The following is a 72,089-nucleotide window of genomic DNA, read 5'->3' on the forward strand; positions in this document are numbered from 1 at the left end:
AAACAATCGGATCCCTTTACAGAATCAAACCCTTCCTTACACCTGAAGCAAGGACCACCTTAGCCAGATCTCACCTCATCTCTACTCTTCTATATGCTTCCCCCATATACACAAATCTCTCCAAAAACAACCTCAAGAAACTATCAACATCTTACTATAATATTGCTAAATTTGCTACAGGATCCCCATTTAGAACTCACCACTGCCTGAACCTAAGACAACTAGGTTGGCTTGAACTTCCAAACCAACTCATACTTCAACAGTTCTTAATAGCTCACAAGATCTTATACCAACCAACTAAAATACCTATACTCTGTAACCTCATCACACCATACAACAACCTGAAACATTTACGCTCTTCCAACAAACTACTGATTAATATAACCAAACCCAATAACTCTGCAGGTGACTGTCTCTTTTCCAACTCTGTTGGAAAAATGTGGAACAAACTACCCTCTGATATCTTATCTTTGTCCTCTCTCCCACTTTTTAAAAGACAACTGAAAATTCATCTCAATAAACACTGGCTATGCTCCTGCAACAACCCGGATTAACTCTGCTTCTTCCTCTCTATCTTTTCTTCTTCCATAATTCTTACAATCTCTGCTCCCTATACCCTTCATAGGTCTACCTTTATATAACATCTATATAGATATATGTTATCTCTTACACTCTTAGTATGACTATTGTAACAAAAAAAAAAAATTTATAAGACATTTGTCTATTATACTTTTGGTTTTTTGCACCGACTATATTGTGTATATCGTGTATTAACTAGCTATGTCTTCACATTTTAGTATTGCATTGCCTATCTCTGTTTAACTTGTCATAACCATTGGAGCTTTTCTCCCTGGGCCTCTACTGAAAATGGACATATATCCAGCTAGACTAACCCGGTCAACAAATGTAAAATAAAAATAAAAATAAATAAATAAATATTTCATTGTTGATCCTTCATCAAATCCCAAATATTTATATACTCCCTCCTGCTCAAGTTCCTTTATATCACATTCCTGTTCCAGACCAATATTTTCTTGGTGCTGCAACTTTCCTGCTTTAAATGTTGCTGTTGCACCTTTATCAAGACCAAATGACATTCTTATATCATCTGAGAAAATTTTTATAAACAAGCTTATTGATTTTTATATGTAAGTAATCAATTACATAAAATACATAACAGAAATTCAACAGTAATACAAAACAGAAAGCCAAAAACATAGCACAACTAAAGTATTTACAAAGGTGTCCACTATATAAAAGTTACACACAACTTTAAGATAAATAAAATGATTTTGAAGATTTAACAACTATTTGTATAATAAGACTTGCAACTTATACATGTGATACGATGAAGTAGTTCGGATGGATCTAGATTTAATGGTCAACAATTCCAAGTGGCAAACGTCAGTTATAATATTCTTGAATTTAGAGAAAGAGGGTGAAGTATCAGACTTTATTTTGACTATTTGCAGTTGTGCTTTCAGCTCCTCATCTGATGAACTATACCAGCTTTAAATCATCCACAAAAAATATGAGAAGTCTCTGCACTTTGTTTTCTGAGATCCAAGTTGTAACCATGTCCTAATCTGTTAAGTAGACAGTTTAATGGGTTAAGGACAAGACAAAAGAGCACCAGTAACAAAAATCATCCTGGAATATCCCCCTTTGAATTTTTATTACTGGGATAATAGTTTGTCCTTTATCATGGCTTAGCTGCAAAGTGGTTTGCGACTGTTTCATGGTCACTGTTATATGTAGGCTGTATCTTATACATCTGTAGCTCTCATTTATCTATGAATGTGGGATGCTGTGAAATGCTTTTTTGTAATCTATACATTCTGTACTTAGATTCTTCTCCTTTTTACAATCTATACATTCTCTATTTAGATTCTTCTCCTTTTTACAATTCTCCATAATGGCTTTATTTAACAACAAATTATCCTTTATTCCATATGACTTTCTTTTGTTACCCTTCTGTATGATTGCTGTGATTGATTTTTTCCTAAATGTCTATAAATTCTGTCTGCATCATTTCCAGTATATAGTTTATACATCATCAGAAGGTAAATTATTGGTCTATAGTTTTTAGGATAACTTGCAAGTTTAATGTTAAGGAGGAGTATCATTTTTTTCCCTGTTACTAATCAAGATGTACATATAAGTAGTTCTTATTCAGGGTTAAATCTTCATGTAAATGATGTTAATACTTTAACCAGATTTTAGGTACTGCAGCTGGGCCTGGGTTTTTTTTCACTTAGAAGCTTTTCTTAATATTGTTCAATTTCTATGACTGTTACTTCATCCCATTTCATATCCTGTACATTTGAACTTCTTACTGTTTCTTTTACTTTTTCTATCCATTCAGCATCTTTATTAGGTTCCTCATTGTCTTCATAGATATTTCTCCAAAGTGTGTCTATTTCTTCATTTTTGGTAGTCTGTCTAATCCTTTTGGTTTATTTCCAAATTCTCTATAATTTTTTTGGGTCATCAATGAATTGATTATTTTATACTTTCCCTTTATATTTATCTGCATATCTTCTAAGTTTTCCACCTGTGCTGTCAATCCTGGTCTGTTCTGATACTGTGCTCTGCTTTTTTTCAAGTCTGTCTAAGTATTTTTGTTGATCTGTTCTGTCTTCTGTCCTCTTCTAACAGTGACACTTCTTGTCTTAACTGCTTTATAGTTTTCTTTATTCAATGCTTCCATGAAGGCATTTGACCTCTTCCCTTTGTTTCCCATGTTGCTCTGTGTTTTTGTAATAAAACTTTATCTGTTATTAATTTAGTTGCACAGTAATTTATTTACTTGTGTTATATCACATGACTTTCTGTTAATAGCCTTAGTTACTGTGTTAATTTCTTTTACCTGACTTCTAACATTTTAGGCCTCATTGAATTTCTGTAATCTAGTTCCTTCATCAGTCTTAATGTGTTTGTCCATCTCTTCCCTAAGATCATTGTCTTTAAAACTTAGGGCACATTCTTTATTGTCTGCTTCATGTGGGAATTCTACAGAAAGTTCCAGAACATCTTCCTGTGACATATTCTCTTCAGCTGCATCCTGTGTCATCTGTTCCTCTTTCATATGGGAACCCACAGGCTTATCACTTCACAACATTGTGTCAGAGTTGTCACTGTTTACTGCTCCTTCCCTTGATGTGCAACTCCAACTGAACTTTTTTACTGGTTTCCTACTGAAGGCTGCAGATTATCTTCATGTGGCAAGGGATCAGATGCTTCCTGTTCTACCTGTTTCTCCTTAATTTGGGGACTCATTGTTCCATTATTCTATGATATTACCAGTGTTGGATTTTCTAAACTAAATTATTCACTTCACAGGTACTCCATAACTTCAGTTTCTATTTCTTTAATTCTCCATTACTAATCCTCTTTTCTCCTTCCCCCCTTGTTTTCTTTCTATTTTTTTTTTGTATTGTGAAACACTCCATATCAGGATGCCTTTGCCTGTATTTGTCTTCAAAATATCTTTGGTGATGCGTTTTGTATTGATTAGTTTTGCTTTCTCCTTTGCATAAATATTGCACCATATTAAATCTCCATTTCTTTCCCATGTCCATATTTCTTCTTCAGGTGTCTCTTATTGCACCTGTTTCTCCTTATTTTGAGGACTCATTCTTCCACTGTGTTGTGACATATCCTGTTTTAAACTTTCTACACTAAATCATTCACTTTGCAGGTATTCCATAACTTCAGCTTCTATTTATTTAACTTCTACTTTACCAATCTTCAGTTCTATAATCCCCCTTTGTGATTTATTTTTTGTATTGTGAAATGTTCCACATGTGGCTGGCTTTGCCTATATTTCTCTTCAAACATCTTTGGTGCTACTTTTTTGTATTGATCAAGTTAACTTTTTCCTTTGCATAAATATAGCACCGTATCTTATCCCTCTTTCTCATGTCCATGTTTCTTTTTATATCTTTCAAAAATCTCTAGGTTTTGTTCTTTAGAGTTTTGCACTTCCTCTGTTGCTTCCTTTTCCAAATAGCCCAAATTTTCTTGATCTTTATGGTGTTTTTCATGGATCTGTTGTATTGATGAGCATAAATTTGCATTTGAAGCTTTTGACAGTTTTTCTTGTGCAAGTATTTTCTTTCCTCTAATTTTTCTCTTAATCTTTTGGAATATCTTCTATCTGGAAGTTCTGGGATTCTTGCACAATACATAATTTCTTGTTTTTCCTCAATAGTCTACTCTATTGTTTTATGGGCCTTTTTTGGCCTGTCAGTTTTTGTGTTTTTTGTGGATTACTACTTCCTTCTACAATGGGGGGGGGGGCATCCTCCACCTGAGCCTGGCCTAACCCCCACTGTAGTAATGTTTCCATGTCTTGAGGATTTTACACTGTCACTTTTTTCCAGTCCTGGCACCAGTGCATGTATTGGGATGGGCACTTTTTTATCCTGGTACTTGTGCACCCAGCTGTCTTTTTTTATTTTTTAACTGTCGCTCTCCTACTTTGGACACAATAAAAAAGTCTTCTTGGGTTCTGTTCCAACAACTTTATTTTATACAAACACATCACTACAGAAGTTTACTGACTTTAACTTAAGTGACTTATATACAAGCTAACAACTGAGATCATGCATGTTGCCACTCTAGCTGCTCTTACAAAAAGGCACTAGGGACTGCACTTGTCTGGAATCTATACGTGCATGTACAGCCTTGATATGTCTCTTAAAGATAAAGCACACTTCACTTCCACTCTGATATACATCATCCCTCTTTGACAAATAGATCATACAACACTATGAGTCTATTTAGCATGCAGAAATCACATGTAATTCTTTGTCATGCATTATACAATGTTAAGTGTGTGTGTATATATATATATATATATATATATATATATATATATATATATATATATATATATATAAAATCAAGTCCACGTTGTTGTGTATTTCACACTAGGCTTTGATACTCGTCCATATTGTGTGACATAAAACTGGGAATTAGATTTAGCAACTGGAACTGTCTCTGTAAAATGTTTGATCTGTGGAATGTTTGGAACATTTACTGGAATGGAATCAGAATTTTGAACACATTCTGGTATGGGGACAGTGTCTGATTCACTCTTAGATTTGAAGTCTGCATCACAGAAAAAATGTGATGGTGATGATGACTCTGGTACAGGAAAAAGATGTCTATGGTTCTTCCTATATTCCACACCTTCGGAGTCTGTCAGGTAGGATCTTGGCTCGGCACAGATGCCTGAAATCTGTCCAATTCGATCAAAACCTTTCATTGTCTGGATTCTTACCATCAGTCCTTCCCTCAATGGATGAAGTAATCTGCTCAATCTGTCGTAGCTAGATTTCTGGATATTACACTTCTTAACCAATTAGGCCTTGTTGGTTTTATTGTTCTTAGATTTAGGCCTCAATAAACTGGAAGTAATGGGTAGAGTAGTTCTAGTTTGCTTTGAAAGTAGGCTTTAAGCAGCTGAGCCAAGAATATTGTCACAAGGTATGTTTCTGAGATTAAGCAAATTCAAGAACACATCGGTATTGTCATGCTTTGACCTTTCAAGTAATCGCTTTGCATTCTGCACTGCATGTTCAACTAGACCATTTGACTGAGGATATTCAGGACTACTATTGACCCGTACAAAGTCCCATTCTCTTGCAAATTTCTGAAACAACTGGCTAGTAAATTGAGTACCATTGTCAGAAAGAACTTTGTGTGGACTACCATGAACTGAGAAATGACATTTCAACTTAGTAATAACAGCAGTGGATGTTAGGTTAGGTAGTCGATCAGTCTCAAACCATTTCAAATAAGAATCTACCAAAACTAAGTAGTGTTAATTGTTCCACTCAAAGATATCAGTTGCAACTGTTGACCAAGGTAGTTCAGGAACTGGACTTGGCTGAAGTGGTTTTCTTTGTGAATGCGGTCTAGTACTACTGCATACTGAACAAGAAGAAAGTACTTTATCAATGTCTTTTGGTAATGAATGCCAAAATACTAATTCTCTCACAATTCTCTTAGTGGATACGGATCCTGGGTGACCACAATGCAAAATCTGAATGTACTCTTGTTGTAAGGAAGCAGGAACAACAATTTTAGGACCTTTTAAATTATGCCGTCTTCCATCAATTCATCTCTGTAAGGAAAACAGGTTTGCACTTCAGATGGTACACTAAATTGCTTTGATGGCCATCCAACATTAATGTAGTGATTGAGCTTCTGCAAAATTGGATCAATCTGCATGTGATCTCTTTTAAGTCTAGTGGCAGAAAAATTACACACTGATATCACATCAAAGTCAAGCTGTTCTGTCGTATTTCTGGGCAATCTGGTTAAGGTATCAGCCAGATAGAACAATTTGCCTTTCATGTAGACCATTTTGAAATTGTACTTTTGCAAATTTGAGCATCATTCTTTGTAAACTCGCCGAAGCAGAATGCATAGGCTTCTTTAGAATAGTAATAAACCAGAAAATAAAGCACTACTGTTGGGAGTCCCAAACACTCTTTTATTATTACAAAAAGTTAAAATTAAGTGCTTCCGTCAATCCACTTTGACTTCATCAGAATTATCTTGGTTTACTTCTTTAGAATAGTAACTACAGGTTGGTGGTCAGTTTCAATCTGATAGCTCGACCATAAATATAATCATGAAACTTGGAACATGCAAATACGATTGTCAAAAGCTCCTTCTCAATTTGAGCATACTGCATCTCAGTTTTTGTTAGTGTTCTAGATGCATAGGCAAGTGGTCTGCCCTCTTGATGTATAACTGTGCCAAGACCAAATTCTGAAGCATCACAGTAAAGAGTAACCGGTTTGCTCACATCATAGTATCTTAATGTAGGTGGGGTAGCAATTTTCTGCTTAAGCTCTTCAAGTGCCTTCTGATGCTGTTCCAACGATAACCATGCAACTATGTGCATTAGCTCTCTTAAAGGTGTTGTCAACTTACTGTAGTCTGGTATAAACTTGCCTAAATAGTTGACCATGCCTAGAAAAAGTTGTAGAGCTTGTACATTATCTGGTGTTGACATCTCAAGAATAGCTGCTTGCTTGTTCGGGTCTGGTCTCAAGCCTGCACTCGTAAACAAATGACCTATATATGTAACTTCTGAAAGTCTGAATTTGCACTTCAGTGGATTGAGCTTCAGATTTACTTCTCATACTCTGTCTAGAACTTTCTTGAGGTTTCCGACATGCTCTACTTCACCATTGCCTCCAACCAATAAATGATCTATAATGGTACAAGGATAACCCGAAAAAATTTGCTTCATTGCACGCTGAAAGACTTTACTTGCAGAATTTATTCCAAGTGGCATCCTTAGGAATCTGTAGCTGCCAAAAGGAGTACCAAAAGTAGTTAGAAATAGATTTGTGATAAAGCATCACTAGCCAAAATGAAGTCTTTGCATCTAAGACAGAGAAAACAGTGGCATTTGGTATTAAGACTGTGACCTCTTTGACTGTGTGCATTGGATGACATGGTCTCTTTAATGCTTTGTTCAAATCTCTTGGGTCAATATATATTCTGATTTCATCTGAGCCTTTTTTGTGAGCTGCTACCATGTACGACACCCATTCAGTTGGTTCTGTGACGGGACAAGTTACACCTTGCTGCACCATTTTATCCAACTGAGCCTTAACTTTATCCTGCATAGCTATCGGAACTTTTCTTGCAGGTCTGTCTACTGGAGTGACCTCTGGGTATAACTTCATGGAATACGCAACTGGAAGTTTGCCTAACTTGTCACTGAAAACATCAGCATATGCTGTGAAAATGGCTTCAGAAAAATTAGAACTCAGAAATGCACTTACATGATGAACTTCTTTAGCAAAAGAAAGCAGATGCATTCTTAAACTATCTTGGGACTACATAGAATAACAAGTTGTAACAGTTCTTGGCTAAATAACATGAAAGCATCACTGAACCTTCGGTTTGAATTTCTTCACCTCCATAAGCAGCAAGTCTTGAACTGGTAGCTACATTGAGTTGTTTGTTAGTTCTCACTTTAGCAAATGTGTCTGCTGATATAACATTACACTTTGAACCAGTGTCTACTTTAAGCTCTGTGGATCTTCCATTAATCCGGACAGTGCAAAACACTTCGATCTTTGTTAATAAATTCACTGTATCAACTCTTTCATTAAGCACTGATACACCATCTACATAGTAAGTTGACTGCTTCGGCTCTATTTGATCAACTTGCTTTTTTTTGCAACCTTTCTTTACAACTGTGTGAGGCTTACTTGATTTGCAAAACTTTTGGAAATGGTTCCATTTTTTACACTTGTGACATTGCTGACTAACTGCTAAGCACTTCTCTCTTTCAGATTCATGATTTGCACCATAATTGCGACAATTAACAATAAAGGTAGACTTGGGTTTTGCTGATTCATGGTTGTACTGCAGTGAGCTGGAGTAAGCTCCTTTCTTAGAACTTACTGGAAAGCTATGTGTCTTCCCTGGAAACCTCATAGCTGCCATGTGCTTGGGCCTACTTTTGTTTGCCACGTGTTGCATGCTATCTGCATTTGCTCTGCTGCCAACTGAAACTATGCTCTTGTCACTTGCAAGCATACTTGTGTGTTTTTCTGTCACCTCAAGGATTTGACAAATCTCTCTGGCTTTGCTCAATGTTAAATCACTGTCACAAAGTAAAGTCTTTCTCACAGCAGCACTGTTAATACCACACACAAGCCTGTCCTTTATCAGCTCATCTCTTAAGTCACTAAACCAACAAATTTTAGTTCTGCCTTTCAGGTCAGTTATATGAGCTGCAAATGTTTCCCCTGGTTTCAGATCTCTCGTATAAAACAAATGCCTCTCTAATGTAATATTTGTCTGGTGGGGGGGCTACACTTTTCTTTGAACTTGTGCTTCAAACACTCAGGGTATTCTCTTAATTCAACCTGTACAACAATATAATGGTTTTCACTTTCTCCTTCATGTACTGCAGGTGCAAACACAAATGAATGCTCTCTTTCTATGGCCTCTGACCCAGCTAGGTTTAGCAAAATGAATGCCCTGGTGGGTGCATCTCTATCTGTATAAGCTGCTTGTATAAAAATATTGTACTCTTGCTCAGATATTCTCCAATTCTCTACAATATTCTGATCAAATACAAGTGGTAGGGGCTTTCAAAATCTATCTGCCATATTAACACGTACCAGTGAAGGGTTTTGCAAATAAGCACAAACATACACACATGCACATATGACAGAAACTCATGCCAGTATTTGTAACTTTGTCCAATACCTTTGTGCCTCAGAATTTATACCTTTTGGGCTTTTCAAAATTATGCTAATGAACAAACTCGTAGTACCTTTGAATAATTGGACTTTGCAAAATAAACTTCTTGAGCACTTAAAGACTTTTGTAATATCATTTTGCAATGCTAAAGTCATTTATCATTATTTTAAGAAACATCTTAAACAACTTTATGATGCAAATTAAATAAACTCTTGGGCACTGCAATACTCTTGCAATAATGTTTTGCAAGAAATCACCTCTTATCAGTGTAAGAAACATATCAAATAACTGCATGATATAAATAAATTGGACCTCTCTTGCCCAAAACTCAATAACATTTCAAAGTAATTGCACTTTGCGAATAATTGCACACAGCACACTGAGATGTCCCAAAATGGCGGCACCTTGCTAGGTAACTCATTACAGTAGACAGATGCATCCATTTACATGTGCAGAGAATTTGGCAGTAAAAGATTCAGCATTAGCAGTGGCTTCCTCAAGATGGAAGGGGCTTTTGAATTTAGCCAGTTAATCATTCAGTTTTAGTATATTAGCCATAGCATAATCTGGGAATATTGACGTATTAGAAGATGCTTCCGGCTTCAAGTCTTTAGGTGAATGTGACTACATTGTGACCCAATTTGACCAGGGAGGAAGTTAAAATTATTGTGGAGCAAAGCTGCCCCATATTGGTAAACAACAATTCCAGGATTTTATTACCCCTGGTTGTGATATGGACTAACTGGTCCAGAGAAGTTGTATTGTTGAAGTCCAGAAATTTCTGCAAATACATGTTTGAAGATGTATAAACCTCAAGTTAATGGAAGGGTAGTTGCTCTCCTAAGAGAATGGTGTTTGGCTTAATGGAATGTGACTCCATGCTGGTTAAGTAGGAGGTATGGAGTGAAAGGGACTTACATGAGGGTCCTACAGATAGCTATAATATGATAGCTGTTTTGTTAATATTAAGTTGGAAGTGCAGGAGTTCTGGGTCATTATCTTGTCTAATGAGTCTGGAAGTAAAATGGCTTTTTAACAATATGGAGACACTGCCACTTTAGTGCCTTCATCTAATGGGGTGGGCCTAAACTTATGGTAGGCATTGAAACCCTGCACTGCTGGAGTGCACTCCTTGACCTTAAACCAGGTCTCTGTGATGAAGTAAATATCAAAGTTTTTCCAGGGAATGGAGTTTTTTTGTTAACGCTTCTACCATGTCATGTCATCTGGATTTTCTTATGTTAAAAGCTTTAGAAGACTGATATTGCCTATAAAAAACTATGGGGGTGGACATAGATTTAATCAATATACAAAAGCCTTGGGTGGAGACATGCAGGCCATCCTTGGCATAGCAATTAGGCCTGTCTTCCATCCTCTCCCAGGTTGATATATAGTGTACCCCCTTACACAACTGGGGCTAACAATCAGTCAGTTCCATTCACTTTGAAATTCCCAATGCATTCCAGCTGAAGTATTTTTCTAACTTCTTCACTTTCTGCTTTTCTCTGTGACTCTGGTACCCTGAATAATTTACCTTCACCTCTGGCACAATTTCAGTATAGTATAGTATTGTATTTGTTCTACCAGGTAGGTCAAAAAATATTTCTCTGTAGTTTTTTACTTCCTGCATCTGTGATTTAGACACTGTTCTATCTATCTGAGAAGCATGGACGAAGTTCCCTAATACACTATTATTAATATCTATGTCAGCCTCCAGACTAACAACAGATGTTTCATATTCTGTACACATTTAAGTGATTCATCTAAACTGATTTTCTCTTTCCAGTTGTGTTACTTTGTTCTTTTCTGTTCTACTTCAAAGAACCCCTGCCATTTACCTAGAAAGCTGCTTTCAGCACAGCAGACTAATGCTAACACTTTCCCTCATTTTAAATTCCCTAAAGCTGGCATTTTCATTGTATTTCCACTATGACATCTCTTCTGCTCTTTGCATGTTTACTTAATTATTAGCATAATAATTTTTAGAATGACTTGAAAGTTCATACAGTATGATATTACACTTTTAAATGGGATTTTCTCTTCCACTCAAGTCTCCTTTGCTATATCAAGTGAGCATTGGGATGGCTGCAATATAGCAATTCAAATGGGATAAATCCTGTTGAAGTTTGGGGCATTTTTCTTACAACAAAAGGAGGCAGATAAGTGACTTGTCCCAGTTATCATCTTGTTCAATGGTCCTTCTTTACTGCAGACTTCAGAGTTTTCTGAAAGTGTTTCACAAACCATCTGTTTGAAGGTGACTAACTGGAGGTATTAAATGACATACTCTAAAACACTAGCAAAACTGGTGTGCAACTCTGGACATAGAATCGTGTACATGAATGTTTCTTTGCAAAGCCCTACACTTGAGAAAAATAACAGTAGTTTTTTTTGTCTAGTGACATAATGTTGGCTTTTTGCAGGGGTATTTTTTCAGGAAACTTAGTGGCATAGTCAGTAATCAGTAGAAATACTGGTAGCAGTTCCCGGACTTTACTAATGGACCAACAAGGTCTATGGCTAGTCACTCAAATGGGACTTCAGTACAAGGAAAATATATCTTTGTTCTTATGGACTCAGGAAGGTGTGCTTTCTTTTGTCATTCTAGTCAGACTGCACAGAAGTTTTCAATTTCTTTCATTAACTCAATAAAACCTAGCTAAAATTCTAGCCAGGGTGGCACGGCATATTGGATCACAAGGAGAAATACAGGATTATAAGGTTGGGTGCACTCTTTTCACCTGGACTCAATGATCATCTTTAACCACTTTTTTATGAGGAACAAAATATATTTCCTGCATCACTATTTATGAGCATCAAGTATGGTATATTTTCCTTTTTTCATATTTCGAAATATTGTACATACATGTTGGAATATCACAGTAAATATATGTATAATATATATGCATTAATTCAGTAGGGAAGCTAGTACCTACTGGTGCATTGTTGACTATGTAATGTTTATTGATATTTCATGTTTGGACATATTTTGTTTATATATAAAAAATTGTATATACCTACATTATATTTATATTATTGCTGTATTCTGCACTTGTGTTTTTTTTTAAGGATGAATTATTTCTAATTTTTCATTATAATATATTAGCTTGGTCTCAAAGATTTACCATGTTTTGGATTTTCATGTATTATTCATGAGTATTGGCTTATCAGGGTGCTCATTGGTAAGCCAAAAGTATTTATTTGCATGTTTAATTGCATTTATTCATGTCTGTTTTTTCCAACACTGAAGAAGGCATATTTTTGCCGAAACCGGTCTGTTATTTATTCTATTAAATCATTTTATTTACTTATATATTGGGCTGATTTCATCTGTTACATTTGCTGGCCAACTGTGTTTGTTTTTACTTTACATTCATACCACCTATCATTCCCTGAATCACCCGTACACCCTCTAAACTAACAATCTCCCACTATCTCATCCTTCATATCAAACCACTATCATTCTCCCACAAACATAACATCCTTTCTAGCTAACCACCATCTACTAGTTCCTGTCCTGATGTTTTGTACATATGCCTATATGCTAATTTTCCACTATTTTATACTATACTTCTCTGCATATATGGAAAAATCTCATGTATGGTATTAAGTCAGTGGCGGATTTAGGCTTGGGCACAGGGGCGTGCACCCCCTCCTTTTTAAAGCTGTTCAGCATCTGTGAGACAAACACAGATCATGCACTGCAAGTTCTTTATTTCAGATTGGAAAATGTAATGTGAAAATGGCAGATTTTTCTGTTTCAACTCGCCAGCATTTTTTTTAATGTAAAAGACACATCAGAGATGTGAATGGAGGTTGCAGTCAGATGACCTATACGATGCTCATCAATTGCTCCTCCAAGTGCATCTCCAGTACAGTTTAATGAAGGCATGTTGGGTGAAAGGTCATAGCAGTTTTGTTGGTGAGATTAAAAAAAAATTATAAAAAATATTTTTTCTGAAAATTCAGTCCAAGTAAGAAGCGTAGAGTTGATCGACATGTCTTTGTCAGGTGAGGACATCATTTGACTGTCAAAGATATGTTGATTGCTAATTTATGACTGAAAAGTTTAAGATGTTCAAATGCCGTCTGAATAGGAGTTTTACAATAGACCATATTCCATGTTTAGCATAAAGTGATCAAAGTAATAACCTAATACATTTTAAGTCATTTCATACACTAATAATTAACCCAAAATCACTAATAAGGAAAGTCTGGGGGGAAGACTGAGCATCTGTTAAAACAGCTGTACTGCCGGTACTGGAAAGTGGGAGAAGCCTGCATTCAGCAATAAGCAGCATGGAACAAACAATGGCCGGTCAGCTCAGCCATACGGTCGAGTGTAGAAAGTAACACTGAAACAAGAATGCATCAGGGTATGTAGTAAGGCCAGTACCCATCTGGAGAATGACTTGTTCCTGCTTCAAAAGTAACAGTTCAATTATAAATGTTAAATTGGGGTATTTTTGTTTTTCATGTCAGCTTTACTTTGACTCCTTTAGCAATCAAAGCCACTGTTGAGTAAGAGTAGCTGAAAAAGAAGAGCACCCAGTGGTTTATCTCAGTCGTAGGCTCCAACTCAGGGAGGAATGCTATGCAGCTGTAGAAAAGGGATGTCTAGCCATAGTGTGGGCACTGCAGAAACTTCAGCCTTATCTGTATGGAAGGAAATTCACTGTTATGACAAATCACGACCCCCTAACATGGTTACACAGAGCCAGCCAGCAAAATGCCAAGTTGCTAAGATGGAGCCTGGGGTTGCAAGCATATGATATATCAGTGTAGCATCACAGTGGGAGTAGCAATGCCAATGCAGATGGGCTCTCAAGACAGGGAATGGGGTAGGTATACTCAGATAAACCTGATCATCTCAAGCAGCATGTCTCGGGTCACTTGAAAAACTAGCTTGAGTTCCCCCGGGGCAGGGGGGGGGGGGTATGTGAAGACTGGGTAAAGATAGATGAAGGCTGCCAGCCTAGCCAGATAGAATTTTATAGATAATTCTGTCAATTGTAAATATGAATGTAAACTACAGGCTTGTTGTCTTAAATGTAAAAAAAAGTGTTACATGTGGAACTGGAAAAAAATGTGACAACAGTGCTCTCTACTGACCAAGTAAAAGCATGTTGTGACCCTTTGATCTAAAGTCAGCTCCAGCCCGTCTAGATGAAGACATTCTTTCTATTCTTTTAACCAAGAGTTAAATTGCTAGATTTAAACATGCAAATGTATTTTTATTGCTCTGCTGCCTGACCAGCTGCAAGATAACAAATGGAGATGTTAAGAATGTAAATTCAGTTTCTGAAGTGTGAAGAATGCTGTAATGTGACTCAGAACTGCAGTTTCAATTTAAACAGAGAGAACCAGAGAGGATTAAGCATTTTTGTCTTGACCATCCAACTCACAGAACTGTCTTGCTCATATGTAAGTTATCTTAGACTTGTGTTTTCTTTTAGAAATAGCTAGAAACTAGAAAGATTAGACTAAGTGTTTTTCTGTGATGTCAGAACTGTACTACTGAATTATTTTAAGTATTTCTCTGTGATCTCTGAACTCTTGACTAGCACTGTCTGTGTAGTAAGAAGTATTGGCTTGTGTTTTTATTATTTATTATTAACTATTTTAAAACCTTTCAATTGTGGCTGTTTTGTGTAGAGATAAGGTAAGCTCTACATTATATTGCATATTTATAGTGATTACTGTACAAGTCACAAAAAATAGGCTTTGACTGTTTAGTTACACTTATCAATTAGATAATAATATCGCACAGTAATAATTGGATACCCTTTTAAGGGCCTTTGAGTAGCTGATAATTATTAGTGGGTGGTGGCAGGGTACTACCATATAGTCTGGGAAAAGGGGGCATAGCTGGACAACATGTGCCAGCCTTCCCCAGAAGTGTCTGTGTGGTTGTATAAACTCTTTTCAAAGTGTGTGAGTGGGTGTGTGTCAGCTACTTGGGCAGGGACACGAAGCACTGTTTGGACAGAGAGGGTGCTAGAGGTTTTAGCTTGCCCGCTAGGCTGAGATCTGGACCCTATAGCTGTGCCAGTGGGGAGTCTTACTGGGGACCTGGAGAGCAAGGGAGCGACCAGCCCCGGACTGACTGTGATCTCTGTGTGCTCTTAAGGGAAATTGCACTTCACTGTGTGTATTTGTTATCCTTTTCTTCATATACTAGATGCCCTCTCTGGTGTTAATGGTGAGGATTGAGGCTCCTTGATTGCTGGGTCAGGCCACGGGTGTCACAGATGTACTTCTTTCCAGGATTTGCAGCTTGACACTCCGGGCATCTGGGAGTGCCTTCAATTTCCAAAACATTATCAATACAGGACTTACAGTAGTTGTGCCCACACTCCAAAATCACTGGCAGTTTAAATAGTTCCAAACAAATTGAACAAATGAATTAATCCATACAGGAAACAGACATATTTGGATGAATTTTTGTTCTGGTTATGAGCAAAAACAAAACTTAAGCTATTCGATATTAAATTTAAAAGGCAGACTCACAGCCACTTCGGCATAAGTGCATCCTAGTACCCCCTCATGGTTGGACTGCTCAGAAGTGGGCATGACCTGTGTGACTGACATACCAAATGGCAGTAATGTCATATGCAAATAATGCATGATTGACTGACCTGCAGATTTGCCAGTGACATCATGCATGTATTGGTGATCCACTGGCACATATGAAAAATGACCCCTGCCATATGTCTCAACCTGTTAGCTCAAGGAATCTGGACAAAGCCTAAAACTGATAAGGGCCAAAAAATAAGGACACATTTTAAATATTGCTCTTATAAACATAGTTATTAGAATGCCATAATTTATGTCCACATGCATTTTCAGAATGATATGAAGTCAATCCTCAATGATTTTTGAGAAAAAAAAATCATATTTTTGTGAGGAATAATTAAAATACAGAAAATACTGCGGTGGTGGTGCTGCGGTAGCATTGTCGCCTCACAGTTAGACGTTGCCCGTTCGATTCTCAGTTAGAACGTCTTCTGTGTGTTGAAATGTGTGAATGGGCGTTCCTTCGTTGAAGGTTGTGCGTTAGGCCCGGCAAGCCAGCACGTCAAAATCTACTGCCAATCATTAGCAGACCGGAGTTCCGCTGTGGCGACCCCTAACTGGGAAAAGCCAAAAGAAACAAACAAATTAAAATACAGAAAATGTATATTAATTCACATTCTAGTATTCTGTCAATGACTCAAGTTAAAAGTGTTAATATTTTAAAAGTGTCCCTGATTATTTTTGGATTTATCCGATTGGTTAAGAGCTATGAATTGCAATGCATTGGTAATATATGCATTGAATATTATGTAGCCCTGGCTGTTTAATTCCTTTACTGTAGTTAAATAATTCCAAAAAAAACAGGTGGTGCGAGGCTAACAAAGTACAACCCAGAAATAATGAGGGTGTAGGGAGTGGTTGGGGTTAAGGGGGTGACATTCAGCCTTAGTGAAGTATATAACTAGTGGCTAAATTAGGGAATATTTACTTGTCACATATTGTTTATAATTTATGTGCTCTGGTTGTCCTTATACATAATATGTTGCTCCACCGCAACTTCTGCAGCAAAGCTGAGTTTTGTTTAAGCTGTCAATTTGTCTTCTGTTTGAAGAAAAAAAATGTCTTTTTTTGTCAGTTAGTAAGAATAGTGTACTTTGAGTTGCACATAAAAAATAGCTTTCTGTAAACTGACCATGACTTACTGTAGCTGTAACAATGGTTACTGAGTCTGGCTTGGAAAAGAGAAGCCCTACAATGCATAATTGTATCTTCATCTTTGGGCTTTATTGCTGTCATGTAACAGTTATAGACAATTATGTTTTTAGGGTAGCAATGTGTTTTGACTACAATTGTAGTTAGTATGCATAAATTGTAGTTCACAACTGTATGGAACTTTTCTGTCCTGAATGATTTGTTGTCATGTTTCCCCTCTAAAACTACTAATGTTTTTGAACTAGGAGGACTTGTGTGACCTGCTTGTGCTCTCAAAGAGAATACAGAAAATAATTTATCAGGGCTAGGATGGAGGTAGCGGGAGTGTTGTGGCTTGTGTCAACTCTAGTTTGCTTTTCTATAAGCTTGTTTCGCTTGTCAATCATATGTTATTATGCTTTTGCCTGTTGTATGATAAGATTTTAACCAGTAAAGTAATTAATTCCTGACACTATATTCATGCTTATGTTTCATTCAAAGAGTACTATTCTTCCTGACAGTTGGTCTTTATTTTAAGACTCCATTTGGTAATATTTGTTTAAAAACAGTCTTTTTAATGTTACAAACTACTTTTTAGCAACCTACATTCAACTTAGTCAGAGTGAGAAGTATGCAACATCAAGGTCTGATCATTAGATTGGGACTGCAACCTGATTGGACTATTGTGCTGCTGGTGGGAGAGATTTGCATGGCCATGAATTGTTTTAGGAGGTGGGAAAAAGTATAGAGTCCAGCTTACATTGCTGAGGCAAATATATTGTTAGTGGTGGTTACAGAGGTTCTTCAAGTTTCTGAAGCTCTGTAACCACCATTAACATTACTGTTAACTGTTTGCAGCTTATACTGACAAGGTAAAGAAGGTCCTGCTTTTAATATAAAGTGCTATCGCTTCAACATCCAAGAGATGTCAGGTAGTATGTATATGTTTCATCAGTAATACCTTTTGCATTTTCCACATCACTTCCCCGCATACTTCTCAACCTCTTGTCATAAGAAATACGGATAAAGCCTAAATGGAACATATTTTAAATATTATTGTTATAAAGTTTTTTTTTTGAATAACCAGATTTGTGTTAGCATGTATTTTCTGAAGGACAGAAGTCTGAAAGTCATACATGTGTCATTATTGTGACTTCAGTCCTCCGTGATTTACCATAAAAACACAAATTTTATAAACTGAGTTGGCCTTTTGATGGCCAGCCTTTCACAGACGGTAGATGTAAATACATTTAAATGCTGTGTTTGTATATACCACTGATGTTTCTCTTTAATTTCCATACATATCCCTCAGCTCCTCAGAATTTAGCAGAACATCTCTGATTTTGTCTTTTTCCTGTGAACCTTATGAAATGTTTTGATTTTTTTTTTTTTTTTTGGTAAATCTGTAATAATTATAGTAAGTCAATAAATCCATATAGTATAATTGTATGGTTGTTATTCTTTAGAAAATGCATTTCATTCATATTCTGTTCTAACTTTTTAAGGGAATTACATTATTTTAAAATTATCCATGATTTTGAGCCCTTTTCAGTGTCCAGGAATCTGCAAAAGGAGAAATTGAAATTGTGAGTTCAGAGACACTTCATTAGTTTTCTTTTTCTAAATCAGGACTTGAAAGAAGGCACCAAAGTGGTACAGTTGAGACCCTTGTGGCATACTACTATAAGTTCTGCATTAATACGTTTTGCATTAATTCCTTCAAAATGTTTAGTACTAAATTAAATCTTTCTTAGACCATGATATTTTTTTACATTCATATGAATGCATTCTGTGCTTCTCTTCCTTTAATAATGGAACAAGGCGTAGAAAAGATTCATATGAATGTAAAAAAATATCAGGCTGTTAGAAAGATTCATTTTAAAAAGTGCCAGTACTTTGAAGAAATTAAAGGAAATGACTGTAGGTATTCAGAAGACCTATTATGTACAATAGGGGAATAAAGAGCACTAGTGTTAAAATATTCAAAGTGAAGCTAACTGTTTTATTAATGTGCTTGCAACACTACTTTTGTTACAGTTTTTCTCTGTTGTACTATGTGATTTTTATGTCATACAGATGTACATGTTAGTTGTCTGGGGTTACCTTAGTATGGTGAGTTTCGGTTACAGAAGAATAAACATGCAAGCTAACAAATGATTAAAACAAACTGGAGAAAGTAACTGGGTTCACTGAGTAAAGACTGTTGGGATGTTTCTAAAATAAGATATTTATTAAATGGCCATGGTTAGACATAAGTAAGACACTTACACTAGAACTGGGTACCTCTAGTTGGATAAAGATATAGTGTCTAAAAGTTTAAGACATGGAGACTTGAATAATAAGCTAGAAGTAAATGAGTTTAAGTGGACTGTTCACTTGAAGGCAGATTGTGAACCTGGAATGAATGCAGCCATTAGTATTAAGCCTATTGCAAATCTGTTTAAAGTGATCAAATTTATAAGTAGATATGTGCATATTTATTTAGTTTTATATACATGTATTTTTAGAATATTTGTCAAAGAATGTGTTATGGTTTCTTTAAACGTATTTTAAAGAAATATACTATTGTACTGTGTTTTTAACATTTGTAATTGACTAATTGAAAATGACGTGTGATTGGGGGCTGTGTCTTGTGATTTTATTTGAATGTCTTATATAATGGATTGATTGTTTTTTCTGTTATCTTCACACTGAAGAAGGGTGATAACTCAAAAGCTTTGTGCTGGTTTGAATAAATTCGAGTGGTGTTTCCTGAGTCTGAAGACTTTTCCTGGCTGTTTTTGGTTCCCCCTGCTCTTTCTCTCTCTACTATCCAGGTATCCTAGCCTCTCTTCCCTTATATACAGCCCTCCGGTATCCCTTCTCTGAAGTCTGTTTCCTCTCTCCTAGTTATTCTCCTTGCATCTACTCTCTAACTCCACTTCTCTGTACATCTCACTACCCACTCACACTCCCTGCATCTCTTACCTTACCTATTCTCATCTCTGCTAAACTTACCTTCTGAATACTCTCTCTTTACTGATTGTCCTCCTCACTTCTCCTTCTCGGGCTCTTCCCTAACTTCCTGCCTGTATTCAGCTCTCTCTCTCTCCTCCCGCCCTTGCCCCCCTCTCCGCCCACTTCCTCTCCTACTCTTTATAGCTCCCGTCTCAAGATTGACGCCATCTTTATTTTTTCCCTACTCTACCTCTCAGCTGCTGTGCTACCCTGGCTCCAGCGCCCGCTCCCTAGTAGTACGTTACTGACTTTTTTGCTTGTTGTAACAAGGGACTGCTCTTGATATTTTATCGGCTGTTTAAATCTGAAATTGTACTTGTTTTTCTCCTGATTGTACACGCCTTATAGTCTGCGTGTTTCCCACGTACCGGGCGTCCTATCTGCAAAGAATCTCTTGTTTGTAGTCGCTTATTTACTAAAGCGATTCTACATATGTTTTACAGTTTCTTAATTGCTCTATATGCTAGCCGATAGGTTTTACTATAACTGTGTTAGTCGCTGAGGGTTCTTATGCAATCTCTGTAAGCATGTTTGTTAACTATGTCTCACAGTTTTTCCTGCCTGTTTACTATGTTAGCTGTTAGTTTTAACTGAAACAGTGCTAGTCGCTAAGTTTTTTATGTTCTCTGTTTAAGATTGTTTGAAAACTATGTTATTTTTTACATTTCTCAACCTGCTTTAATGATAGTGTAACTAAATCTGTGCTTGTCGCAGTGGATCCTTATGTTATCTATATAACCATACTGGATTAGCAATATTGTATGCGCACTTCTTAACTCTAATGTGCTGCATTTGACCTGGGGCTTATGTATTATATTTAACTATCAGCCTAGGGCTTATGTTTTACATCAACTAATCCCTTGAGGTAGTAGCACTGAACTCAAAGTGTTGTCACCTGAACGCTTGTTTGCCAAGAGTAGCCTTAGGCTGTGCTCTGAACAGTTGGGGCTTCCCTAGTTTAACTAAGCCATGCTATTCGCACAGTACTCCATCCTATATAGCCTCTAAATGACTGTTCGTGCAACTTGTGTAGCGTAATTTGTAACTGTTTGGGACCTTCCTCTAACTCAATCCTTGCTGGATGCACTACTACTTTATTCCTCAGCACAAACAGAACTGAGGGTCTCTGTTATTTAACTGTGTTATCTGCTTAGAGTGATTATTTTTTTTTTTTTATGAGTGTAACTTACTTTGTTTTATTTCTTATATACATAGCTACATAGCTGTTTCTGTGAAATTCTATAGAGTGTAACCATTGTTTACTATTTGTTTTCTAGATGCTACAGACATTTTATTTTGTTAGCAATTAGTCTATGTATGCCTGAAACTGTCTTCTTGTGTACCTTTTAATTGCCTTCACTGCTGCTCACAACCTCTCTTCCTTCTCCTGTTTTTGTAGCTTGGGCACCTGCCACCCAGCCTTACCTCCTAATAACACCCGCCTGATCTCACAGGGCAAGAACTGACTAAACGGACTCCTACTCTAAAATTTAGACCTCTGCTCCCAGAGTTCCTACTTCAACAAGGATTCCAGAAAGTATGTGTACCTTTGTAACCCTCTGCAGCTAATTAAGTTGATTTCTACTAGGTCACTGACACTTCCCTGCCAGTCTACCAGCAGCCACTACCTCCCCTCCCTACTGCTTGTACTACCACCACTTCTTACTGCTTGCTCCACTAGTTCTCCTCTTATTCTCTATCCTCTTCTCTGCTACTTGTAGCTCTCCTCGTATTTCCTTACCCCCTCTCCTGACCCTCCATTACCTTTCTCCCCTTGCCTGTTCTCCCCCTGGGATCTCCACTGTTTCTGACTACCTGGCCTCTAGGTGGCGCTCCCCTACCTTCTTTATTATCCCCTCTACTTTACCCTCTCCTCCCTTATCTCCCCTATTTCAGCCCTCAAACATCCTTCCCCCTGCTCTTTCCCTCTCTACTATCCAGGTATCCTAGCCTCTCTTCCCTTATACACAGCCCTCCGGTATCCCTTCTCTGAAGTCTGTTCCCTCTCTCCTAGTTATTCTCCTTGCATCTACTCTCTAACTCCACTTCTCTGTACATCTCACTACCCACTCACACTCCCTGCATCTCTTACCTTACTTATTCTCATCTCTGCTAAACTTACCTTCTGAATACTCTCTCTTTACTGATTGTCCTCCTCACTTCTCCTTCTCGGGCTCTTCCCGCTCCCCTACCCTGCCCCCAAATTCCACCCGCCCCCAGCACCTCTACATTTATACCTCTCTATCTCCTCCCACCATTTTCCCATAACCAATCACAGTCTTTCCCTCCTCCCTCAATTTCCTTCTTCAGTTAACCATTCTCTACACTCTCTTAGCTCCCCACCCACTATTACTCCTGCCCCTTCTCCTTCATGTCTCCTCTCCCACTCCACTCTACCTTCATACCTCCCCTCCACCCCTCTACCTTTCTCTCCACTACTAATTCATCCCTCCTTTCTTAATTTCTCACTTCCATACCCCACCCACTCCAAACATGCCCTCCCAAATCCTCTTTACTCTCAGACTCCCTTTCTGTCTCCTCATCTTTCTAATTCCTCTCCATCACACTACTTCTTACACCTTAAAAGCCCCACAATACCTACCTTCTACTCATTCAATCAACTCCACTCACCCACATCCTCTTCTACTCTCTCACTTCCACTCCATTTCCCCCTCCCTTATCCAAACAAACCTTCTGCACATTTTCCATCACAAATTACTCTCCACCACTATCAAAAGTTTCTCTCTCATTCCTCCACTCACCCCATTTAACTTCCTCTACTCCAGACTTAAAAAGCTTAAAGTCATCTCTTGTAATTTCCTTGCCCTATCTGGAGACATTCATCCCAACCCTGGCCCCTACCCCAGGACTAACATCCCTCTCTCTCCTTCCCCCACCAACATTTCCTCACCTAAGCCTCCTTCTTCACCAACTTCCTCTCTAAACACCCTCAAGATCTTCACTATCAATGCCCAGAGCCTTAACAACAAAATTCACCATGTCCACGCTTGGATCAGTCACAACCAACCAGACATATTAGCCATCTCCGAAACTTGGCTAAAACCTCATATCTCTGATTCAGAAATCCTACCTCCTGGCTTCAATATCCTCAGGACTGACCGACTAAACAAAAAAGGTGGTGGATCTGCCATAATCTACTCTAACCTTCTCTCCATTATCCCCCTCCAAATCCCAATCCCTCAATTCAAAAATACTGAATTAACCTCAAGTCTCCTATGACTCAATAAACACAAAAATATCTGCCTCATCTCCTTATACATCTCCCCAGGTGATAATATCTCCACTCTTGAGAATATTCTCCACTGGGCCTCATCTGAAATAAAATATGAAACCTTTATTCTGGGTGATGTCAACATTGACTGGAACAAAATCACCACCCCTTCCTCCTCCTTAGACATCAATCTCTTCAACTTCTCCCAAGTAATCCACTCCACAACCCGACCTAACAAAACCCACCCCACATGTTCTATCATAGACTGGATTTTAGTTTCCAACCCAAACAAAATCTCTCTCTCTGGCACTATCCCTGACTCTTTTAGTGACCATCTCCCTGCTTTCATTCATCGCTCAGCCAACACCTCCCAATACAAACATAACTACATCCAAACTCGTAACCTTAGCAACTTCAACCCCACATACTTCTCCAACATTTTCAAGCAAATTAATTGGCAATTCCTTAACACTCTCTCCCTTGACAATGCTGTTGAGCATTTCAACTCTTTCTTCCTCAATACTCTTAACTCCCTAGCCCCCCCTAAGATACAAACAAATCAAAGCCAATTCTCCTCCTTGGCTGACCAAAGAGACTAAACACACCATGCGTCTTAGAGACAAATCCTGGAAGCTTTTTCAGAAAACTAAACTTCCTTCTGCTAAGCTCCATTATACCCAACTCCGCAACCAGGTAAAAAAATTAATTTCCACAGACAAAAAAAACTACTACAATAAATTTCAGACCAATAATAATAACAACCCTAAACTTTTCTGGAAATCTGTTAACTCTCTTCTCCATCCTGGGTCAAGAAGTAACCCCTGCCCTGTCCCCAATTTATCCGATGAAGAACTAAGTTCTCACTTCAACACTTTCTTTACTGATTCTATAACTAAGCTAACCAAAACATTTCCCAACAACAGTACATCCAATTTCCTAGACTCTCCAAATAACAGCCCCTCTATGTTCCATCTCAAACCAGTCTCCACAATGTTTATAAAAAAGCTGCTATCTAAACTAAAGCCATGCTCTAATGCCCCTGACAACATTCCACCCTCCTTCCTCAAACACGCAGCCGAAGGGATTGCTCTCCCTATTAGCATCCTGATCAACCGATCCTTAAAAGAGTCATATGTACCCAAACTCTGGCGCTCTGCCTACATTCTACCACTTCACAAAGGAGGTAAAAATACCTCTATTTCTAACTTCTGCCCCATAGCCCTACTCTCTCCTTTATCTAAAATTCTAGAAAAATGCGTCCACCACCAACCTTTACCCTACTTAATGCATAATCAACTACTTACTCCCACCCAACATGGCTTCCGCCCTGGCCACAGCATCATAACTGCCCTACTCTCCTTCTTAGAAACAGTTAATCAAGCCCACAATTCTGGTTTACTTATATCCACTGTTCTATTAGACCTTTCAAAAGCCTTTGACACCATATTCCATACACACCTTCTCTCTAATCTTTCCTACCTTAATCTCTCCCCAGATACTCTTTTCTGGTTCTCCAGTTACCTTTCTGATAGATCTCAAGCTGTCAGATGGAAGGACTGTACCTCTTCCTTCTTACCTACTCCTACCGGAGTTCCTCAGGGTTCCATCCTCGGTCCCATACTCTTCAACATCTTCATAAATAACCTTCACTCCACCCTCCCTGACACTACAGTCATCCAATACGCTGATGACTCTACCTTAGTTTGCATCACCCCCAATTTTTCCGAACTTCTATCCAAAACACAAAAAGCTTTTTCCACTACAGAAAACTGGATGCACAATAACCATCTTTTCCTCAACTCCAACAAATCTAAAATACTAATTTTTTCCCCTACCAAGGCTTCCTCCTTTGACAAAAACACTTTCAACATCCTAAGCCAAACCAATACTCCCATAGAAGTAGTCCCTTCCCCAAAACTCCTTGGCATTACCATTGATGAGCACCTCAAATTTGATTTCCACATACAACAAAACATAAAAAAACCACCAAAAGTTAGGCATGCTCTACAGGAACAACCAATTTCTTTCAGACTCCACTAGGCACACCTTAGCTACCTCCTACCTCCTTCCCTCTCTCCTTTATGGTGCCCCTCTACTAACTAATCTATCTGCATCCCTCACCTCTAAACTTGAAGCTTGCTACAATAAAATCTCTAAATTCGCCACTAAATCCAAAACCTCAACCCACCATTGCCTTACCCTTCAATCTCTAAACTGGTTAGAGCTCCCTAACCACCTCAACTATCTCCAACTAACAACTGCTCATAAATTAATATTCTACCCTGAAAAATGCCCTGCTTTATCCAACATCCTTCCCCCTTACATCCCTAGCTGATCATTGAGATCAGAACACCAAAACCTAATCTCCATTCACAGACCAAAACATTCTGATGGCCAGCTACTACTATCCTACTCTCTTGGCAAAAAATGGAACTCTCTGCCTCCTTCACTTAGGACTATACCTAACACGGAATTTTTCAAGACCCAATTCCACTCATACCTATCATCTAAATGGAAATGTTCTTGCTTTCACCCTACATAAATTACCCTCTCTCATATCTGCTCTCTGATTTCATTTCTAACTCCCAAAATGTCTAAGCTACTTCTCAGTTGACTGTACAGATCAGCTGGCAGACTTTACAAATTCACTACAGAATACAGTCAGTAAAGTTGGGGAGCAAATGGCTGTAACAAAGGAAATGTTTCTTTTGGACAAGCCTTATTAAGGTTAATACAATTCACTGCCAAAAAAGCAATAACCAGAAAATGGAAATCAAAATCTAAACCAACTACGTTTGAAGTACTGAATATTGTAAGACATAAAATAACTGGAAGTGGGATCTTTAGAGGAGGGAAGAAGCAAAGTATATATAAATAGATGGAATTTGCTGGAACAATACATGCAAAATGTACAGGAGGAGGAGTGAGGTTTAAAGGAAGGCAGAAAATGAGCAATTTATGTAATGCTGGACGAAATGAGAGTTGTTGCAAAGGAAGAAAGCATAGCTGTAATATACAATGAATGTAAATGAAAACATTTAATGTGGTTTGTTTACTTTTCAATTAATGTCTGTGTGCCTATGTCTTAAGTGATAATTTAATAAAGGTTTAAAAATATATTCCTCTATATCACAAAGTATGCGAAATGCATTTATGTGTGCGAGTGTACACACAAAGGAGGTCAAGGATGGATATGTTAAAGGATACTGAAATTTAAAATTAAAAGTACTAAGTGACAGAAATTTGCAGTTATTGAAGCTGTAAAATTTGAACAACACAGTGGAAGACAGAGATACATTTCAATTTCCAGCTGGTGAAGATGTAATCCATCAAGATTGGAGTCATAAAGTTCCATTTTTGAGCAAATTTATTATTTATTTTTGCAAATTTAGTAAGACCCATATAGCACATGTATTAACAGTGAGACAGGTGCTTTGGTCTTTTTCAAATTTGATGGTAGTCAATACAAGCCTCAGAAGTAACAAGGTACATTGTTTATGACGTTTATTGGCTTAATCTACAAACCTATATTGGCACTCACTGGGATACAAGCAGCTCAGTGTCAGACACAGTGAAATGTGCAACAAACGTGCAGTGAATGTGGTGCAGAAGAAAGACACTATTGCAAATTGTAGATCTGGCGCTGGATGAATGAGTGCCTGTCTCAGCACATGATAACGCCTGCCATTTTCTATTTTTTTTTAGTTTGAATCATAAGGTTCTGTAGTTGGTTGAGATATGGTAAGAGATCTTGATGACAGCTGCAAAGATGTTAAACTTTGAGGTTGCTAGCTTGCCTTATAAATCTTGAGTTCTGTGGAACTGCACAAGAATACATATACTCACAGAGATAAACTCATTTAGTAGGGGTAAGATGAGTGTTGTGCATTAAATCCTCACAGGGAGTATGTGTTACATGTTTCACGAATGTTACAGATATCAATATTTTCTAGGGTCATAAAGGCTTCTATGCATCACACACTTCCTGGCAGTTGATGGAATGGTAGCCCTTTCTGCTTTGGTAACTGCCCCTTCCATGATCCAAATGGTCCTTAATGGCAACATGTGTGCAGTGTATTACACAAGGTACCTCAGGAAAATGTACCATCTTGTACAAGACACTTGTGGTTTAAATTTTCTTTTGAGGCAAAACTGGCAGATAAATTTACAGATCCTCATTTGCAAAAATATGTCAAGAAACTGATGTACTACACTGAAGGGAGAAGCCTGAAAAACATCCAGCACATCCCCACTTTGTCTCTAGAAGGTCACTGTGGCAAGTATGGTGACTGTTATACCTTGGTGTCCACAGGTATAGGAAGACCAATCATCTTCACCAGCCTTTCTTTGTGGGCTATAAGAAGTCAGAAATGTTTATACTATATTTGTGTCCACTTGAAAGCTATCAAGAATTTCTTGCTTGGCAAAATTGAAATGATGCATTCTTTGTCTATATCTGCACCTTCATGGCTAGCAAGTGCCACTGGACACACATGGTTGTGGCATGGCCTAGATAAGCAGTTCACTAAGGAGAAAGAATCAAGCTAGAAGATACAGCAAGCATATAGATTGCAAAGTAGATAGAAAAAGTAGTAGTTCATCTGTTATAATCCATTAGTGCACAGTGGTGAAATATATAAAAAAAACAATTATGAATCATACAGAGGTGAGAAAGCTACCTTACTTACATAAGATCTTCATAGAATCATAGGAGATTACTAGGCTAATGGCCTCAGGGTAATTACAAACCTAGCGAAGTTCAACCCATGTTGCCAAAGGTGTCTGGTTCAAGCAGGCAATATCAGCACCTATTGCCCCTGTCCAAAAGGGACGCAAGTACAACCCCCATGGTGAATTTCCATTTACCCATCCAGTCATTCAAATTGTGTTTAAATAGGGCCAATGAGGGGCTTTGTTTAACATAAAAAGGAAACTTGTTCCAAAGGCTCTGTGAGACAAACCTGTCTCTCCAGCAAGTTCTGTTGATGTCGCAGACCAGGTTATGGCCCGTGACCTGTGTGCCATATGACTTCTGAATATGCAGCATTTCCATTAAAGCTGGGTCAAAGATTGCTCTATATGCAAGGCACAGGTCGCCTCTCAGCAGTCTGTATGACACAGAGTAAAGTGAGAATGAGTTCAGTCTAGCCACATAAGACAGATTTTGAATACCCTGACTTTTCCTTGTAAGGAACATTTGTGGTCTCTCCAGTTGCTGCAGGTGTTTGGAAAGGAACATACCAAAGGGAGAATTGTACTCTATTATTGGCCTGATGAGGGGGGAGTACAAGTTATAGAATTATCAGTCAGTTCTCATCTTCATATCATTATAACCTCATTTGCCTAAGCTGTTGCTCAATATATTAAATCTGCTTTATATAAGTATTTGTATTTAAGACTTCAAAAGCCAACTGAGTTACAAAGTGTTGCATTGCATCAGATGAAACCTTCAATGTTGTTGAAAGAAAATTGTTCTGCACTCTTAAGTTGTACATTTTGAGAAAGATCTGGTGTTATTTATGTTGCTATTTATACAATTAGGCATGCAAGTCATATTTCTATACATATCTCACGAAATGTGCTCAAAGAGGAAAATTTTATTGTCATGTTATAGTTTATGTCTGAAATGTTTTTGAACAATATATGTTTAGGTTGTACGGTTTCAAGACATGTCAATTTGTAAAAGTTTAGCAAAACTATAATTCTGTGTCTGTACACATTATAATATACTTCAGCATTTATGAAAAAATATTAATGTAGTATTACCTCAATAAAGAATACTTCTTACTGATAGCATTGCTTTTTATACATTTTAATATCTTTTCTCGGTGGCAAAATATTTATGCTTTATAAGTTTTATTTTTTCAGAAAATGCTGTGTAATGCAAGGATGGGTGTTGGCTGCTACAGGTGTGACATTACACACTGCATAAATATTCATGAATTATGTATTTTGGATGTACTCATAGTTATTACAAATAAATAAAACAAAAAGGAAGTGTACTGTGGAATTTGTCACACTTCTGATGAAGCATTCAGTGACACCGAAAAGTATATTGAAAATTATAAGTTTTGTTTGGGTCAGAATGGGAAGAGGCACTGTAATCTTAGACAAGGATCTCTGAACTTTCCTAGACAGCAATGCAGACCTTGGCTTGCTCAGCCTCCAAGACAAACCTGAACAAAATCTGCTGAGGCCCTAAAAACAGAAAATCACCACAAGAAGTAACCTGCCCGCTTTGCTACACTACACTGAAATGCAGTACACTACTGAAGAAAACTAACAACAGAAGATGTTATGGGGACTTACTTATCAACATTTGAAATAAAAGCAGTCATTGAATCAGGTGTGCATGATGACACAGAGAACATTGCAAATACGTGCAATACCATCAGATAAGTCAGAGTACTATCACTAAAGAAGTCATCTACTTTACAGGCAACACAAAAAGTCAGAATTGGAATAACAGGCAGGCTTGCCATTGAATTATAAAATGAGGTGAACATAAGAATGTTAATGTTCTGCCCTGGTAATTCAGAAGTCACAGCAAACACTATCTAGCAACAGCCTAAGAGATGGCATTACAGAGGGATATCATCACATGGACATTACCATAATAAGATCAACAATATTCTTGTCAGTAAGAGATGAAAGCATTGTATACAGTCAGCAAAATCAAGATCCAGAGCTAACTGTGGCACAGACCATCAGATTCTTACTGCTAAGTTTAAACTTACAAAAAACAAGAAACATGACTGGGCCAGTGAAATTTGAACTGAGTAATATTACCAAACAAACATCTACTGGAGGTGAAGAACAAATATGAGAGATTTGACATGGTGGACAGAATGCATGAAGAACTATGGACAGAATTTTGAGATATTAACCGGGAAGTGGCAAAAATAATTTTAAATAGAAAGAAGGTTAAGAAGACAAAATGGCTGGAAGGTTTTAGAAATGGCTGAAGAAAGAAGGATATCTAAAGACAATAGGGATATGGTATGTTATGTCAAACTTTAATGTAGAGTATCATAAATAATAGCAAGAGCAGATAAGAAAGGATGTATAAATGAAAAATGCAAATAACTGGAAGAAGGCAATAAAATGTAAATGACAAGAGATCTGTTCAAGAAGATGAATTATATTAACAGAAACTTCCAGGTAAAACTGAACATGACAAAAGACAAAAATAGGTGGGACCTGACAGAAAAAGAAGAAAAAAAATTACAGAATTCATTCATTGAAGTACCACCACCAAAGACAGTTGCTGTACACACAGCATATTAAGTTGACAAGAAGGATATCAATATCACTGACACATACAATGATGTGTTCTCCAACTACAGCAAACATTCTGGAGAGTGAAGTTAAATGGACACTAGAAAGCATTGCTAATAAGTCTGAAACAGCAGCTGAATTCTTTAAAATCCTACAGAATGATAATGTAACACTGCTGCAATTAAGCTGCTAGCAACTATGGAAAACGGGACAGTAGCCATTGTATTGGAAAATGTCAGTTGATATTCCATTTCCAAAAATAGGCAATACTACATGTTGTTCAAATTAACAGTTGAACTTGTAGAAAGTACTGTATTCCCCAAATCAGGAAAACTATTTCCCCAAAGCTGAAGCTGGGGTGACTGCAATCCAAGCAAAGTGCAAGTTAGGTATGGCACAGGTTCGCTGTCAAGGAAGCCATGTGTTGGGAGAGAAAATTATTCAGATTCAGATTACCATGAACTTGGAAAACACTGAAGTTAAAGAGAGTAATTTCAAGCGTTGCTGGACTATGCCTTGATAAAGTAGACCACCAACACTGGCATTTTTGAACTTCTAGAGACAGGCTTTGGGCACCCATTCTTGAACTTGCAGAAAGGAGAGAAATAAAGATACAGCAGGACTTTTTGTTATTAAAGACTTATAACAGAAAATTAATTGTGCTAAAAACCAGTGGAAGAGCAGTGAGCTATCCAAAAACATTATGGTCTGCTTAGGAAAGCTTTATAAGTTTAGTGATTTTGGTCCTTCAGTTAAATGAAGGTTATATTAATTTATCCAAGCCTCTGTGCCTGTGGTTTATATTTGATATTACATGACAATAAAGTAGATTTTGACTTACAATCCTATCTAAAATGCTGCAGTGGATACAATACTTTTTGTACACTGCACATGACTAAACTGAGTATATGCTTTTTACGATTTTTCATAACATCTACTTCATTAATTGCTGTGTTACTTTTACTGAACTGAACTTCACCGTTTCCAGATAAATCATAATTTACTTTCAAAACAATTGCTTAAATCTTTCACTGTGGCCTGTCACCTTCAGCAGGACTCTTTCTTAGCTTGTAACAGTGCCTATGACCACTGCCATGGGAGGAGACTGTGACTTGGCATGGACAACCAATCATCTCTTCCAGGCATGTGTTGAAAAACTTGTACTATCTGTATATGTGCTGTGTGTGCTGTACAGGAATAACCTGTTTCTACAACCACATCCACTGCAAAATTGTGTGCAGCTGAATGCATATTGCTGTCTTTTCACACATGATGTCAGAGCTTCTTAAGATGATCATTCCACATCCACCAAACCCAGTGTCCCACTTTCCCACTCCCACCCTGGTACTCATCTAACCAGACTGCACCCCCCCCTTTTGTAGATTCTTGGATCTGCCACTGAAGTATATACATTAATAATATAAACTGCATTATATAGTCTAGAAAACTATTGTAATGACTTTCTCCTATGCTCTGAAACTTCTAAGCTATGGCTGAAATGGGTATACTTTGGATCAGCTTACTACCAAGGTCATCAAATGTAAAATAAATCAATAAGTAAATAAAGAAATAGACTGAAATCTTCTTACAAGATTCTACATCCTGCACTAAGGTGTCTTCTGTTTCAGTTTCTACACTGACTACGTTCATTAACTGTGTTTTTTTTTTTCTGGTAAACTACTTCCCGTGGACAGGGTTTGATGCTCTCAGTCTTCATCTGCCTACTGTGTGACCTTGACCAAGTCATTAAACCAGACACTGCTTTGGGGAATTTGAGCTAGGCCAATTAATGGTCTCCTGGACTGCATGATAGTAACTACCCATGAACCTAAGACTCAGTAACCGGTGTCTGGTATCCCTTCCAATTAAACCAGATTTTCACTCCTTCTAAATTTTCCACACCTGTCCATTTCTTATTATCAGGTCTGTGCTTTTTAGCAATGTGTCTAGCTGCTGTTCCCTCACCTTGCCCTCCCCCATTTTTACTAGAGATACTTTTAATACTGTGTAACTGCTGCTGTGCCTTATTTCTATTAGGTGTGTATTCTGGCCACACAATATCTAAATGTGCTCCCTCTCCATATAATTTCTACAGTACCATGGACTTAAGAAAGTTTTAACCAGTTGACATCACATGCTAAAATACACGCCAAATCTATAGAATGTAGTACTATACCTACGAGAGACTGAATTTCTACACATTATAGGGTTCTCCTACCTGTCTCCATGAGTACATATCCATATCTTTTTCTGGTTATGTTTTATGTTTGTAGATACAAGGTTCCTTAATCAGAGTGACTATGCTCCCAGAATCTACCAGCCTCTGTTAGTTTCTTCTCATTCACCAAAGAGTTACTTCTATAAGTACGCAGAAACAATATGCTGATTCTGGTCCTATTATGACATGCCAACCTTTTCAAAGCAGATGAGGATAGAAAAAATGCCCAGAACTCAGAAGGGACAGAAGGGAGAAAAAAAATGTAATTGCCTTTTTGCAGGGGGACAAGCCCCCCTCACCCCCCCCCCCATGTAGGGCAGTGCCCCACCACTGAACCTATATATACAAACTTGAAGAAGTGAAAAATCTCTCAAAACAGGTGATTCTTTGCCAGCCCCACTTTGAAACTGCAATGGCAGTGATTTCCCATGGAAAACTGCTTTTAGCATTATGTCATTCATCTTTTTGCATGATATTGACACTTGCACAATTTCACTTCAAACATTTTTAGTGGAGCTACTGATTTTATTTCACTAGCATTACTTTTTTTTACATTTCATTGATACATTTTCATTATTATAATATTGATAAGTAATCAGTAATGTGCCCCCTTTTCCCAAATCTAAAACATACTAATTCAGTTGATGTCAGTTTCTGTGTATTCACAGACATCTGCGCATTGTTAGTTACAGACTTGGGTTGCTCAGACTTAAATATTGTTTCATTAGTTAGCTATTTTTTAATTAGCTCACTCAAGTTATCAGTACTCCCAGGGTCACTCTCTAAAGCCCAAAAGTGAGTAAATAACATAGGAAAACCCCTTCTAAATGTACTTATAGGAACAATAACTGTCATTTTACTTTCACTGTTGAGTTCTGTTTTTAACTATAATCTTGAAATATGTTTTGGATCATACATTTATGCTTTTACCATTTTACTCAAGCTTAATTTCCAGTTATGACTTGAGTTTCTTTCATTCCTTGAGTTTTTGAAGATACAAGTGCCCAAGCCAGCATTTCATTCTTTAGGTTTGATAATCCATATAGTCAACATCTTCCATGTCCATATATGCTTTAATTGCTTCTAGATTAAGTTGGAAACACAAGATTTTTAGCCAAGTCAGACTAAGCTCAGTTCTCTCAGATATGTCACTCAGGACAAATGAGCCCAATAACACTGAGCTCAATTGTCCTGGGTGACATACTGTCAAAAGTACCTAAGTAGGCCTTAAAATGAACTTTTTTAATGATGATGGGGTCAGTAGGATGCTCAGCAGTTGATTGATCTGCTCCTGGATACTGAATTAACACCTGTTAGTAGCCCTACTATTTTCTGGAAGAGCGACAATATGTTAGCTCATATCTATGCTGTCCTGCACCACAGTTTTGTATAAAACTTTCCATTTTGCAAACTGTAAGTTCCATTGCAAAAGAATGACAAGTGAGAATGCCCAAAGTTTGTCTTCCAGGTGGGTAATTAAATTAAAAATGTTTTGCATTTGTATGCTGCAATGCAGGAATGTAAAGACAGTGCAGCTTGGTAAATACCGACCAAACTATGCCCAACAAATCCACTAGAGTTGCATAAAAAACTACTACACTTTGTTTACATTCCAGTTCTGAGTTTGTCAGTCTAGTTTTAATTAATGAAATAAGAAAATTCCTTACAGTTTTTAGGAACTGCAGCTCTGGTCTGCCTGCTTTGCACATCTATAATGAGGTTCCTAGTACTCATAAGTAAATCCACAGTTAGCTTCTGGCACTCCACATGTAACTCACAGGCAAGGCTCCTGGAACTCCACAGGTAAACTCCTGGTACTTCACAGCTTCTTTTGATCAGTGTTCCTCCAAGAATCTCCATTGCTGATCACAAAAAAATCTCTCTCTATGAGAGGCAATTGTCTCTAATGTTGTAGCCACTATGCCAGTGCTTGTACACAAATACACAAATACACACACACACACACACACACACACACACACACACACACACACACACACACACACACACATACACACACACTTGCCCATCCCTCACTGGCCAGGGAACCCTGCTTTCCCGGGCCAATCTACAGGCCTGTTTATTCTCGAGGTGAGACTCTTACACCCATATTCATTTCTTTGGGGTGAAAGCCATATGAGCAGTGACCATCAACTGTCATCCTTCCACAAGGGTTTGGGGTTTGTAATTAGTTCCAAGCATCACATGCACATGCATGTGTCTAAGGGATTGGCATGCAGTGGGCTACTAAATTGCAATACCCACCTTTTCCAATACATGATCAAATGTCTTTGGCCTTTCCCTTGTAATTAGCACTGCCATGTGATCTCCTGTTTTAATCAGGGAGTCTACCACAGAAGGTATGCCTGGGCACACGTTGCATTCACCTCACCCTGAATCGAGGTGAGCAGACTAAGAATCATAATTCCTATACTCCACCATGCCAGCCCTAACAGTTGCCTGAGATGCTAATCAAACTCTGGTCACCCAGGTTGTAGTTGCAGCTTTAAACCTCTATGCCTAAAAAGCTGGCCTGTTTCCTCTTCTAGTTTCTATTTTCATTAACAATCTACCTCATGACCTTTCTACTCTTCAACTCATCCTCATCGCTGATGACCTGGTACTCTTTAGGTCCAGCAACAACCACGCTACAATTGAAACACAGCTACAAAAGTATCTTAACTCCCTCAATGCCTGTCTCACTAATCACAAACTAACATTAGCTCCTACATAAACAAAAAGCATGCTATTTGGTATCACCCAAAAACTTAAAAAAATTACCAGTCACTCAATATTACTACCATATGTGGCACACCAATATACGCAACCAAAATACCTTGGCTTGTGGCTAGGCCAATCCCTAACAATCAAGCTGATTGTTTATATTAGGACTGTGATGACACTCCACTGGATCAGTAATCAAGGAGCCTCAGTTCTCACTACTGGCAACAGTGGGGGATATTCACTGAGAGGATGGCAAGTACACACACAGTATTTCCAGATGCAGTTCTCTGCATCAAGTGCAATTTCCCTTAAGAGCACACAGAGACCACATTCAGTCTGGGGCTGGTTTCTCCCTCTTTCTCCAGATCCCCAAATAAGAATCCCCAGTGGCACAGCTATAGAGTTGAGATCTCAGCTGAGTGTCCAGACCAGACCTCCAGCACCCTCTCTGTCCAACCAGTGCTTTGTGTCCCTGCCCAAGTAGCACGTGCGCACACACACACACACACACACACACACACACACACACACACACACACACACACACACACACACACACACACACACACACACACACACCTGGGAAAGACTGTACCCTTCTGCCCAGACTATAAGGTAGTTTTCACTGCCACCAGTCACTCCTGCCAGCTTCCTTAAGCCTCTTCCAAAGGTACCCAATATACTGAGTGACATTAATATTAATACAAATGGTAGTTTGACCAAGAGCAATGCTATTAGCAGTGGCCCACACAATGGGCAGGATTCACGAAGCCTCCGTGTAAGAGTTACAAGGCTTACACGGAGGCTGCAGTTAAATGGTGTGATGTCAGCATGTCATGCATATGCATGAGGGCATGCTGAATCACACCTAAGGCTAACACGGTCCATGTAGGACAGTAGGGGGTGTGCCCGTAGGGCGAGCCCTGCAAATGGACACGCCCCCAGAAGAGTAAAAGTCCCGAAAGTAAATGCCCACGACAGAGTCCGTGGAAATATGAATAAACACAACACAACACAACACATGCCCCTACAGACTACGAACATAAAATGTATAAATGAACATCTTATATATTTTTTTATAAGTTGTAAAGATGTTTGCCCGTGAGTGCGCTCGTTTGCGCGGGCGTGCCTGTCGCTTAGCCACAGTTAGCAGTCAGTGGAAAAGCATATAAGAACTAAATATGCAAAGTAAGCCAAGAAGCAACAGCGTAGCAGTAGAGACGTTGGCTGAAGAGCAGGCAGTCATGGTTCGAGCCCCCACAACATCAATTTTTATTTTTAGTGAAATAAGCATGAAACAATTCCCTGACATATATGTACATATATAAAATTATATTTTATGTAAAATGTAATGAAATGGGCCATGTATATTGAAGAAATGTGAGATAATAAAAAAAAAAAATACAGATGTGCCTATAGCTGAGCTACAGTCTAACAAGTTGAGTATATCTGCCTGTAGGTGAGCAGTGTTTTAACAGGTGTAAAATGAGTGACCATAGGTGAGCAGTGTTACAACAGGTGTAAAATGAGTGCCCGTAGGTGAGCAGTGGTTTAATAGGTGTAAAATGAGTGCCTGGGGTTGAGCAGCGTTTTAACACACTGAAACTGTGTGCCCGTAGCTGAGCTGAGCGTAATATGCGTGCTGACAGCCAAACGGCGCGTAAGCCAGCGTGACCCGTTTACGCGGAGCTGCGCACCACGCCAACAAGCTAACAGACGGGCAACATTGAGCAAGCTGTATCAAAACTGCCTTTACACAGACACACCTCCTAGCCTGTGTAGACAGTCATAAAATATAAAAAGCAATGGCCAAGTTCGAACCCAGGATACCATGCACCATAGTCAAAGTACTGAACCACTAAGCCATGACAGTTGCACTTAGAAATGCAGTAATAGCATATATATAGGAATGAATAGAAAGAGGAGCATGACAAAGCAGGTTTTGTGAAGCTGATACAATTCCAAAATGGCCAATCACAGATAAGTGCGGGAAAAACGGCATATATAAGCCCCATAGGCGGGAATACACAGCATAACCGATTGTAGAACCGACTTGCAACCAGGATGTCAGGTGTAGGAGAGGGTAGTTGCTTCCGAGCACAGAGGTGGGGCGTTGAGGAGTCCAAATATATGGTTTGGCTTCTCGTCCATAATCATGAGGCCGAACTCATGCAAGGCCAGGTCCTGTGGGGAGCATATAGGGCTGAGGCATGGGACCGGTTGGCACATGATCTCACCAGTGCCACAGGAATACCAAGGACTGGTGAGCAGGTCCATCACCACCATGCGGACCTGAAGAGACGGAAGCAGGACCAACTGAACCGTTGGATCCAGGAGGCCCGGCAAATGCCCAACGCCCCACTACTGAGTAAGTTACATGTAATTATTTATGTAAGAAATGAACCTAGCTGATATTATGGAGATGAGTATTCCAATATTACTTTATTTATATTACAGCTGCAGGTGTCCGTTCTGTGAGCCGTCAAGCCTTTGGCGATAGGCTGGTGCGGTTGCGCCACCAGGCAGGTCAGTAATTCTCTCCCTGTAACTGTAAATAAATATATAAGTATGACAGTCAGCAAAAGAGTGCAGTGTAGTCACTAATTAATAAAATGTGCAAGTAACAGTGTAAGAGGGTTTGCAAGTATTGCTTGATTACAAAAGTGTGATGCAGCCTGTAATCCAAACATAAAAATGAAACAAGTCTGAAATAAAGATGTCCCACCTGTAATATAATAGTACATAACCTGCAGCAGGCTGAAAAGTACAGGTGCAGAAGCTGAGTAAGACACATGTGTGAAATATATCCCTGTTGAAATTCAGAAACATGACATAAGTGAGACTGTTGGAAAGGATTGTTATAACTAAAGGTAAAACATGTCAATAAAGGCTAGAATTAAGTACCATCCTGAATTGTAAAAATAAAACAAGTGAGAGAGTGTGAGAAAGAGGTATGAATCCACCAATAAAGTAGTAATAACTCCTGAATAAAGTATACTGCAGTCAGTACAGAATGAAATGAATGTGACAGGCAGAACCAAACAGCAACATGTGTTGAAAACAGTACTGCAGCTCGAATGTGTGTCCCAAAATCTGGATATGTTGCTCTCAGTCTGCAATATGCAGATAGTATGGTTGTCTGAAATACCAAACATCCACAGTTGTCTATAGCTATATAAAGCAAATGTAGCAGGATGATGTAGCTGAACAGAGCCAGATATGAATGTGTATGAATAAATATGAAATGTATATTGATGTAACAGTAACATTCCTATCACCAACCTGAAGTAGTTATCACATAGGAAACTGTAGGCAGAACTGTAGTGTGTATATATCTGCAGCTAGTAGAAATGTACAGCATATGTATTGGTATTTGAAGTTGTTAATGAAATATTTCTTCACCCTACCCTATAACCACAAATAATCCATTCCACGTGAAATTGGTATGTGCAATCACAATTAACACCCCTGGACATTTGTCCTGTTGGTTCATACATATTTGCATGTATGTTGATGCATCTGCCCTGTTCATACATCCAAACTTGATGGCCTGTTGCCATCAATCAACCCTGCATGTTGTTGGATTGTGTATTGCTGTTCAAATTATGCATGTGTTATGCTTGCTGTTCAATGGCTTGAATTTATGGGTGTTTGGTTAATGGGAATACTAATGCTTGCTGTTACAACTAATTGTGAATGGTATTGTACGTTACTAACCCAAACTGTCATAACATAATGCAAAACATAGGACGACAGGGAAGGCGGGTTGCAGTGGACTCACCTCTCCCACCTCAGCTGGCGAGTGCACCTGGAAGTAGTGCCCAGGCCGGACCCTCCTCCGGTGGCCCTGTGCCACCTGCGGGTGGAAGTGCTGCAGGGGATGGGGCTCGTCCCCCCTCTGCAAGCGTGGCCAGAGGAGAACATCCACTCACCCTCCGTAGTGTCCGGACTGTGGTGTGTAGGGAGATCCAGCACACTGTGCTTGGGCCCCTACGCCAGCTTGAGGCATGGGTGGCACAACTCACGGGCGTGCCTGCTGCCCGGCCTACACAGCCCCCAGCACAGCCCCGTCCTGGGCAGTGAAGGCACAGTGGCAACTGCCCATGGGTGGGGATCTCAGTTCCACTGTTGCCATCTGTGGGCTCATGGGCTCGAGATATCCAAACATCCATCCCCGTCAATTGTGTAACCCCCCCACATGTGTCATACACCGCCCCTGTATGCGTCTTGTTTGTCTTGTCTGTTAACCTCCCCAACCTACCTCCCCAGCTATACCGACTTCCTGTACCTGACATACCACTCTCACCTGGAAAAAAAAAAAAAAAAAAGGGCACTCTGTACCCACAAAAAAATTACGCCCCATACATAGCTGCCCATTTTGCACACATGTCTGCTGGACATGTAAACTGGCAATTACAATTGGCTGTACAACAAGTATTATTGTTGTCCTTACACCTCTCTCAGGAGTGGAAGGTTTCAAATGTCACACCAAATTACAAACATATGCACAGCTGTTGCTGACGAAGAAATGGGCAGCTATGGGCCTTACGTACAACCCTCCTGCAAAACCCGAGCTTGTTTCCCTACTGTCCTACCCTCTTTGTGACTCCTTTTTCACCACTTTCCTATCTCCCCATTTTCTTTTCTTTCAAAGAAAATAGCGCGGGTGTGCGCGAGAGTAAGCACTTTTAAGCAGTAGTAAGCGGATGTGCGCGAAGCTATGCAGCAGTGCACATGCGTGACCTCCGCGCAAACCAGCGCTAACCCGCTTACAACTGCTTAAAAGTGCCTTAGTCACTCTGAATGACAAGGCCTGCAGTTTTCTCAGCAGCAAAATAAAATACCTCCCTCAGTCTCGAACCCAGGACCTTGGAAACACTAGTCTGCATGATTTACCACTAAGCCACGAGTGCTATACAAGAACATTGTGCTGAAAGAAATATATCATAAAATAGTAGGAATTAATTTAAAGGGAATATACAAGTCTAGTACACAAAGCATGTCATGTATATTTACTGTCAAATCTAGTGGATTTGTAAAATAGTACTGTGTGCTGAGAAACAGTCATGCTAGTTGGTAGCTACTAGGTAATAATGTCACAGTAGCATCTGGCAAGCCACACACATACTCAGAGCAGGATAAACACAGCCATTGTTGAATAGTTAAGAGTTCAGACATAGCAACTGTGACTGAGTTACAGGGATGTCCCTGATGTGAAAACAAATGTCAACTGTGCCCCACTGACACCCTGTCAAATGTACTAACAGTAGCTTACAGAACAACATGCATTGCAGTGTCTACAACACAGCCTGAAATATGAGAGACATACCAACCCTTACATTCACAGAACAGTGTCCACAGCAAACCAGCATGGTCCCCACCCTGATAATCTGAAAGGGCTACGCCTACCTAGCAGACCTTTTTATAGCACAGGCCTGTAATCACAGTGAGAACTGCAATCAGTACACAACAGGCTGCATGCAATTAGTAAATGCTGGCTAACAACTGGTGCAGAGGCCATCACATGGACATGTGCAGATACCTAGAAAAGCATCCTGTACTCCCAGTCCACACATGCAATACTGTCATTGCACCCGCTGGAGGTAGAGAGGGAGAGGGAGGGAGAGAGAGAGAGAGAGAGAGAGAAAACAAAAAAAAAAAAAAAAAAGAAAGAAAGAAAGAGAAAGAAATAACAAACCTGAAACAACAAAGCAAAGAGGCAGACAGCAGGCCAAGAAACTGCAAGCCTACACAAACAGCTGCAACAAACACAGGTAATGTAAAGTACTACTATAATACTCCACATACTGTGAACCCTCCAGATGTGTTATTGGTCTGTATCTATGTATATGAGGATGTGCATAGGGACGGGGACATACTGAAACTGTCACTGAAGGCTCCACATACACATGTATGTGATGGTAGCTATGTGCACATAGCAATGTAGGTTGTAGTGCAATGTACAAGTAGGTGGTACAGTAATGGGTGTTCAGCAGTACGTTACTGTGTGTATACATATGTGGACCTAAAAAGGAGTATATATATATATATATATATATATATATATATATATATATATATATATATATATATATATATAAAACATGTGTATATGTATGTATATCGAGATATGTATGTATATGTATATGTATATATATATATATATATATATATATATATATATATATATATATAATATGCATATGTGTATACATAGATAGAGAGGGATGTAGAAATACATAGACAGATATAGTTTCACAGTGGCATAGCTTAGTACTAGGCTATCTGCAGACAGTGTATAGAATAGATTTAGAAACCTGCGCCTCTGTATAGTAGTGACACAGTGAAGACCCCCCTACATAATAGCATTAGTGTACTGTGCCTCTGTCTAGTAGTGACACAGAGAAGACCCCTGCTGTAAACCTATGATCTCCCATCCACTTGCCAAGAATGCATATGAAGAGTGTCAGTGAGGGTCTCTGCCTAACATGAACTGGGATCCTGTTCCACAGTATGGGAAGCCTCTTAGTGATGGATCTGTCCCTACAGTATGTCCTATTCATATGTGTGCTGAGGTTTAAATCCGTAGCTGTCGTGCTTCTGATGGATTTGGATTGTATGAGTTGGAACATGTCCATCACTACCAGATTGGACATGGCCTACTACATCAGGCACAGATCACCTCTACGTAGGCAGTATGCTATGGAATAGAGCATGAGTTACGTTAGTCTGGCAGCATATGACAGTTGTTGCAGACCCTTGATCCACCTGGTGATGTACTCATGGGGTCCCCCTAGCTGTTGCAAGTGCCAGGTGAGGTACATACCAAATGGGGCATAGTACACAGTCATGGGCCTGATAAGGGAGGAGTATAAGGGTACAATGACCCCTTTAAATGTGGATGTGAATCCCTTCATGATAAGGTGGGCAAGGTAGGAAGTCCATCCAACCACTTCGGCAACGTGCGTGTCAAATGAGAGGTCAGCATTGCACAGTGTCACCAGGTCTCCGATTACTTTGTACTCAGTGGGTTATTGTCTATGTGATAATATGTAGGTACCTTGTCCGTCCAAAAGGGTATGAGTATACATTACGTGGCATGCAGTGTCAGGCCATGACTCTGCCACCAGTTGTTGGTGTCCTTGAGGCCTGTTAGTAGGATGTATGTGTCAGCAGGTGTATTGCCTATGGCGCCTAGTATGCAGTCATCTTTGAACATTGTCAGCCACTACCCTCCCATGTCTGCTTCCACATCTGAGAATGATATTCCGAACATGAGCAGTCCCAGGACAGAGCCCTGCGGGACACCACATGTGACTGGCTCTGAGTCTGACATGGCACCAGTGAGGTTGACTATAGGGTTTCTATCCGTTAGCTGGTTTGCAACCCAGCATGTGACATATGGATTTACATGTTAGCTGTTGATCATGTCTATGATGGCAGAGTGCGGTATTGTGTCGAATGATGTAGGCAAGTCCAGGTAGGCTGTATGGACCGCTATGCCCTCAGCAATGGCTATAGTGACTGATTTGAAAAGGTCAACCAGGTTCATAAGGCAGGATCTGCCCTCTACAAAGCCAAACCGGGTGGGATCAAGTGTCAGTCCCCAATGTCTCTGTGTATGGGTACCATAATGATCCTTTCCATAGTGTTGCAGACCAGGCTGGTTAAGCTTATGGGGCGGTAGTTACCAGGGTCTGTAGAGGTGCCTCCTGTGTGGAGAGGGACTACTGTTGCTGTATGCCAGTGTCCAGGTACATATGCTGTAGTAAGGCAACGGCTGAATAGCATATAATGTGCATGTGTAGCTCCTCTTGCAGTTCATGTAGCATGCAACATGCAATACCGTTGGGTCCCATTGCTGCTGTGTTTACAGCTCCACTGAGGGTGGTTCCCAGCTGGACATCTGAGATGACAGGGAGGTTACAGTCAGCTGGGATAAGTAATTCCACATGTGTGGGTGAGGGAGTGTAGAAACCTGCACTGAACCTGTCTGCCAGACTGTTGGCATTATCTGTGTGCTCAGTGTAGCATATGTCACTGTGAACTAACTGTTTACACAACTGAGGGTTCCCACCCAGGTGTGTAACATAGCAGAGGAAGGCCTTGTGGTTATCTGTAGTGACCGTAGCGATGTCCCTCTCATTGTTGGCCTTGCATGTTTGTACTACAAAACCTATCTTTCTACTACTGCTGATGAGAGATGCCGTAGCTCTATGGAAGTATGCTCTGCTGTGCAGTAGCTACCATCTGTTGTTATACAAGTTGTTCAGTGCTGGGGTCCACCAGACAGGATGCCTGCCCTTGGTGGAGAGGGTCATGTTTCCATTTGTGATTGCATGATCCATGCATTCTTGGAGATGTCTGTAGAAGCATATGTGAGGGTGTCTGCATTGTGGGAAGTGGATTACACTGGCCCAGTGGGCATTAAGGATACCAACTCAGTTATAAGACGTGTAAAGTCGGCATGTGAGAGGTTTCCCACTGTAGTCTGTTGTGTTGTGGGGGAGGTGGGATATGTATATCCAGGGTGATTAGTCTGTGGTCAGATGTGACTAGTGAGGGGTATACTTCCAGTGTGTAGCACATTGTCCCCATGTTTGTGATGATCAGGTCTAGTATATTATCTCCTGTTGTGGGAGAGGTGACTAGCTGTTCCATTGCATTTGACATAGTGAATTCTGGGAACCTTTGGGCTAGGGTGTTTGGGGTAGAATAATGCACCCAGTGTATGTTAGGGTAGTCACACTATCCCAATATGATGGTGTGTGGTGGGACATGCATATCCTCCAATGTCTACAGGAAGGCCGACTGTAGTCCCTGAGATCGGGAGGGTGGTCTGTAACATGCTACCAGTTGTATAGCAGGTTTGCCTACGGTTATCTGCACCTGGATGGTCTGTGATGATTCATGTGTTGCCACTAACCTGGAGGTGTGTGTGTCCTCCATGAATATGGACACACCCCCTCCCTGTTTGTTTTGTCCCGAGTCCTGGGGCCAAAATGCATGATACGGGGTATAGCCTGGTACCGCTGGTGTGCTCTCAGGAGCCTTGAACCAGGTTCTCACTTACTGCACAGACATCGAGATTGGTAGAATATGTACATACAGATATATGTAATGCACACATACATATATAGATATCTGTAGAGACTTACACATATACAGATAGATCTGACTGACAACAGATATGTCTGTATATGACTATCTCTCACTCTCTGTCCCACCCCTCACACTCACACTCTCCCTGTGTCTCTCTCACTCTCTCCCCCTCTCTCCCCACATCTATATGTATATATCTACATCTATATATACATATGATATATACATATATACAAACAGATATATATCCACATACAGATATAAATATATCAATACATATATATACATATATATATACATATATAGACTGTGTGAGGCACATGTGTGCAGATGTCTTGCTACAGGTGCCTGGTGTCACAGGCATGGAGTGAACACCAGTGTGGATACTGGAGTACCATACCCCATTCAAAAACACTGACACCAGTAACCACCACATATGTACATGCCTGCCCACCACTGCATGTGTCAGGGGGGAACAGGGTCAACAAGTGTACAATAGGCTCCACATCGATATACACAGTGGCACACTAGTCCTGTAATACCTGTACATGGAATGTGTCAGCGGACATGGTGTGTCAGCTATGGACATGTAGGTCACTGTACCCCTCCACACCCCACAATGTCCTACATGGTATGTACCTCCCATGACAGCTACAGATATGGTGAAGGACACAGACATATGCAAGTAACTGTGTCAATGCACTCAAACACCACAGAGCGCACACAGACTACCTACATAGAGGTTACCACTGCTGGATATACATAGTTCGGTCACACCCATGACAGTTGTCTCCCAACCATGGTAACACCTCCAACATCCACAACACAAATTACTTACGTCTGTCGTCCTTGTCACTGCAGTATAGAGCACATGGTGGAGGTACGGGACCCTACCCACAGATATGACATACCCTGTAGTAGACCACACAGAATTAAGAAGCAAGCCTCCCCATGAGTAGATGTCAGACATACCCCTGCTGAATGTTATGCTGATAGGTAATATGCCATATGAGTCACCCTGTGTAACTGTTTGTAAGGAGCAGGTACGATCATAACACATGTGTCACAAGGGGCAGGGTAGCATAACAGTATGCTGCTGTAGGCCCAGGGCCAAAAGCACACTACCTACCTAGGACGCAATGCACACCCATTAACACATTGCAAACAGAATATGTGAGGTGGAATGAGTGTGCTAGTGACTGGGTGCATGTTGTGTACTGGTGTGATTGCTCACCATGACTGCCTGTCTGTCATGGTAGTATGTGTCCTTGGTGTGATGCCAGAGACAGATGTGTGGGGTATTGCCATCAACACATACTACATTGCCATATGTTGTGCTGTGTTACCCTCTATGTCACTGTGGTGTAGGTAGGGTTATGGCAAGTAAGAGTAGTGTGCAGTACCAGTGAAATATGTAACGTGCATTGTGTGCAGTGCATGGGCTGATAATGTTCTCCATACAGTACCTTGATTCAAACCCCCAGTGTGAGGTTGTGTATTGTACCTGAAACAGTGCGTTGACTGCTGCAGTATACTAGTCTGTTGTATGGAGTGTGCCAGGTACTGTTGCACAGTTGTCGGATGAGCACTGATATCTGGTCATGTACATGTGTAATCCCCAATAGACAGACAGATGCTATATATGGTGCCTAAGTTGTATCACTGCAGTCAAGTATAATGTGCATTATGTGTGCTATAGTCTGCTGGCAGATATTGCTGACATATTTCCCTTCTCCTTTTCAGGGACATGGTTCACCAGCGGAACCCAGTCTACTCCGCTGCAGAAGAGGAGATACACCAGAACCTGGTGCGGGATTTCGCTGTACTCTTTTCCCGCACCAGCCAGAACCAGCAGGAGAGGGCTGCACTGTGGCAAGACCTGGTCCATCGGGTAAATGACATAGGCACACATAACCGGACATATGACCAGGTACGCCATCACTGCAGTGATTTAATTAGAAATGTCCATCAGCGTCCGTCGGATATCCACAGGCAGCAGCTTGCCACAGGTGGTGGGGTGGCTAGACATCCCCCCTCACCAGACTGGAGGGACTACTCCTGAGTGTTGTGGCTCCAGCATAGCAGCAACAACAACAGCATACATGTGTAATGATGGAGGCTGTAGCTGCACAGCAGCAGGACACAGAGCGTGCAGGTAACATGCCATGTGGATAGTGACCATTCTGTACACTTTTAGATTATGCATGTGTGGGGTGTGTCCTCGATTTGTAGCTGTTATCTTGGTAATTATTGTGCATTAGTGATAACCTCATTATCTGCAGTACACCTGTGGAAGCTAACTGTTGCACTACTGAACTGTAACATGCCCACAGTATCAATGGCACAGTTGTGCCCACTGACGATAAATGTCTCTTTTCCGCAGGTCCCTCTGGTGTAACAGCAAGGCAGCCTATCCATGCTGGTGAGTGTGTAATACCATTACCTTCACTACTCTGTATACTAATAGTAATAATTGGCTGAAGCAGTAGTGCTATGTGTTTGATTGCAGGTGTGTTTGTGTCTGTGGGTTGATATCTCATATACTGAGGTGTGTGCATGTGTGCATGTGCCAATGTGTGCATGTGCCCATGTGTGCATGTGTGCATGTGCCCATGTGTGCATGTGTGCATGTGCCCATGTGCCCATGTGTGCATGTGCGCATGTGTGCATGTGCCCATGTGTGCATCAGTGGTGGCATTGTGTACACATTGTAAACTGTGTTTCCTGTCTTACTCCCACAGGATCTGGTGCTGCTCTGGTGTCATGCAGCAGGGAACCTGAATCAGCTGCTGTGGATAGTGATGATGATACCTGTGTAATGGCACAGGTAGGTGTGCCAGGGTCTGTCATTGGTCAGCCAATTGACACTACACAGCTGTCGACCCCATCAATGCGCACAGTCATCCTGCCAATACATCCTTTGTCACCAATGTCCCTAGGTGATGGACAGGATACAGTGGGCATTGACCAGGGTAATTTGGTACCAGTGGCACATGCATCCCCACACTGCAGCCATGGCCAGGGCCCTGACATGGTACCGCACAGGCAGACGTCCATGGGTTCTCGTGGGAGCATCCGTGGGCATACCGCCCCTGTCAGACATGCCCACAGAGGTCTTTCAACCCCAGCTATGTTTCGGGCTGTAATGCAGGCACAGTCATGTATGGAATGGTACACCAGACAGGGTCTGAGGGAGCTGAGAGCATGTCGCACAGCCATGAGCAACAGTATGCGTGATGTTGCGGCTGCCATCCGCAACTTCACCGAGGTCATTGACAGATGTTGGGGGGACACATTAGATCTGTTCCACAACTATATGTCCATGAGCCAGGGCAATGGTGGACGGTTGAGGCGTCGACGTGGCCGTATGCCAGCAACAGCAGCAGCTCGCAGCCGTCGCAGACGACAACAGGGCCACGGCCGCTCACATAATGCCAGCAGCAGCCCCAGCAATGCTGGGTCTGTGCTGTCATCGGACCGCCCCAGGAGACCACGTGCACATGGTGCTGGACAGTCCCAACAGGGACCTGTCTCCAGTCAAAGAACACCTGCTTCTGATGACAGTACCCAGTCTGGATTGGTACCTGATACGGTCCGTAGCACCCCTGCCAGGCACAGGTACCGTGTCCGTGGCCACAGATGTATGTCCTGGCAGGTACAGTCTGCGGCTGTCCACAAACACCTGTATATGGCAGCCATGAGGTGGGACTGTGTGCATTCATACACACATGCAAAGTGATAACACCTAGGGCTACCGCATACATGCACACACTGCATCAACATTGCCCCATCTTGTACTGCTGTCCCTCACCAACACACACATACAGACATGTCAATTGGTTGTATCAGTGGGAGACTCAGGCATACCAGGTACACACCCTGTGCATATGATGAAACTGTGCCACCTCCTGCAATCTGTAAGATCGGTGCAGGAACAGGTTAACATGGTGCTGATGCACAGGGTGACTACATAGATGCATTGTAATAGTATGATGTTGACAACAGTACAGTGTAATTATAGCATTGTGGGTATATACCAGCATGCCTGATGCAGTTACAGTATAAATGTCATTGTATTGTTTTGTACACCCATACTAATTACCACAGTGTTCTGTCTGCACATCTTTGCATACTGGTGGTGAGGCTGTGAAGGGATGGCCACCTACATAGGTAGCACAGGGGATACAACAATGTACATATTGATACTCAATGATGGCCATGTCAACTGCGAGTTGCATGCTGTCCACACACGACTCTGCAATGCAGATGTTTCAGGATGTTGATATCTGTGCAGTGCTACACAGCAGATTCAGGGCTCACAAGAGCACACTAGCACTACAAGGTCACACCTCATACCATGCATAACAGCACCAAAACACAGAACTAACTATGACAGGAGGGAGAGTGTGCATAGATGTCAAGGCTACTGTGGTGCCAGGACAGGTAGCATACATCATACTACGTCTGGAACTGCTGAGTGAGGGCTCAGTGTCTGTTATTTGACATGTGTATTATTACAGGTATGAGCACTTGGGTATCAGGCCAGTTATTCAACATTACGAAGGTACGTGGTCTATACACTTGTGGGGGTTGCGGCTGGACCCAGCCCGTCTGATCTGGGAATGTCTGGGTACTGGCTTAGAGTGCCTGCATATATGCACTGTTACATACTGGAAGTCGTACACCTTGTTTGTTGTAGCATAGTCTACATACAGGCCTGCTGACTGTAGCTTTGTTTGTATGCATGTTTGCCTGTTATGTTCCTGAAACACTGATTCCACCTGCGGTGCAGATATACAGTGCCTCTGTGGATCCCTAGTGACATCTGTGTTGCTTACTGTACTGATGTCCATGTGTCACTTGACAGAACATCACTGTTTGTCCTGTTTGCATGTAGCTTGCCTGTAACACATTGCATATGACGTAACTCACATTTGCTCAAGACAGCATTCATATATGCCAGCACTAACAATTCAGGAGCACTACACCCTCACATAGTCACCTTGAGTACCTTATTCCCCATTGGCCCTATGTGTCGTTACTTAGTATGGGAGTCACAATGCTATGGTAGCATGTGCAAAGGTCACCTGTCGATCTACTCTCAGGTCCAGTTGGTGAATCTGTGAATCTTGTGGCAATGTTACAGCTGCCTCATGTACACAGACAACCCTCTCCCCATCCCATACTTGTACAACACATATGAGAGATGCAACCACATAGCCAAACTGGGGGCTAAGCTCTGTTTACACAGCACTGGCATTCCCTGTCAGGTGGAGTGGGATACTACAGTGAATACAGTACCAGTCTCCCATAGACCTGCCACGATCACAATCCAAACACAGACACACACAGGTACATTACTGGGCTCTCAGAATAGCATCCTGCCTGAGCAGCGGACACCTGCAAAGCAGACACACAAGCAAACATTACGCCAGAGAAGAGCACATGCGACACATAGCTCACAAAGCCTGTCTGCCAAACAGTGTCAGGACATACGGCTAGACAACACACCTGGTACCTCTATTAACACGTACACGGTGGTCCTGCTCCCAGGCTGAACAAGGTGACGGTCACACTGAGCTGCCCGTCGGGCAATATGATCCACCACATAACACAAGCAAAGCTGTCACTCCAAGGCATGTAGCAGTATGACTCAGTCATTGTCTGTTCCAGTGTGTATGACCTCTGACACACCTCCCTGGACTACATGTTAGGGGACATGGAGGGGCTCTCTGAGGGTGTGGTACAGGCTGGTATGACCCTGGCTTTGGGTAGCATCTCACCCTCACCATGAATGCGGCCACAATATGTAGACAGGACCATTGGTTTCTGCACTTAACGTATCTTTCAGTGACATCCAAAGGGGATCCAATGCCTGTCAGTGTGGGATTACATGCTGGACATGCCACATTGCTTTGCTTGGGACAGCTTGCACCTGTCACCCATGGGCCGTTGTATATTGGCAGAGGCTGTTGCTACACACATACTGCCTTTGTATGCAAGGCTGACATTACATACACAGGTAGCAACGGGATGGGACACTAATAGCAATGCTACTCAACAACAGCAGTGTAAACCTCAAGATGCATGCAGTGGAAACTGTCCTTAGCATGGGGTACAGCAATATCCGTGCAGTAACAGACTCCTGGTACAAGGCTCCCAGGTGCACACCATCAGTGCCAGGTCATTCCTGATACCATGTTTGTCATCCCCTACACATGAACCAAAATAGAACAGGGGGAATGTATCCAAAGGCACCTCAGATACACACACCCCCAGGTTGGTGGCACTGCACAAAGCATCAGAGCCTCTCCATGTGCAACACACAGTGGGTTAGACTGCCTTCAGGTTCATAGCCTGGCACACACCACACTCCCATACCCAGGAAACCCACTTGGCCTTCCTGACAACACTGGGAATATGACGGTCTCTACACACACCATTATATGGTTGTACTGCAACTACCCAAACATACAGTATGAGCATTATTCTAGCTACAAGACCCTATCTGAAGGTGTCTTATCATTCATTCCCTGCATTGCTATGGAACAACTTGTTACCACTCCCACAAGTGGTGACAACATGCTGCACCTGTTCATCACCAACATGTGGACTATATGCTCCAGACCAATCATGTATCCCTCGCTGGTGGGATGACACCATCTACAACCCACACTGTATAGTCACAAACCACATGCAGCCCCTGCACAGAACACCACAGTCATACAGTTGTCTGATGCATATTCCATGTATTCACATGAGGCAGGCTTCGGACATGGGAACTCTTGCAGTTCACAGGTACATATGTGTAGGTGGCACACACATACATCATGTGTGCATTGACATTACTGATATAATGTATGCCGTGCAATATTGGGAACAACACCCCACACACATGGACAAACTGTGTGACAAAATTACACATGGCATTTGTAGGATACAAACCCCTACCTAACTATGTTAGATCACTTGTGAGAGTCGCATTAGCAGAACACACTATTTGCATTACTGGGGGGATTGCTTTCTCCTGCTGTACTTATAGTGTGCTGACATCATCAGTGTTTAGACAGTGGAATATGCAGCATGTGTTGTGTAGTACTAGTTGCCAAAAGGGACATTTCTCATACACATGGAATTGCACACACTACTCCCCCATACACAGTCACACACACACACTAGGCACTTGCAGGATTCAAACCCCTACCTAACTATGTTATGACACTAGTGAGAGACACATTAGCAGAGCGTGCTATTTGCATTACTGGGGGGGGGGATTGCTTTCTCCTGCTGTACTTATAGGGTGCTGACATCATCAGTGTTTAGACAGTGGAATATGCAGCATGTTTTGTGTAGTACTAGTTGCCAAAAGGGACATTTTTCATACACATGGACTTGCACACACTACTCCCCCATACACAGTCACACACACACTGGGCACTTGCAAGATTCAAACTCCTACCTAACTATGTTATGACACTAGTGAGAGACGCATTAGCGGAGCACGCTATTTGCATTACTGAGAGGGATTGCTTTCTCCTGCTGTACTTATAGGGTGCTGACATCATCAGTGTTTAGACAGTGGAATATGCAGCATGTGTTGTGTAGTAAAAGTTGCCGAAAGGGACATTTCTCATACACATGGACTTACACACACTACTCCCCCATACACAGTCACACACACACTGGGCACTTGCAGGATTTAAACCCCTACCTAACTATGTTATGACACTAGTGAGAGACACATTAGCAGAGCGCTCTATTTGCATTACTGGGGGGATTGCTTTCTCCTGCTGTACTTATAGGGTGCTGACATCATCAGTGTTTAGACAGTGGAATATGCAGTATGTTTTGTGTAGTAAAAGTTGCCAAAAGGGACATTTCTCCTACACATGGAATTGCACACACTACTCCCCATACACAGTCACACACACACTGGGCACTTGCAGGATTCAAATCCCTACATAACTATGTTATGACACTTGTTAGAGACACAGTAGCGGAGTGCGCTATTCACATTACTGGGTATAATTTCTGCTCCTGACATATGTATAGTGTGCTGACATCATTATGGATGAAGAGGTATGTACATCTGTTACTATCCATCAGTAAGGGGGAGAGCATATCTATGCATTAACTTTGCACAGGCACAGTGGCCTACTGTACTGTGGAGGCAGATGCCAAATACACTGTGGATAGCCTTCTGTATTCCCTAGGGACAACGGTCAGGTATTGCACTCTACGGCCATATGTTTACCTGTCAGATGCACATATCTGTTGCTCATATACTGTTTGTGTGTCTTTATTGCCATAGCCTTCCCTATCTCTATAAACAACGTGTGTACTGTGGGAGATGTTTGCATATGAGTGGGATCCAGTACTTTACTTATGTCTCTGTTGTAACTTTACTGTGTGCACTGGGCAGATGTCTGTATTGTAGGAGGTTCCTGTGTTAACACATAGAAATGCCAGATATGTGTGTGCACCTGCTGAACTGTGACATGGCCTAAGTGTGTGAGCATGCCCAGTTCACAGTTTGCATGGCTTCTTGACTGCCACATCTCATTTATCTAAGTGTGCGAGCATGCCCAGTGTGACCTTTCCTTATGTTTGGATCTGTGGACCACCACATTTCTGTTTGTGTGTGGACGCCATCTATATATCACATGTACAGTTGAGTGTTGGACATCAGGTTGTGCTCTTACTGCCCAACTGCTGTGTGTCTGAACCTAACAGGCATTATGCTGTGCCTGCAGGGTCGCCATGGGATAGTTTGCATACAGTTGTCATCATCCTTTCCTGCTGACCAAACAGTTGTATTGTTGTATAGTGTACTGGTGCAAAATTTTCACTGTGGTGGACAGTATAATCGGTTTCAGTCCTATCACTGCTTGTAATGTTTATAGTGAGCACACCAGACTGGTTGAGGGCCAGTTGTGCAGATATGACCATGTTGCATTTTGTTCAGATATGGACAGCTTAGTACATGATTGTCCGACATTGTTAATGTATTCCACAACTTGTGTGGACAGTGACAAACAATGGCCATGTGCCCTAGTCCATTTGTAATGCTAGTCAGAGAGTGTTTGTCCTTCAACACACATTTACTGGTGTTTGCCATGGCATATGTCACGGTTAGTGTGCTGTGCCTCTGTCTACCAATGACATACAGGTGATATCCAGGGTACACCTGCCATCACCCATCCAGTCATCATGATTCCTCTGGATGACAGTCACTGAGGGACTCCCTGGATATCCTGTAGTGGGAGTTTAGTCGTGAGTGGAGTGAGCTTCTGGGTTGTGGACCAATCAGTACAGCATGTTCTGTTTATGTCTGTGCTGGGGTTCAGGCCTGTCAGCTGCATAGGTCACCAGCATTCAGTGTTTACATGGTGCCAAATGTCCATTGATACCAGGTTGGTCATGGCTGTATACATCAGGCACAGTTCACCTCCAGCCAGGCAATATGGCACTATGTGGAGCTGCAGTTACTTTACTCAGGCGACACATGGCATCTGTTACAGCTCTGCAATCCTCCTGGTGGGGTATTTGTGTGGTCATTCCAGTTGCTGCAGGTGTCTGCTACGGTACATCCCTGAAGGGCCATTGTACACAATTGCGAGGCTGCTGATGGATGACTGGAGAGGCACATTGACCTACCCTAACCAAGCTGTGCTTACCTTCATGATTAGGTGGGTATATGGTATGTTTCTGTAACCACTACAGACACATGGTTGTCACATGCAGGATATGTGTCACCTTGTGTCCCCAGGTCTCTTATTGCTCCTGATGTACTTACTGGGTTAACACCTATGTGGTAATTTCTGGCCATGTACTGTGTTTCCACAGGGGTTGACTATACCCTATTCTGAATTTAGCTTGTTGACATGGCTGTGGCACCACTTGTGTGTTTCTATGTGTGCCTTTTGTAGGTTGCTTGTGTCAGCTGGAGGGTCCGATATGGTGGCCAGTTTGTCGTCCTCTGCAAACCTGTTCAGACAGAGTCCTTCCATGTTGGCCTGTACCTATGTGACATATATAGCATACAAGAGGGTTCCCAGGACCATGCCTTGTGGGATGCCAGTTGTACCTGGTTTGCAGTCTGCCATGGCTACAGCATGTCTGCCAGGTCAGTTCTGTCCTTGAGCTGGTTTGCAACCCATCTACTTGCATAGGGGTTTATAGTTAGGCTGGTGAGCTTATCTGTACCGCCAACTAGGGTATTGTATGGAAGGGTTTAGCAAGGTCCACATAGGCTGTGTGATCGACATTCCCCACATCACTGGGCTTGGTGCATGTTTCACATGAGTCAGACATGTGTATGGGTCAGGATCTGCCCTATGACAGCCACACTGGGTAGGGTCCAATGTCTGTAGGTACCCAATCTCATTATTCATGGGATCCATGATCATCCTCTACATTACTTTGCCAACCTAGATATTCGGGGTTGAGGGGTGATAGTTTGCAGTATCCACTCAGGCACCCCCTTTGTGGTGTGGGACCACTGTTGCTGTACACTGCTCTTTGGGTACATATCCTGTGGTAGGACTGATAGTGCACAGTAATGCTATTTGCTGTTCCATTTTTCTTACAGTACTTGTCGGACACAACCCAGGACACCATCTGGTACCATTGATGCTGTGTGCTGTGCTTTGTGGATGCTGGCTGTTACCTCAGCCGGGGGGCCAGCACTCTCCTGGCATAGATATTTGGCAGTTATGTGCTGGTGGGGAGTTTGCAAAGAATCTGGTAGGTAGGATGTTGGCAATGTGTGTGGGTTTGGTGTATTGTTTGTGATATTAGAGTGCTGCAGAGCATATCTGTGGATTACCACCATGGTTCCTACCATCAGGTAGGACAGCTGTGTAATAATCCTTTGTGTCCTCCACAATGTGTATCATCATAGGTTCATAGGTTCATACTAGGCTATCTGCCCTGGCCTTGTTTGAGCATGGACAGACTGTGTGTGGGTCTCAACACCCCTTGCAATGTGCATATCATGCCCATGTAGGGTTTACTTTCCTAGATGTGACACAGGGATGGGCCCCAGTGTACACCTGCTATCTCCCATGCACTTCAACGGATTTCTCTTGTTGAGTTTGTGTGGAGCTCAGCCTATCATGGACTGGGATTCTGTTCCAGAGTGTCCTGAGCCTCTGGGTTATGGATCTGTCCCTCCAGCACATCCTATTAATCTATGTGTAGAGGTTCAGATATCTCACTGTGGTGTGTCTGCTGGATTTGGGGTTTCTGCAGTGGAGCATGTCCATTCATTCTGGATTGGCCATGGCCTTGTACATCAGGCATACATCACCTCTGACTGTGCAGTATGCTTCTGAATTGGGCTGTGGTTTCTTCAGCCAGGCTGCAGATGTCCAATGTTTGGACCCTTTATCCTGTTGGTGGGGTACATTTGGGGTCTTTCTGACTGCTGCATGTGTAAGTTAAGGTACATGCGGACTGGGGCATAGTTGTCACGTATGGGCCTGATAAGGGATGGGTATGGGGGCACAGTAACCTCTGTAGCTCTACATGTGCATCCTTTCATATTAAGGTTGGCAATATAGCAGGTCTTCCTGGCCACCTTGGCAATGTGTGTGTCACATGACAGGTTACCGTCCACTTGTGTCCCTAGGTCCATGACTACTTCTTCCATACATAATGGATTGCCACCTATGTCATACTTCGTGTGTGCCTTGTTTCGTATTTGTTGGAACATTCATACTCTGACGTGTCTTCAGAAAGGCTGGCTGGGGTACCTGGGTTTGTGTGTGGGGTCTGTAGCAGGCTTCAAACAGGTGCACAGTTTGAGACAGTGCTACTCGCCCGTGGATAGTCCATGCTGCTTCTTGCTGTGGTACCAACCTGGGGGTGTGGTTATTCTTGATAATTACTGGTAGCCACACTCCTATTGTTGTGTGTTCCATGTTTTGGAGCTGTAGAGCATGGTATGAGGCATAACCTGGTAGTATTAGGGTGCTCTTCTGGGCCTTGCCCAGGTTTCTGTTACAGAACACATATTACCATTCCTCATGCTGTGTTGGGTTTGGTCTGCATGCACCTTGCAGGTTAGACTTCTGGCATTGGGTAGCATTACATCCAGGTTATTATCCCTTGTGCTACCTATGTTGGTGGGTTTGTGTTTCCAGACTTACCTATTCCAGGCACAGTGGGGGTGACAGCAGCCTTTGCCAGTATCTACACAGCCCAGTGTGCTGGGTGCGTGCCATCCCTAGCAGGTGGGGCATCATGTCTTGCTCGGCATGTCAGCCCAGGCTGTCAGCCATGTGTTCCCCCTTGCTAACAGCAATACCTCAGCCAATTATTGTACTTGATCTTGTTGTCTTTATAGTGTGGCATCATGCTTGGTGAGGGTGAGATGTTAGGTTGGGTCTTCATGTTTGCATATACTAGATGGTGTTACATTGCTTAACACATGGCAATCATGCCTCAGGTGGTGCTGCAGAGCTGCCTCTGTCGGATGCACATACTACACTCCCTGTACATGTTTGAGAGCAGGTTATGTCATTTTAGGCATCCCTGTTACTATATGAGTCAGTCAGAGAGGGGTATCATTCTCAGGGTTCCTACTGAGCCAGTGTATGTGCTATGTGTTGCCTCTTTGCCAAGGCCAGGGCATACTGGGCATGCCTCCTTTTGCCTACTGGGGCAGGCTCAGGTTGTTCCTCCTCCGAGTCACGCTCTGCCTGTGGTGGCCTTGGCAATGGTGGGGGGCTGTTTGGCCCGGCCCTATGCTGGTCCTGCTGCAGCTGTTTTCGCAGGATCTTATTACGTAGCATAGCACATACCATGACAATTTGGGTACATGTAGTTGGTGAGTACTGCAAGGCTCCACCAGATGTGTCCAGACACTGGAACCGTGACTTGAGTAGCCCAAACACACGCTCTATTACATTATGTGTTTGTGCGTGTGCCTCATTATGGCATTCCTGTTTAGGTGTGTGTGCGTTTCTGATGGGTGTCATCAGCCACGGCTCCAGTGCATAACCTGCATCCCCCACTAGGTGTCCATGTGGGATGTCCCCATTGGCAAATGTCTGGTACAGCTGCATCAAATGCCAGATGGTAGCTCCCAGGGCAGCCAGCACACACATTCATTATTATGCCCTGGGCATCACACACGACCTGGCAGTTGATGGAGGGGAAGCCCTTGCGGTTGATGTAGGCCCTACCCCGCTCACCGGCTGGTGCTTTGATGCATATGTGCGTGCAGTCTATTGCACCCACTACCTCAGGGTATTCCGCTATTTGCTGGAAGAGACGCATATTGTTGGCCAATACCTCACGGGCATTGAGGAAATATACATGATCACCGACATGTGCTGACATGGCATCCAGGAACTGGTGCAGTTCCCTGGAGGCTGATGCCTGTGATATCCCCATCATATCACCAGTTGGTCTCTGGAAGGTACCTGTTGCTAGTATTCTTAGGCCAACACATACCTTGGTTTCCACTGGGATGGGTTCCCCTCTGTTGGTTCTGTGCGTGAGGCATGGCCTGCACAGCTCGACAATTTGCTGCAGGAGGTCTCTGTCCACTCTATAGCGCTCCACTATCTCCAGCTCATGTAACCCCTGGTAGGTGACCCTGGGCCTGTACACTCTTCTCCGTCTCCTCACTGTGGGTTGTCTGGCAGCATTTCCATTGTCACCACCCTCAGCAAGTCTCCTATGTCACCTTATGACAGCTATGGCAGCCCCTAGCATGTTTGGTCTGAGTGCAGCTTTTTCAGTTTTCACTTCTACTAGCTTACTCCTGTCTTGCAGTATCTCTTGTGAGAAACATACTGCAATGCTGTTTGCAGTGTTTTAAGTGCTGGTCTGGGCTTGTATTCTGCCTGTGTAATTGCCTGCTTCTAATTGTTTTCACCTGCTACCTCTACAGGTATTCCCTGCTAGTTTCCTACTATTTCTCCTGCTTCCTTTTCCTCTCTGTTTCCTCAGGGGGGAGCAGCGCGCATACCAGCGAAAACACGCTCACAGTGGCTACCATGCATGCACACATGCTTACACGGACTAGAATCTGCTTATTCAGGTTAAAACGCATGCACACCAGCGCAAACAGGTTTACAGATCTTTAAACAGGCTCCTACATGCTTACTCTGCCTTACACGCGTGCACTCTGTATTACTCGCGCCTCCCAGCCCGCATGCACGTACAGCAAGAAACTTTGGTATTGGCCACAGTGTACACCTTCCATTTCTTGACTTTCCCATGCTTATCTGTTGACACTCCTTTTTTTCTGCTGTGTGATTGATATGTTTCACATACCACTTTGCTCCAATGAGCTTGCTTTCTTCCTGACATTCCCCCCTGTGATGTCACCTATCTCCTACTCTGTTACTCCCCCTTATCTAACTCTTACACTACACGGACTGTGCTCATTTGCTATGTGACAGTGTGATTCACTATCCTACCATTCATTTACATAGAATTGCCTACTAATGCCTAGTTACATGTCTTACACTCAGCTTCCCCCCTTAGCAACCACTAGACGGTGACCATGTTGTTTTTGGTCTGCTAGTCCCTGCATTGCAAATCCATGCATTACATAAAACCCACATTTGTGGGTTTCTAACCTTCATTTTTCAGTTTTATATAGCGCAGCTCATTTGCGCGGGGCTGCGCTGCGTTTAAACATCGCCGATCTCCGAAAAAAAAAATTATTTTTTTTCATGTTTGCATCGGTTTAACATGCCAATGGCCACATATTTGGCCATTGGCATGCTGTCTGTAACATTTGCACACTTTATTTGGAGCTGTCATGGCTCCGTTGTGTTATTTGCAGTAACGTACTCAGTTGTCAACTGAGTACATTTCTGCAACTAACACGACTCTTACACGGGCTGGTTTCAGCTTCGTGGATCGCTAATCTACCTCATTTGCATGCCTTTTGGCTGCAAGTGGGGTGATTAGCATATCCACGCCCTGCCCGTGTAAGAGTCATTTTAGCTTTCTCTTACACGGGATTTCGGGCTGTTCCTGGATCGCGATGGCTGCACGGTGTCTTACACGGCTCTTAGACTCCGTGCAAGCCATCATGAATCCTGCCCAGTGTCACCAAATATGCAAGTACTCTCAAAACTTAAAATATTTCTACACAGATCAGCCACAATGAAAGGTTTAAATATATTTAATAATACATAATAAAAGAACAAGACAATACTGGATATATATTCACAGTGACATCAGAGTTCAAAACCACAGGAGATGTATAAAATATTGCAGTACAGGCCCACACAAATAAAGAAAAACATCTAAACTAAGCTTTACTATATTCCTGACTGTATCTAAGAGAATTAGTGTCTATATTACCAGATCAAAACTTTAGTTACTCGAATACCTAAAGATTGATTTGGTATTATCGAAATCCAAAAACCGCGAATGGCTGATTTCATGTAGGGAAAGAATTCCCTTGGCCGTTGTGCAGATTATGCCCTTTTGTCCAATGTAGAGTGATCTCAGAGTTGGTATATTTAGTTGGGGGGGGGGGTAGGGTGAACCCTCCCCCCAATTTGGGTTTAAAAGTTTTATTTTTCATATGGCCAAGGGAATTCTTTCCTTGCATGATGTCAGCCATTCGTGGTTTTTGGATTTCAATATTACCAGATCGATGTTTAGTTATTCAAGTAACTAAAGTTTCGATCTGGTAATATAGACCTGAGAATTATGCTAATCCCTAGTAACTTACGATTAGAGCAAGGCAGATGTGTGGTGAAAGGGTCTTCTTGTTTTCAGGTCCAAGACAGAATATAGAATGCTCTGTCTCACTAACAGACTTCTCAAATTAATATCTAAAATATTACTGCTGGGATAGCTTGCAGAATGACATAATTTCTGGTCATCTGACTTCTCGTTCCCAGGCCAAAACTCCCATTGCTAGAAGCTGGCAGCATTTAGTAGTTACCTGTAAAAATATACAGGTGAGGGCTTTTGCTCAGATCTTTGTTAGATGCTGGAAGTCATAAGACAATTGCATTCCTTCGTGCTTCAAAAGTAGCAATTAGTTCACTCCAAAGACATTACAGAAAGCTTCCTAGTACAGACACTGTGTCTCTAGCTGCATTGAAAACTTGAGAGATAGCCTTTTATTGCTTAGCCTATAAAGTAATTTAATTTCAGATATTTCCTAAAGTTTGCTGGAGTGAGGTTAACCTTCCGGTTTCCTCGGTTGAGCATATACATTTAAACAGTTACAACAGTACGGGTACATTTCTGTTATCTTCCAGTAGGGCACACTGTGGATACATTTTAAATACTACACTCTACAAATATTTTTCAACACACACATCTGTGCAAGTAGTTTGATATATACATGACGTAGAGTTCTAATACATTTGTAACACAAGTATCTTGTATAAATCATTTCAATATTCACCAATGACATATAATTATTTATACAATTCCAGCTAGCTGTGCTGGCAGTATCTCCTTTCGTCACAAGGACACACAAGGATACTCAGTAGCAAGCCCCTCCCCCAGGCGTGCCGTGGTCAGACACTGTAATTATAATCAGTAAATATACTTTCATCATTTTACATTTTTTTAATGAAATAAGAGATTAAAAAGAATGCTTAATGTCTTGGGGGTAGGGGGCACTCCACAGGATGACCAGGCAATGGAGCTTAAGTTAAAAGTGTGTACAGCATGGATGCAGGTTGCGTATAGTTCCTTGCTGGATGTGTGTCATCCTTCACTCTTATTAACTTAGTAATTTATGATATTAGAGTTTAAAATATTTTTCTTAAACCTTCTTAAATTTTTTAGTGCTCACAAAATAAAAATAACATTTAAAAACAACTAGTATGCTTAACTGACAGTCCTAATAAGATGTCAATGAAGTCAGCATCTCCCACACCTAATAACAATTGTCAACATTCAATACACATATAGAAAAACTGAGGGCAAAAGTTAATTCACTTCTCTTCTGGGTCAGGAAAATCTCCCCCTACCTATCCCAACCAGCCAGGACAGCTAACCCAACCAGCTGGGATGGCAAAGGAGTCCTTATGGCCCAACTTGAAGATGGAATATCCACAAGAGCCACAGCTTCTAAAAAAAAACTCCTACGCTACAGCCCACAGAAAACAAAATATGTTGCTTCATCACTAACTCATCCTCTAAGAAGCACCAATGCCTCACCCTCAAAAAAGGCAAATGGTACCCAGTGCAGCACAAAGTACACCTGCCACTAGACTGTCTTTTCTTCAAACTTCTCCAGCCAACTCATTCCCACCACTAGCTGCCAATTTTTATAGTAAATACATATACCTCTAATGCTTCTCCCAACCCCCGCTCCACACTCCAGCCCCCTCAAACCAGTCTACACTGCACCAGCCACTCTTTCTCCATCCTTGCTTATAAAATATGGGAATCCCACCCAAACCCACAAAAGAAACTACAATCCCCTTTGCCCACCTTTGGAGCTGAACATAAAAAAAATTTCCACACCAAGCCACATCACATAAGGGCCTCTCAGTCTCTGGCCAAACCTTCTCTCTCTCAACTACTACCACCTTCTAACTCTCTCACTATCCCCTGCACTGACTCTCATTACCTCGTAACATTTTCCACCATGATGTAAACCTGGAATATAATCATGTGAATTGTATTCTGTCATAATTGTTGTTACATCTATTAATTGTTATTGTACAGTTTTGTTATATATTGTTACTTTCTGTTTTGACATATAGAGCTTATATCCTCTCTGCTGTCTCTTTGTGAATTATTTCATCTGGGCAGTACCTGTAAATGGTCAGCTGTGATCAGTGTACCACCCCAACAAACAAATTTATTTATTTTACCAGGATATCCGACTAGGTGAGAGCCCATTTTCAGCTGAGGCCAGGGGCAGAAAAGTTCCAGAAACATGTTGCAAAGACTTACAGTAAACACTAGATACAAATTACATACATTTTCAATAGACTATAAATACGCACATCATGAAAGCACATTAAGTCACAGTGATTTTGTTGATTACAAAGTAAATTACAGGTTGTTCATCATCCTCTTATCCTCTAAGCATAAAAATGCACTCATGGCAGGGCTAGCCACCGAGTGGTGTAAACCTTGGCTCTTGACGATTGTCACTATTGAAGTGACCCCGACTCCATATGCAAAAAATAGAACAAGGGCCTGTGGATGGATTTATATGTGCTCATACTGTTTGGTTTAGGATACATTGCAATAATTATGCTTTTTTGGGAGGTGTCAAATCCACAGGCATTTTGTGTGGATGTTGGGAAGGAAGCCAATCCTATGGTTGAGTAGTGGAAGTATATCTGATCTCAAAATCTAGGACAGTATGATATATACTTAAATCACTATGTAACAGTAGTTGCATATTTTTGGTAGGTATATGGGCTGAAAAATGAGAAATACACACCTATCAGCATGTCCACTGCCTCCAGGGGACATATTTAGGGGGTAGAAACATCTAAAGTTATTGAGACATGGGCCCAGTGAGGGCTATTTTTTGTTGCAACCTGCAAGAAGAAAAAAGAGCAGTTGGACTAATGTTGGCAAGGAGATATATCGTACATTTCATCAGAAATCATATAGAATATGCATTTGTTAAGGGATACTGGTCATGATGAACCCCTAGTGTATACTTATGCCCCCTTAGGACCTACATGCAAACTGATTTAAATCTTAAATTGGCTATTGTTTGTATTTCATAAATATGCACAGCTGCTATGAGGGACTGGAATCTCATAACTGAGGTTGGTCTACTACACTTTTTTTCCCCACTATTGCTCGGTGGCCATTAGTCCCCTCTCAAACAATCCTAACCCATTACTGCAGTGAGTGATGGCCAGAAGAGGCCATCATTTGGGTAGCCATCAGCAGTGGATCAACATTTTTTTATGCATGCCTTATATTACTCTGCACATGCTTGGGCTATATTAGATGGGAAAATGAAAGAATAACTATGAATAGAGGCATTACAGACTCTTAGCCTTGATCAGCCAGGCAAAACTTCTTTACTTAGTAATTACAGAGTATCTTACTTTTATATTTGCTAAGTGACTTAGAGGAAAAATGACAGGTATATATTACTGTTAAGGCTGTCATTTGACCTGTGACCAATTTCTCAATGAGATGAGTTCTGTGATGAACATAATCGTTAAAGCAGAGAGGGTTTCATAGTCTCCAACATAAGGAGGAGAAGGAATCATGGATTCTGGGTTAACATAGGCTGATTTCAGTCTTTTATCATGGTTGTCCCGGCTGAAAGGGTCCCTCCTTTACTACTGATTTGACGGATCTTTATCAATATAGTTTTACTGCAAACTGTCAAATTATAAGTTCCTGTTCCTAATTCAGGATACACATGCTGTAGGCATAACTTTAATGATAACAAGTTTAGATGTATAGAAGGCCTTTAAAAAAGTTGACTAGGCATTTTATTTTTATTTTTGTTTCCGATGGCCTTTAAGATCCAATCTAGAAAATCTTTATACTGACTTGTAAGCTTGGGACACATCTGTAGCTGTTTCAGCGCCTTTTGCAGTTTGCTTGAGTACCAGGCAGGGCCATCGCCTTTCACCTTATTATTCAGTTTGCACTCAGAGCCCTTAGCAATATTTATTTAAGCCTCTGTTGTACGTGGATATAAGCTTGTAAGTTTGTGACAAAGATTAAAATGATCTCTTTTGTAGGTGATATGTTAGTCTCTCAGATCCTGAGCATGACATAGTCAAATTGTTTGAAATGTCTGATTACTATAATAGTATATATGGTTTTCAGGATAAAAAGCTAAGACTAATACCCTGAGTTTAGAGTTTGTACCCAATAAAGTATAACTGTGTAAAATCTTACCATCATGATAGATGTCCTTCTCTTCACTGTTGCAGTATTCATAACATGAGGGATTTGCTGACAAGGACAGCATGACAATCCGGCCAGTATACCAAAGCGTTTTACCACCTAAGGTATGTTGTACATCACACGTATACTTCTTGTGTAAATAAGGCATAAAAGTGACTTCTGGACTTACCATCCTTAGAACTGAATGCCCCAGCCTAAAGAAAAAAAGAGGTAAAGAGTACATCCAGACGACATAAAAGTACCAGGGGGTAGGAGGGATGGACTGAATACTGCAACAGTGAAGAGAAGGACATCAGTTGTTATGGTAAGACTTTACACAATTATACTATGTCCTTCTGTTATACTGTTGCAGTATTCTTAACATGAGGGAGAGTGCCAAAGCTCAGGGAGAAACTTGGGAGGAGGAGGAGGGACTAGTGGAGCTCTAGAAAGCCACAAAGGATGGCCTTAGCAAAACCATCTCTAGCTCTGCAAATTCCATCCAAATTGTAGTATTTGGTGAAAATATGCACAGAAGTGCAGGTAGCTGCCTCAAGAATGGAATTAGTGTCCAAACCCTTAAAAAAAAACAGAAGAAGCCACAGCACAAGTGAAATGAGCCTTAACAGAAGAAGGAAATGCCTTTCCATGAGAAACACAAAATGAAATTGCTTTAGAAATTGAAGAAGAAATAGTCTGCTTGGAAACAGCCAAACCCAAACACCTGGGATGAAAACAAACAAAATGCTGACCAAAGTTCCTGATAGCCTTAGTCTTATCCAAATAAGATCTGAGTTGTCTGTTACAACCAAGATGTGCAGTACCTTCTAACTAGCAGATTGTGTAGTAGGGAAAAAACAACTAGGAAAATGAATAGACTGTGATAACTCATTCACCACCTTGGGCATAAAAGGATTAGCATGCAGGAACACCCTGCCCTTATGGAAGATACAAAAAAGGACAAGCCATAAGGAATTGAAGCTCATACGCGCGCACACACACACACACACACACACACACACACACACACACACACACACACACACACACACACACTACTCCCTTAAACACTCAGAATGGACCTGTCCTGACTCAATAATTCCATTAGCTCGTAGGTAACCTCCATTGCAGACTCTGCATTAAAGTACAGTTTTGTACCTACCATAAATGTAGATGTCCGATAGGAATGCATCTGCAGTCCTTACAGATGGGTTGTCCTGTCGTCAGGCAGCCCTTCGGTCGGCCGGATTCCAAAGTCTGGGTCTGGCTTCGGCTGGTGTCGCGCTTCACCCGACGTCATAGCTGCAGTTTTTCGGGTATAAAGGCATCAGCCAACGCCATTTTCCTCAGTGTTTCTTGCCCCAGATGCCAGGTGCCCTCTTGGATGGCTAAATTTGGATTAATGCCAATGTTTCCAAATAGTAGAGAGCAAACACATAAAATAAGCATGTATGTACATATATACAAACAAATACACCATAATAGATCCCCCCCAAGCTAGCTGAAGGATGGCAAATACCCTAGGAGTACCACAGAAGGAAGGTGGGTGGGTAATCCTGACTGCAGATGCATTCCTATCGGACATCTACATTTATGGTAGGTACAAAACTGTACTATGTCCTTCAAGGATGCATCTGCAGTCCTTACAAATGGGTAGAATACCATAGCTAAACTAGGGAGGAGGAAAAAGGAAAGATTATGGTGTAGTTAGGATCCCTTGCAAAACAGCAGTGGCAAAACCTGCTCGGGATCTAGAGTATAAAGGTAAGTTGTAATGCTTGGCAAATGTATGCACGGAGGTCCAAGTAGCAGCCTCTATAATGTCCTTGGTAGCCACTCCTCGTAAGAAAGCTGTGGTAGTGGCTGTAGCCCTTGTGGAGTGAGGCCTGATGTTCTCTGAAGTTTTCTTTCCATGGTAGGAGTAACAAAATCTAATGCAATTCCCTATCCATTTGGAGAGTGTCTGTTTTGAAATTGGTTTTCCTTCCTTTCCTGTTGCATATGCCACCAGAAGCTGGTCAGTTTTTCTATTGGACTTGGTCCTGTCCAGGTAGTAGCGTAATTGTCTATGTACATCCAAGGTATGCAACAGTCTTTCTCCCCTGTTCTGAGGGTTGGGGAAGAATGTAGGTAGGTGGATAGCCTGATTTAAAGACACTCTGGATACCACCTTAGGCATAAATGTAGGATTTGTTCTCTTGGACACTCTATCTTGATGGAAGATCAGGAAGGGTTGTACTGCCATTAATGCCTGTAGTTCAGAGACCCTTCTTGCTGAGGTGATTGCCAGCAGGAAAGCAGTCTTCCAGGATAAGTATTGTAATTCTGCTGTTGCTGCTGGTTCGAAAGGGGGAAGTGTCAATTTTTCTAGCACAAAGTTCAAGTCCCATGCTGGCAATGGTGGTTTCCTGGGAGGTTTTACATTTTAATTCCTCTCAGAAACTGCCTGAGCAGAGGATGTGAGAAGACAGGAGGATCCAAGCTGTATTCTGCTGAAATGGCTGATGCATGTATCTTGATGGAAGAATAGGACAGGCCTGTATGGAAGAGCTCTGCCAAGTACTCCAGGATGTTGGCTATGTTTACCAGTGCCACATCTTCTCCCTTTGCAGTACTCCAAATGAGATATCTTTTCCATTTTGCTGCATAATTCTTTCTTGTTGAAGGTCTACGAGCCTCAAGGATTATGTCTTTAACCCTTTGGGATAAATTTGGGTTAATTGTACTTATGTAATGTTCCAGGCAGTTAGCTGCAGAGTTTTCAGGTTTGGATGCAGGATGTTGTAGTTGTTCTGTGTTAACAGCAAAGGGGTCAGAGGTAGTGCCCATATTTGTTCCCGAGACATGCTCCTCAGCAATGGGTACCAATGTTGCCTTGGCCAGTCTGGAGCTATCAGAATGATCCTTGGACGTTCCTCTTTGATCTTCAAAAGCACCTTGTGCATCAAAGGAAGTGGTGGGAATGCGTATGCTGTCAGGTTCTTCCAACTGAAAGATAGGGAGTCCACCTTCCAAGCAAGTGGGTGGTACGTCCTTGTGCAGAATCTCTTTAGCTGGTGATTGAGTGGGGATGCAAATAAGTCTATTTGTGGTAATCCCCATTCTCTTGTGATGGCCTTGAAGATGTCCGGGTGCAGCATCCATTCGTGGGCATCCGTTGTAGTTCTGCTTAGTATGTCTGCTAGAATGTTTTCTTTTCCCGGTACAAAAATTGCTTGTAATTGAATGTTGTAGCTCAGAGCCACATCCCATAGGTCCAGTGCCAGCCGGCATAGAGGGTATGAATGTGTGCCTCCCTGTTTGTTGATGTACCACATAACTGTGGTGTTGTCTGTCCTTATCATCAACTGACCTTCTTGGAGGAATGGTCTGAATGACTGGATTGCCAATTTTACTGCCAGCATTTCTTTTAGATTTATGTGCAGGTGCAGCTGGTCTTGAGTCCATAAGCCTTGTATGCACTTGTCCAGCATGTGTGCCCCCCAACCGAGGTCTGATGCATCTGTTGTGATGGTTTGGCTTGGTTGACTGTTGCAGAAGGGCAATCCTGTGTTTGATTGACAGGCCTGAGCCCACCATAGGAACTCTTGCTTCAGGCATGGGATTATTGGAATTTTGGTTTCTAGGCTGTGCTTGTGTTGAGACCACAAATTCTTTAGGTACCACTGTAGCTTTCTCATATGCAGCCTGGCATGAGGGACCAGAATTATGCAGGATGCCATGAAGCCTAGGGCTTGCAGTACTTTCCTTGCAGTTAGATGGTTCTGCTTTGTTAATGCCAAGAAGTAGAGGTAGTTGCTCTTTCTTTTCTGCAGTTAGGAATGCCATTTGTTTTGATGTGTCCAGCTCTGCACCCAGAAAGGTTACTCTTTGGGATGGAATCAGCCTTGACTTTTTTATATTGACTGTATATCCCAGGGCTTGCAGCAGATAAATGACTCTTTGTAAGTCTTCTGTTAGCTTGCTTTTGTTGTCCGCTTGTATCAGGCAGTCGTCCAGGTAGGGGTAAATTTGGATACCCTGAAGTCTGCAATGTGCAATTACTGATGCCAGGCATTTCGTGAACACTCTGGGCGCAGTAGATAAGCCAAAGGGCAATGCTGAGAATTGATAATGCTCTGATCCTGCAAGAAATCTGAGGTATCTTCTGCAATTTGGTCGTATGGGGACGTGCAGGTATGCCTCCTTGAGATCTAGAGTTACCAGCCAAGACTCCTTGCCCAGCATGGGAAGGAGCTGCTGTAGGGTCAGCATTTTGAATTTTGGAACAATGAGGAATGTGTTTAAAGCGGACAGGTCCAGAATAGGCCGCCATTTGCTCTCTTTTCTTGGTACCAGGAAGAGTCTGGAGTAAAATACCTTTCCTTGTTCCATAGATGGTACCTTTTCCACAGCTCTCATTCTTAATAATTGAGATATTTGCTTTAGAGCTTCTGCCCTTTGAGTAGGTGGTAGGTTTGGCATTCCTCTCTTTGCTGGTAGAGTATGGAAATGGAACCTGTAACCTTGGTCTATAGTTTGTAAAATCCATTTTTCCCTTGTGATGCAATGCCAGTTGTTTGAAAATAATGTCAGCTTTCCGCCTAAGGGTGCTTCCAGTTGTTTCCTGGTAGGCGGTGCCACAGCCAAGTCACTGTGATTATGTTGTTGCAGTGGTGGTGGCTGCGTCTGTGCCTCGCTGGTTGTTACCTTGCCACTGGCGTCCCCTGTTGGCACCCCTGGATTGGTTTCTGCCTCTTGAACGCCTATTCCTGCCTCTCTGTGTCTTAGAGGAGTCCGGAAAGGACCAATTCTTGGAGGGCCAGTTCCTGCTAAACCTTGGAGGTTGAACCTGTAAGAAATCTTTCACTGTTTGTACAGATTTCGCCTTCTCTTCCATCTTTTTTAGTTCCTGCTGTGCAGGGGAACCAAATAAATTGACTTTGTCCATGGGAGCATCTAAAAGCTTTGATTTGACATGGTCAGGTAATGCCTGCTCTTTCAACCATGCATGTCTCCTGATAACTGTGCCAGTCATGGCTGATCTAAAGGAAGCCTCCAGTGCATCATAGCCACATTTTAAAGAATGGTTACTAACCTGCTGTATGTTATGTACCATTTCCTGAACATATTTCTTATCTAAAGATTCTTCAGAGGACAGCTTTTTAGTTAACTGGTCTAGCATAAACTCTTGATATTGAATCATATGAAATTGGCAATTCAAAGCCCTAGCTGACAAGGTAGCAGAGGTGTAAACTTTTTTACCCCAACGCTCTAAGGACCTGTATTCCCTTTCAGAGGGAAGGGGGCTTTTAGTAGATGCAGTTGCTACAGCTTTAGGGCCCTGGGAGATAGTCTCTGGATCTGCAAAAGGAGCCTTATATAAATGGTGATGAGTGTCCGGGACCCTGTAGAACCTATCGGGCTTAGCAGGGGCCGGAGGTAATGAATCAGGAGCAGTGCAAGCATCATTAAATGCATCATCTACAACAGAAAGAACTGGAGGTATAGCTAAAGGCCTATGTTGTGGCAAATGTAGAAAGGTTCTAAGCCTTTTTCTGGAGTCTGAGAAATCTTGGCCCTGCCACTAAAATTGTTCCCTCATAGCATGCAAGGTTTCCCCAAAGGAAAATTCCTCAGGTGGAGAGGCTGAAGGAATGGACTCTTCAGCATCAGAGTCTTCGTAAGGAGAATAAGGAGCCTCAGGAGGGTCTGTATGTTCTGAGTCATCAGAGGAATCATCTGTGGATACTGGCTCTGGGGGCTCTGCTCTAGGCCTCTTTTCAGGAGGTGGATGAGAGGTCCTGTCTGGATGAGGCTGGGATCCACGAATTAAAGAAATGAGATCCTCAGCCAAAGAAAGCATATGGGAACTGGTGCTGGGTCTGTGAGAGGGGGGCTTAACAGGCACCGTTTTTGAAGCTTTAGCTGCTTTAGCCCTGGCAAAGGCCTTAATAGACATGGCTGCAGGAGGCCTAGCAGCTCCACGTGCAGGGGTTGAAATATCCAAGGGAATAGTGTCTGATAATTCCTGAGAAACCGCAACTGCAGGTTGGATTTCAGAAGCCGATTCCACCAGGTTAGAAGAAGCCTCGGTAGAAGGCATGTTTTCGGCTGGGGAAAGAACCGCTTGCTCGGTTTCAGCCGAAACCGAGACACTAGTGGTTGGCTTAACCGCGGTTTCGGCCGAAACCGCGGACCGCGAGTGTCGGTCCTTTTCCCTGCGTTTCTTGGTTATTTGTGAAGTCGGAGGATTCGACGGCATGATATAAGCAAAATCAGAGCTGAAAAACTGTTCTGCAAACTCCGACCGGCGTCTAAGCGTCTGTCGGTTAAAAGAAGCACAGGCTAGACAAGCTGCTACGTCGTGGTCTGGGCCTAAACAAGGTAAGCAGTAAGAGTGGAAATCTTTATGAGGTATTTGTTTCCCACAAGTTAAACAGTTATTCACTTTTTCTGACATCGGCTGAGGCAAGAAAGAGTCCCCAACGGGGTACTTAGCTTTTTAGAAGTCTTCGAAGTAGTATTCGGTAGTAGTAATCTCTGGTTCTGACCGACCGGCACTTGCGAACAGCTTCTGCTTCGGGCGCCACGCGGCAAGAAAGACTGAGGAAAATGGCGTCGGCTGATGCCTTTATACCCGAAAAACTGCAGCTATGACGTCGGGTGAAGCGCGACACCAGCCGAAGCCAGACCCAGACTTTGGAATCCGGCCGACCGAAGGGCTGCCTGACGACAGGACAACCCATTTGTAAGGACTGCAGATGCATCCTTGAAGGACATCAGACCTGTAGCTCGCAACCTTCATTCCCTTCCAGACATCATAATCTTTTCGGTGCACTGGTAATGTACGCAATCACTGCAATGAGCTAGCTAAACTCCAACAGGCTGTTTCACGGAGCTGACATCATTGTGCACGTGCTGACATCAGCTCAAAATACCCCAAAATAAAAAATTTAAATAAAACGCCAGGAAATTCCAAAATTAAGGAGTGCCACTCGGGAATTGTAGCACCCTATTATTTGTACCCCAAAACTCAGTAATTTGGGACAGTTGGGAGGTATGCGCATGTCTGGCTGAAGTAAGGGCTAACAATAAAACAGTCTTCCAAGAACAGTGTTGCAAAGAAGCTGAAGCCACAGGCTCAAAAGGAGCCAGAGTCAATTTTTCCAAAAGAAAATTAAGATTCTAAGGAGGAACTGGTTTCCTGGGAGGTCTGATGTGAAGGACATCATTTAGAAATTGTTTTGCATCAAACTTAGAACCTGAAGGAGGAGATAAAGGCAAATAAGCAAAGCAGAGATAGCTGATAGGTGGGATTTAAAAGAAGAATAAGCCAACCCAGCATTGAGCAATTAACACAAGTTAGAAAGAACCACAGGAACATCCACTGAGAGTAGGTCCAAGTTACGTGAGACACCAGACAGAAAATATCTTCCATTTGAATATGTAGGATTCTCTAGTATTGAGTTTCCTGGTCTCCTGCAGAACCCTAAGCACATCCTCAGGAAAAAGGTGTCTACAAGGAGTCAGAATCCCATCACCCACAGAGTCAGTTGAAGAGCGTACAGGTGGGGATGGATTAAGGATCCTTTGTTTTGTGTGAGTAGGTCCACCTGCGAGGTAACTTGTGATGACTGCCTTTGCTAAATTCAGAAGAAGAGGGAACCAATGCTGTCTTGGCCAAAAGGGAGTCACCAGCAAGATTTTGTGTTTGTCCTGTTGAATCTCAAACAGAACTTTTGGAATGAGAGGAAGTGGGGGATGCATAAAGAA

This window comes from Protopterus annectens, chromosome 5.part0 (assembly GCF_019279795.1).
Source record: "Protopterus annectens isolate FY-2018-M chromosome 5.part0, PAN1.0, whole genome shotgun sequence".
Taxonomy (NCBI): domain Eukaryota; kingdom Metazoa; phylum Chordata; order Ceratodontiformes; family Protopteridae; genus Protopterus; species Protopterus annectens.